This window comes from Rhinopithecus roxellana, chromosome 7 (genome assembly GCF_007565055.1).
Source record: "Rhinopithecus roxellana isolate Shanxi Qingling chromosome 7, ASM756505v1, whole genome shotgun sequence".
Classification (NCBI taxonomy): Eukaryota; Metazoa; Chordata; class Mammalia; order Primates; family Cercopithecidae; genus Rhinopithecus; species Rhinopithecus roxellana.
In genome coordinates, this window is record NC_044555.1 from 66,015,390 (window position 1) to 66,083,763 (window position 68,374).

Consider the following 68,374-nt stretch of genomic DNA (forward strand, 5'->3'; position numbering starts at 1 on the left):
GGCATAAAGAGATGCTCAGTGATATTTGAACTTGGCATCCTCTGTAACTCCAGAGTAAGAAAAAGAAGTTAACATCCAGATTCTTCCAGTGGATGGAAGCCGTTCAGAGCACAAATCCACGTTTGTGAAAAATGGGCTCAATTTGCTATTTGGAGAGCAATGAAACTGAAATCATTTCAGATTTTAAATGTCCAACATACTGGGACCCGCCCTCCGATAGATCCTCCACATTAGTTTGAAAGCTCCCCATGCCTCATTCCAGGAGGAGATTCGCTTCTTTGCTAAAAATATTCCTCTCCTAGGGTTGGAAAACAAGAGCCTCTGGGTTGGTAGGTGTCCCTGAGCCTGAGCCCTCGGTGTGTTACCAAGCAGCTTCTGCAGAGGGCTGGAGGTGGATTATGTTTTTCTTCCTCTCTTAGGTAATGAATTTGATCTAATGGGACTGTCTAAATGCCCAGATACCATGATGATAGGCACCCCATAAACACAGAGATAAACAGGTAGAGAGATATATGGAGGCAAGAGTAATTTGCTTCTAAGTGCCTTTTCACTCGTATAAATAAAGCAAGAAAATAAAGTTGTTGGAGGCATTTGCAATACTAATGTAAGGAGGAAATTAAGCGGTAATTACAGCGTTAAGGATAAATGAAAGGCCCACACGGTTTGTGTGCATGTGTGTGCAGGGAGCAGGGGTGGGAGGGGTGAGGGGAAAAGCACCAGGTTAATAGTCCCTCGCGGGTCCTGAGGCCAGTGTAAATGCAGCCGTCTCCCCAAACTCCACCCAGGAGGTCGATCATCTGCAGACAGCCCCCTCATGGCCCATGACTTCTTGTGTTTCCCTTCCAGAAGGCCAAGGGCCATGCTTGGGTTGGGGAGTTGGGAGGTAGGATGGGGGACAGGCTGTCAATGTCCCAGGAGCATAGGAGCATGAGGAATTGGAGTTGGAGGATAAATAGCCCAACTTCCTGGCCTCTCAGTAGTACAATTCCAGGGTGTGTTCTACACAGTCCCTGAGAACGTCCTCAACAGGATTGCACCCCAGTTGCTCCTAAGGGTAATCCACTTATTAATAAACCTTTATTGACTTTCCCCACTTCCCTGTCTTAATTCCCCACCCTCTCACTGGACTTCCTGGGACTGCCTTTCAAATAACAACTTGTACCTACATCCTTGTCTCAGGGCCTGTCTGTTTTGGGGGCACTCAAACAAAGACGAGCAATTTTGCATCAGCTGACCAGTGAATCGGCCAGGAAGCACAGCCTGAAGCCAGCTCACAAGGTCAGCTTCGTGGGTGTGCAGCCTGTGCAATAAATAGCACAGGCTCCCCTCTCAGAAGGGCCCTGTACTTGGCTTAATGCTCTACTGGCAACCATCTTGAAATTCTTGATAACGTTATGTTTGAACCTGTGTTTCCTCAGTAACATCTGACGGGACGACGGAGCACATACGTGAGCAGCGCAGATACACTGGGTGGTGCGGCAGGCACAGCCGACAGCATGGCCAAGAGATTGCCCTGGGAGCCCAGGACACACATGCCTGCCTTGGGGCAGTTCAGGGTGTCGGGCAGTTCATGGCCCAGATTGGCAGTGGCAATGGCTGCAGCAGAAGTGGCAGCTGTGGTACAGCAGAGAGGAGGGGCTCTGCATGGGGTAGGAAGCCAGCTTGCCCCTCAATCTGTGGAGCCCATCCCTGTGGTGTCTGCACAAATATTAACTCTCCTGCCTGAGCACCAGGACAGAAATTGACAGAGCTCAGACAGTAAATTTTGTCAGTAAATTATTAAAAAATAAAAGTATGCACATGGTTGTTGCATTAAAGCATATCAGAGAATTGTTAGAATTTTTCAGAGTTTAGAATCTCAGGTTTTGAAAGCCACTGCAATATTGTATGAAAAATATCCAAAGGCTTAGAAATAAAAATTAAATTTAAAGACTGCCAACTTGGACAGAAAAGAACACAATTTTCCTAGGAAGCTTCAGATGAACTGATTATTAACAAAGACAACTTTGAAATTAATTTTTCCTTGTAATTGAATATGCAGTGACAGAATGCACAAACAGGCATTTTGAATTATATATAAGTCACGAAGCCAGTTTTGATTTCTTCTATGACCTCCACAAGTTACAGGAAATGTCAGAGAAAATATTCAAATGTCGTTATATAAATTTACACTTAAAATTAAATTCAGACTTGCACAAAGCTGATTTGTATAAAGAGTTAAATTTTTTTAGAAAAATTGTTTCATGAGGATTACCAGCTCTAAATGTACTGAAATATATATTTTGAAATAAGTTACCAGAAATGTATCCCAATGTTGTCACAAACTATAAAAATTCTCTTAACGGCTCTAATAACAGTTGCATCAGCAGAAAGATCTTTTTCAAAATTAAAAATTATCAGTTATCTGCAATCTCTCATTTGCCAAGAGTGACTGATGTCGCTTTCAATTTATATCGATTGAAAATGAAGTTGCTAAAAGTATAAATTTTGATGACCTAGTAAATGAATTTTCAGAAAAGTGAGCCAGAAAAATATTATGATCAATCAAGATATCACATTAATAAAGTATTATTTATTATATTACATAAAATTATGACAACCAAAATATTATTGTTTCGTAATTTATCAGTTTATGTTGTTATTTATGTATCACTATTACCCTTATTATGTTTTATAACTAGTGAAACATTTTTAAAAGAAAAAGCTTTATATTTTAATGCCTGTAACAGCAGTTTTTCCTGCTTTTTAAACAAAGGTCCCCACATTTTCATTTTGCAATGAGCTCCACAAATGTAGGTGACCTTGCCTGCTATGTTTGCTCACCAAATTTTCCAGGACAAATAGGTTAGGTCTGTGGCCTTCAGGTCTGACCCCGTGACCTTCTTCTGGCTTCAATGTCCCCTCCATTCTTACTCTCATGGTTAGCAATAGCAATAGCAAGAAGTAAAGTGTAAAGAGTGCAGAGAAAGGCATTCTTGGACCTGAGACCTTCCTTAACCTTTTTCTTCACAAACTAGGCTTTTACCCCACCTTATGGTGGATTCCCAGAAAACAGACTTTGAGATAAAGTTTGATTAGGGAGCGTCTTGGGAGATGTAGCTGTAAGGGAATGAAGAAGGCAGAACTGAACCAAAGGAGAAGCTGACTTGCAGAGCGGTTGCAACTGAGACCTCAGACAATCCTACAGGGAGCTCTGGAGCTGAGATGGCTCTTCAGAGTGTACCAATTTGAGGCAGTAGGTCCTCGGCCTTTGTATTCCTGCAGCACCCAGCCAGTCATTGGCAGCAGCGAAAAAGCATGACCTTGGGCAAGGAAGTTCACTGTAGCTGAGGACAGTTCCCGAATTGGGGACATGGCTATGAGCCCTCAGCAGCTGGGGGCTGGGTAGGTTGGCCCTGCTATTCAGTGGATGATTGGCCTCCTTGGCCCAGAAGAGGGATCTGGATAGGCACAATAGTATCTGCTATAGTCCACCCTTGCGCCACTTCAGCCACTTGCTTCTTATGATGAGTTTACCCCATTTGGGAAGAGCTTGTCCAAGATTCTGGAGGTTTGTTTTCTGGGAAACTTCGAAGAAAAGGGTTCATGGCAGAACTGTAGCCTCTCCTGCTGCTGCTGCTGCTGTAGATTTTGAAGCCATAATAGATCCTCCTCCTCCTCCACCTTTTATAGATTCCCCTTAACTAGCACCCCTGATATCTAGTTGCCTTTCCTGGTGAGGTGATAAAGACCCGAAAGGGCTGAACTCTGAGTTACCATGACCTTCCTGGGCTGCGACTGCTGAACTTGTCCATTTACCATTAACATCAGGCATAAGAGTACCAAGAGATCTGTCAGTGGATCATTTGGGAGCCATATTCCTCACAGTCCCAACTGTGTGGCAGCAGCTCCGTCTCCTCCTAGTGATCAGAGATGGTGACTCCTCTCCTGGTTTGCTGGGTACTTGGCCTAAGGAGCCCGAAGAGACTAGGAAGCCACAGATTCTTAACGTTTAGTGAAAATCCTACTGTATGCCCTAATATGAGCATTCCTCTTCTGAGAACCAAGACCTGTGGATCCATTATGGGGGCCAGAAGCACAAATCTCCCAAGTGGATCAATGGGATTGATAGTAAGTGGGGCCACTCCTACTTCTACTTCTTAGTTCCTGAATCCATATATCACACCTATCGGGGCTATAGCACCGTATAATTATTGTTGATGCAGAATAAGTACAATTCCCTGGAGGATAGCATCCCACCCTCAGATTCCCACAGAATCTTACCTCCACACTGGTGTATCAGCTACATCATTAACAAACCATTTCTTTTCTCTATCATGCCAACAGCTTCTGGGTGGTACAGCATGTAATAGACCAAATAGACAATGGTCACGTGCCCACTGTCGTGTCTCATTTGCTGTAAAGAGGGTCCCTCTGTCTAAAGTGATATTATGTGAGATTCTAAATTAGTGGATCGAACTCTCTATAAGCCCTCACTCAGGCAGTAGAGCTAGCTGAGCCTCAGTGGGCAGGAAAGATAAACCTGTATTGTAACTATGTACTGAACACAGTCAAAATGAATCATTGCCCTTTCCAGAGTGGAGATCAACTTGCTACCAAGTGGATGATTGGTGTACTTGAGGAATGGTGTCATATTTGGGGTTTAGCACTGATCTCTGTTAATGACAGGTTGGACATTCAACAGTGCCAATAGTTAGATCAGCCTTAGTGAGAGAGAGCCCGTGCTACTGGGTCCATGAATAACCCCTGTCACTGCCCCCATAGCTACTTCATTCATGCGCCTATTATGGCATTGTGCCATCACTGAGGTGGTCAATGATAGATGATGGCTGATGTCAACTGGCACAGTCATTTTGTCCACTTAATTGTTTAGTGCCTCTTCTAAAATAGATGCTCTCTGGTGAATATTTATGTGTGATACAAAGATGTTCACACTTTGTTTCCACCTTCATAGGTTCCCCCACATGCCTCTTCTCCAGAACTCCTTGTCTCTGATCTTCTAATCTTTCTCCTTCCAGGATCCTGACCAACCAGCCTGGTCATTTGCCACTGCCCGTGAGTCTGTGTATTTTCTTACTTCAGACCACTTCTCTTTCTGCACAAGGTATATGACCAGGTGCATCACCCAGATCTATGCTGTATTAGTCTGTTCTCACGCTGCTAATAAAGGCATACCCCACACTGGGTAATTTAGAAAGGAAAGAAATTTAATGAACTCACAGTTCCACATGGCTGGGGAGGCCTCACAATCATGGCAGAAGGTGAAGGAGGAACAAAGGCACATCTTACATGCAGACAGACAAGAGAGCTTGTGTAAGGGAACTCCTCCTTTGATGGTTATAAAACCATCAGGTCTTATGAGACTTATTCACTATCATGAGAACAGCACCAGGAAAAACCCACCCTCATGATTCAATTACCTCCCACTGGCTTCTTCCCACGACACGTGGGGATTACTACAATTCAAGGTGGCGACACAGAGCCAAACCATATTACATACCCACTGAGAGGATGTTTCCTCACTTCTGTCTTTCAGGGCCATCATTGAGTAGAGTATAGAACAGCAGTTGTCTATTTTTGGCTTGCACCAGCAAACCAAGTTGACCCATCTGTGAATTAAGCTATTTTCCTTACACATCAACTGATCATAAAGAACTTCGCAAACGTGGCTAGATGAGGTCAGCTAGAGAAAGATGCTGGTGCCACAGTGGTGGATGGCATGGGCATCTATAGTACCTGTTTGTGTAGCTTACTTGTGCCCTCTGATCCTACATGTACAAAATCCAGGAGTACAATTCTCATCATACAAGGGATTGCTGCTGGGCCTGTCTGAATTTATGATTTGGTAAGTCTTACAGTCCCAGCTCATGACGGGCAGTTCTGATCACATGGCCACTTGATACTCTATATTTAGATGCTCCATCTCTGCCAGGGCTCGGTAACGTGCAGGGAGTTGCTTTCTGAAATGGCATGTTCTTATTCCAGAACCCTAGGCATCTACATTTTGATTCTTCTATTGGGGCTTGCCATAAACTCCATCCAACATCTTTTCCCACAACACTTATCTTGAGTACCAGGCCACATAGCCCAAGCCACAGGGTTGCTTGCATTGCAGCCTGGACATGCTGCAAAGCTCTTTCCCGCTTGGGGTTCCACTCAAAACTGGCGGCCTTCTCTTTCACCTAGTCAATGGGTACTCACTCCCAAGTGCAGAACATGCTGCCTAGGCTGAGTGCAGTGGCTCACACCTACAATCCCAGCACTTTGGGAGGCTGAGGTGGAAGGATCCAGCCTAGGCAAGAAAGTGAAACCTCGTCTCTACAAAAAATCAAAAAATTAGCCAAGTGTGGTAGCATGCACCTGTGGTCCCAGCTGCCCAGAAGGCTGAAGTGGGAGGATTGCTTGAACCCAGGAGGTCAAGGCTGCAGTGAGCCATGATCACACCACTGCACTCCAGCCTGGGCGACAGAGCAAGACCCTGTCTCAATAAAAATAAAATTAGAAAAAAAATGCTTCCTTAAGATTCTGAGGAGGCTTACCAAACATGGTGCTCCTTTCTTGGTGGTGGTATGTGTGAAATGCAATAAGTTGCTGTCCTTTACTTTGCAGGGGATAGCCCAGCATGCCCTAGTCCACTGGGTCCCCCAAACCTTCACTGATGTGATAGGTCCCTAATTTTCATAGGATCTATCTCCCACTCTCTGGAGCTCATGTGTTTTATCAAGACTTCAAAATATTTTCCACTTCTTGCTCATCTAGTTTGATTAATGTGATGCCATCAGCATAGTGCATCCATGTGGTGTTTTGCAGAATGCTTAGATAGTCCTGAGCCCTTCGGATTATACTATAAGAGAGGTTGGCAAAGATAACATAGCTCTGGAGCAAGACTATCCATGTCTACCGCTGTCCATCCCACATGAATGAAGGCCACTACAGATAGAAAACAATGCATTTGCCAGATCCATGGACACATACCAAATACTACGGACATATACCATCCATGGACACATACCGTGGACACATACCATAGACATATAACGATATGCTGGAACAAAGATACCATGTCAGGCAAAGCAGTTGCAATTGGGATTACTTCTTGAGTAAGTGGTTCACTCACATCTACCTTAATCCATCCAGTTGTTTTAGAGGCCAGCTGGTGAATTAAATGAGGATATGTTGGAGACCACAAACCCTGCATTCTCTTTTTTTTTTTGAGACAGAGTCTCACTCTGTCGCCCAAGCTGGAGTGCAGTGGTACGATCTCGACTCATTGCAATCTCCACCTCCCGGGTTCAAGCGATTATCCTGCCTCAGCCTCCCGAGTAGGTGGGATTACAGGTGCACACCACCACGCCTGGCTAATTTTTTTGTACTTTTAGTAGAGACGGGGTTTCACCATGTTAGCCAGGATGGTCTTGATCTCCTGACCTCGTGATCCACCCACCTCGGTCACCCAAAGTGCTGGGACTACAGGTGTGAGCCACTGCGCCCGGCCAAACTCTGCATTCTTTATGTCATTGAGTATGGCCCTAATCTCTGCTATCCTCCCAGGGTATGATATTGTTGATGATTTACTATCTTGGTTTGGTGTACAACCAAGAGGCTGCAGTGAGCCGAGATCATGCCACTGCACTCCAGCCTGGGTGACAGAGTGAGACCCTGTCTCACAAAAAAAAAAAAAAAAAAAAAAAAAAAAGAAAGAAAGAAAAGAAAAGAAAGAAAAAGAGAGAAGTAACTCGCTGTTTAGGTCACCCTTTGTTGGCATCCCTCCCTGCCCTGTCACACGTCCCCAGGCAGCCACTGTGCTTCTTGGGATCTTTTCCCAAGTGAACCACTTGTACCCACACCCTCATCTCAGGGTCAGCTTCTGGGGGAGGCCACACTGAGACAACAGTGCAGTAATAAAGCGACCTGAGAAGCCATCCTGTGTTTTCTTGACCTTTGGGCACTTCCAGCCTCCAGACATCCAGACAGTGAAGAGTCTAGTCTGTTTGCACATCTCTGCAGAGAAGATTCCAGCAGCCTCTGTGGGAATCCAGTCTAATGTCCAATTCTCACTGTCGGACCTTTGCTTTTTTTGTTTTTTCCATCCTTAATCCCTCCTGCTGGAATTTAAAACCACTTCCTCACTTGACGATTTTTTTTTTCTCTCTTTTTTTCCTAGAGCTGGAGAATAGCTGGCCACTAACTTCAGGGAAAGACCCCCTTATGTATTTTTATATATTTGAGTGTGGGTATTCGTGTTTACGTCTCCAGGCTGAATAATCCCCATTCTTTTTAAGACTGCCCATCAGTCCTGTTTTCCAGGCGTTCAATCAGCTTTGCGGCTGTAAGCTGTCACCCCCAGCTGCTCATTGTAGCCCAGCCTGCGGGCTCCTGGAGACCACCAGATGCAGGTTTAACCCGGAGAAGTTCATAGGAGGGAGGTTCCCCAGCAGCTGTAAATCACCCTCTCCCTTGCCTCCTCCCTGAAGCTGGAGAACAAGCCCCAGCTTGCTGTGAAGGCCGTAAAACTTCTCTTCTTTAAAGGGGCCCTTTGTTGGGTGTGTTCACTGTAGCAGGCGTGCAAGTCCACCAAGGGCCCATAAAACTTCGCCAGGCTTTGTGTGGGTGACCCCACAGGCCCGCGCATCAGCAATCCCACCCTTACGCCCACAGTGGAACTGTTGCCGGGTTCACCCAGAAACTGACTGGCCTCAATTTGCCTTGTGATTTGTTTGTTAGCTTTACAAATGGCTTTTGAGGCCAGACAACCCCTCCTAACCCTGAATACTGCATCAGTAGGAGTTCAGGGACTGCCCGGGAACTGCTGGAGGAAGGGGAAGGGGGTTGGGTCACTACGGAGATTTTAAAACAATTCACTTCGGGGAAACACTGTCGCTGCCCTGAACGGTGAGCCAGGATTGGGATATAGCTGGGCTGTCCTTAGGGTGTTTCGTCTCTTGCCCTCGCCAGCCTCGGCCAGGGCCCTGATCCCTGAGAGGCCTCAGATGCCCTTGCCTGCTCCTGGATGCCAAATCCACTCCAGCAATTCTACCAGCCTTGGGAAAGTGAAGTCCAAGCAAAGCCAGTCAGCTGGAGGTTAATATTATACTTATTTCATACATAGCTCAGTGGTTAACAGCACAGGCTTCAAACCACCCAAATGTCCATCAACAGAATGGATATTCATACGATGGGATATAACAGAATAAAGTGTGGATAGAGGCAGCCACATGAACGAATCACACATACATTCTACTGAAAGAAGGAAGCCAGGCATATGAGAGTCAATACTATCCACTTCTATTTATATGAAGCTTAAAAAGAGACAACATTTAATCCATGATAGTAAAAGTCACAATAGTGGTTACCTCTGGGTGGCAAAAGGGGGATGGGTATTGACTGGAAAGGAGCATGAGAGAACTTTCTAGGGGGTGTTAGAAATGTTCCATATCTTGAATTGAGTGGTGGTCACCTAGGTTTTTTTATATATAAAAAGTAATTCAGGCCAGGTGTGGTGGCTCATGCCTGTAATCCCAGCACTTTGGGAAGCCGAGACAGGTGGATCACTTGAAATCAGGAGTTCAAGACCAGCCTGGCCAACATGGTGAAACCCTGTCACTACTAAAAATACAAAAAATTAGCCTGGCATGGTGGCACACGCCTGTAGTCCCAGTTACTCAGGATGCTAAGGTGGGAGAATTGTTTGAACCTGGGAGGCAGAGGTTGCAGTGAGCCACTGCACTCTAGCCTGGGCAACAGAGCAAGACTCCGTCTCAAAAAATAAATAAATAAAGAATGAATTAGTGGATTAGGAATTATGTTCTAAATAGACAGCTCTCAAAAGAAGATATACAAACAGCCAACAAACATATGAAAAAATTCACAACATCACTAATTATCAGGGAAATGCAAATTAAAACCACAATGAGATACCACCTTAGTCCTGCTAGAATGACCATAATTTTTAAAAATTAAAAAAAAAAAAATAGATGTTGATGTGGTTGTGATGGAAAGGGAACACTTCTACACTGCTGGTGGGAATGTAACCTAGTACAACCACTATGGAAAACAATGTGGAGATTTCTTTTTTTTAATTATTTTTTTTTTGAGAAGGAGTCTCGCTTTGTCGCCCAGGCTGGAGTGCAGTGACGTGATCTTGGCTCGCTGCAAGCTCCACCTCCCAGGTTCAGGCCATTCTCCTGCCTCAGCCTCCCAAGTAGCTGGGACTACAGGTGCCCACCACCATGCCCGGCTAATTTTTTGTATTTTTGGTAGAGATGGGGTTTCACCATGTTAGCCAGGATGGTCTCGATCTCCTGACCTCGTGATCTAATTGCTTCGGCCTCCCAAAGTGCTGGGATTACAGGCATGAGGCACCGTGCCCGACTGGAGATTTCTTAAAGAACTAAAAGCAGAACTACTACTTGATCCATCTATACCAGTACTGGGTATCTACCCAAAGGAAAAGAAATCATTATGTGAAAAAGACACATGCACACGCATGTTTATGGCAGCACAGTTCGCAACTGCAAAAATATGGAACCAGCCTAAATGCCCATCAACCAACAAGTGGATAAGAAAATGTGGTATATATACACCATGGAATACTACTCAGCCATAAAAAGGAACAAAATAATGGCTTTTGCAGCAAGTTGGATGCAGCTGGAGGCCATTCTAAGTGAAGTAACACAAAAATGGAAAACCAAATATTGCATATTCTCACTTACAAGTGGGAGCTAAGCTATGAGGATGCAAAGGCATAGGATGATATAATGGACTTTGGGGACTCGGGAGGAAGGATGGGACGGGGGTGGGGATAAAAGACTACATACTGTGTACAGTGTACACTGCTCGGGTGATGGTTGCACCAAAATCTCAGAAATCACCACTAAAGAAATTATCCATGTAAACAAAAACCATCTGTACCCCCAAAAACTACTGAAACAAAACTAAATAAATTAATAAATAGTAAAATATTTTCCTAAAAAAAGAATTATGTTCTAGTATTACCTAATGTTAGAAATATCTAATATTAGAAATATGTTCTAATATTATTAATATTAGATAAAATAGGCCAGGCACAGTGGCTCACACCTCTAATCCCAGCACTTTGGGAGGCCAAGGTGGGTGGATCACTTGAGGTCAGGAGTTCGAGACCAGCCGGGCCAATGTGGTGAAACCCCATCTCTACTAAAAATACAAAAATTAGCTGGGTGTGGTGGCGCGCACCTATAGTCCCAGCTACTCGGGAGGCTGAGGCAGGAGAATCACTTGAATCAGGGAGGTGGAGGCTACAGTGAGCTGATTGTACCACTGCACTCCAGCCTGGGCGAAGGAGCGAGATTCCATCTCAAAAAAAAAAAAAAAAAAAAAAGTTTTTGGCAGAATTCAAAGGTACTCTACATATCTTATATAAGTGGTTAGGTTATGCCCTAATAGCAGGTTGACTTTTTTTTTTTTTTGAGACAAGAGTCTCTTTCTGTCGCCCAGGCTGGAGTGCAGTGGTGCAATCTCGGCTCACTGCAATCCCCATTTCCCAGGTTCAAGGTATTCTCCTGCCTCAGCCTCCCGAGTAGCTGGGATTACAGGCACATGCCGCCATAACTGGGTAATTTTTTATTAGTAGTAGGGATGGGGGTTTTACCATGTTGGCCACGTTGGTCTCGAGCTCCTGACCTCAGGTGATCCTCCCGCCTCGGCCTCCCAAAGTGCTGGGATTACAGGTGTGAGCCACTGCACCTGGACAGATTGACTTTAAGAAAGGGAGATTATGGCCAGGCTCCGTGGTGCACACCTGTACTCCCAGCACTATAGGAATCTGAGGTGGGCAAATTGCTTGAGCCCAAGAGTTCTAGACCAGCCTGGGTAATGTGGCAAAAGCCTGTCTCTACAAAAAATACAAAAGTTAGCTGGGCCTTGTGGTGCGCACCTGTAGTCCCAGCTACTTGGGGGGCTGAGGTGGGAGGATCGCTTGAGCCTGGGAGGCAGAGGCTGCAGTGAACTCTGATCATGCCACTGCACTCCAGCCTGGGCAACAGTGAGACCCCGTCAAGAAAAAGAAGGAAGGAAGGAAGGAAGGAAGGAAGGAAGGAAGGAAGGAAGGAAGGAAGGAAGGAGAGGAGAGGAGAGGAGAGGAGAGGAGAGGAGAGGAGAGGAGAGGAGAGGAGAGGAGAGGAGAGGAGAGGAGAGGAGAGGAGAGGAGAAGAGAAGAGAAGAGAAGAGAAGAGAAGAGAAGAGAAGAGAAGAGAAGAGAAGAGAAGAGAAGAGAAGAGAAGAGAAGAGAAAAAAGAAAAGAAAAAGAAAAGGTTGGTTACCCTGGGTGGTGCTGACTTAATCAGGCGAATCCTTAAAAGAGGTTGGGCTCTTCCTAAAGCAAGGGATTCAACAGTTGAGAGATATTTGATGTCAAGGAGATTCTGTTAATGGCTTTGAAGGTGCTGGACCTACCTGAAAGTCAACCTGGTATGAGGGCATAACCTAATCACAGGAGTGATGTGCCATCATAGCCATGAGTCCCACCCATACCCAAACGGAGGGGAATCTATAGAGCGTGTGCTTCTGGGGGTGGGAATCTGGGGGCCATCTCGGAATTCCACCTACCACACAATGTATGCTGACCCCATGCTAGAAACGCTATTCACTGAAACTGTAGCATTCTCCCAGCTATAGCAAGGGCTTCCCGAACCACTCATTTTGAGAGCTTCATGCTCATTCTCGGTTATGAAAAATATGTACATTATTATATAATCTGCTTAAAGGGGTGCCTTTGGGCTGCTGCGCTGTAGCTATGTTACTGACATTGTAGAATATGCCTGTTTCAGCTCATCACAGCAAAGATTTGTAATATAAGCTGGGTCCTATCTGTTTATTGCAAATTTTGATAGCCCGATTTGTGGGGAGGCGGGGCTTTCCAGTAAAAACCGAAAAACCTGCTAGGCAAATCCTAAAAGAGCTGTAACACTAGCCTGATTCTTTTTAAAGAATCATTCACCAAAGAGAAACTAGTCACCAAAAAAACAAACACTGTACGATTCCACTTATATAAGATATGTAGAGTAGTCAAATTCATAGAAACAAAATGTAGCATGTTGTTTGTCAGGAGTTGGTTGGAGGAGTGGGGAGCTGTTGTTTAAGGGATACAGAGTTTCAGATTTGCAAGATGAAAAAGTTTTGGAGATCCCATTCCATGACAATGTAAATATACTTAACACTACTAAATTATACATTTAACAATGGTTAAGGTAGTAAATACTATGTTATGTGGGTTTTTTTCAGCACAGTTAAAAATAAAAAGGGGCTGGACATGGTGATTCACACCTGTAATCTCAACACTTTGGGAGGCTGAGCAGGTGGATTGCTTGAGCCCAGGAATTTGAAACCAGCCTGGGCAACATGATGAAACCCTGTCTCTATTAAAAATACAAAAAAGTAGCCAGGTGTGGCAGTGCACGCCTGTCGTCCCAACTACTCGGGAGGCTAAGGTGGGAGGATTGCTTGAGCCTGGGAGGCAGAGGCTGCAGTGAGCTGAGATCGAACCACTGCACCCCCGCCAGGGTGACAGAACAAGACCCTGTCTCAAAAAAAGGTGGAGGTGGGGAAGGGGGGAGGAAAAAAAAGGAAAAGAAACATTCATCAAAGCTTTATGTGATCTGAAGTATGAAAGAGCTCTTCAGAGCAGCCTCAGGATCAGGAAAAGTTAGTAGAGTTGTAGCAGATGCGGTGGGTTTGTTCTCTTGACATCCATCCTCTACCCCTCTTTCTCTACACCTTCCTCTACTGCAGAGCCTGGAGAGCTAAAATCTGCACTTACTCCAAGACTCTTTTGGAGCTAGGGTTCTGGTTGTGAATTCAAGTCTACCCAACTAGATGCTCTTTCAGATGATTTGGAAGGTGGGGCAAGGCGGAGGCCATGTCCCATTGACAAGCATGATTGTAGGGCCAGTGAGTTTCTGCAGTAATCTTCCAGTGTCCAACACTAGCCTAATGAGTGTCAACTGGCAGTTGCAGCAACAGCATGAGTGTCTTCCTGCTCCCTGGGTCCCGGCTAAAGCAGCGTGCTCTTGAAGTCACCAGTCCCCATAGAGCCTTCTAATTCCCACCTTCCTGATTGAGGTAGAGGTAGAGTCGCTCCCCTAGCAGGCAAATAGTCTGTGCTGTCACTCTGATAGTCATTCTTGGGGGGCCAGTCCAAAGCCTCATCTTCCCTTCTATACACCAATTTTGCAAATACTTAGTTGCAATAGACTGAATGTTTTTGTCCCCCAAAATTCTGATGTTGAAATCCTAGCCCCCAAGATGATTGTATTAGGAGGTAGGGCCTTTGAGAGGTAACTAGGTCATGAGGGTGAAACCCTCATGAATGGGATTTGTGCCCCTATAAAAGGGACCCCAGAGGGCTACCTTGCCCTTTCTGCCATGTGAGGACAAAGTGAGAAGACACCATCTATGAACCAGGAAGTGGGCCCTCACCAGACACTGATTCTGCTGGAGCCTTGATCTTGGACTTCCCAGCCTCTGGAAGTATGAGAAATCAATTTCCATTGTTTATAAGGTATCTTGTTTATGGTATTTTGTTATAGCAGCCTGAACAGACTAAAACATGATCACCAGAATTAAATCCCTTTCTGCTTAAAATAACTGGAGTGATTTCTTTTTCCTGTAACTGGACCCTGAGTGTTGGTCATACATGATGAGACTCTATTTGCAATTTGATCGTTCAGTATTGCAGGGTTTGGGGGGCATCTGATAGAGATCGGCATTGCTGACTTTTTCCAGGGCTGTGCTGCCCCCCTTAAGTGGGTCCTCACCCCCTACCCCCGAGCTGGACCTTACCATCGTTGGGCAATGATCTCTTTCTCTCCTTTCTCTTCCATGACTATTTGAAAACTATTTCCCTCTGCTCAAGCTCCCTACCTCATTGCAGCAGACCCTAGGGCTGTCTGCTCAAGATATACCTCCACCTCTTTTCAGCTAACAGAACCCAATTTTGTTTGGGTATTAGGCAAAAATCTTTTAACTTCAGGTAATACTCTCTGTGATGGGATTGTGACTCAGTTCTGGCTAATAAGGGGAAGTCTCCTGGGAGTCTCTTGAAGATAATTTTTCTTCCTTTATAATAAAAAGGAAAAATAAAAAGCAGTGAGGAGAAGTTTTCTCACCACCTGACTGTCCGTGACTTCCTATCCTAGACAGGCACTTGATGCCTGGAGCTGCAGCAGCCATCTTGACACCACGAGGTGACAAGCATAGGGAGAAATAGCTAAGGACGGCACAGCAGAGTGGCTGACAGAGCTGAGGCCTCAATGCAACCAATGAACTGTGGACAAGCCCTGGAACTGTCTACCTCCAGACTTCTTGCTAACTAAGCAGTAGAGATTTAAGCCACTGTTAGTTGGGTGTTTGGTTACCTGAAGTCAAAATCCCTCCTAAATAATACATCTAACCCATTCCTGATAACTCTCCAGATGCCCTTGCTTTTGACTCTACAAATGGAGTCCCTTTCCTGTCCTCCACCCCACCAACACACAAGCTTTCTCCCTTCCCTCTTGTCTCATGGCAAGCCTCTGATCTGTGGTTAATCTCCTGTGCTCTGGACACCACCTCCTCCGTGATGTAGGGACCTCAGCCCAGCAGTCAGATCCTTTCTCTCCCACATCTTCCATCTCAGATTCTCCAGCAGCATCTTCTCAACTGTGGTCTTGAGTCAGCACCCCAGGCTATGTGTACAGGATTGAATGAACATGCCACCTCCTCATCACCGGATAACTGCTTCTAAAGGGCCCCTTTCGAGTGCCCTGGATGAGCCTGTAGGAGATGAAAGAAGCAAGAGGCTAAGGGCTTTGAACTGTCCTCTGTCTCCAGAGTAAGCGGTTGCCGGGACCATGTGTGTTCACTATGGGTGCTCAGGCCACAATCAACGCCTGCCTTCCACTGCCAGGGTTATGTCCCTTCTGCTTTTTCTCCTCATTTTTATTGAGGGCATATTTTCTTTATCTTTAAAGCTTTTATAGCTTTGTCTGTCGGCCTTGTTTTAGTACATTCTGTTGTTATGATTTATGCTGCTTTTACTGGCTCTTTACCCTCAGCACATAAACATGTTTAAGTTTTCCACATCTTAAAAAAAATAAAATAAAATAAAAAACCCTTCCTTGACCCTGTGTTCTCATCTAGTTTCTGCATTCTCTCCCTCTCTCCCCTGCTCTCTCTCTCTCTCTCTGCCCTCTTCATTGTCAGCTCTTTAGAAGTCATCTGAACTCGCAATATTTTCTTCCATCCCACTCATTCCTTAACTCTGCTGGCCAACTTGCCTCTCCAAAAGCCAGAGATTCAGCCCAGCTTTGCTTAGCACAATGGGGGGTTGTATTGGCAGGATGCTGGGAATCTCTCAGGGCTGTGGGAAGAGAAGACAGGAAGAGATGCAGCTGGGCCACCAGGATCCCCCGAGACTTTTTTCTTGTGGCCCCCACACTCTCTCTTCTCGGAGCTTCTCTGTTTGGAGTGATGGCATTCTTTCCTCCATGTGACTCCTAGCTTCTCCAGAGCGTCTATCTTGTGGCTCCCACCCCCAGGGAAGGTTCAACTTGTTCGCCTTCATTAGTCCCAGTTTGAAAATCCCAGGGAAGGGTTCTGATTGGCCCGGTGTGGGTCAGGTGTCTTCTCATGGATCAATCAGCCATGGCCACAGGAGTGAAAGTCACACAGCTGAGGTAAAACCACAGCTGACTTCCTCCCTACCAGCAGTGCTTCACTGAAACTACTCTCATCCACTTGGGGGCGCCCCACCCACACGGCTCAGGCCTGACCTCTTCCTGTGCCCCTGCGGCTTCTGATTGCTGCTATCTGCGTGAAGCCGTGGAGCGCTACTCCTTGTGTGTACAACAGAGCAGCAAGGCCAGCTTCAACTGATGATTCTCAGGTGTATAAATACCGCAGCTTCCTCAACCCCTAAGGTGGGCTAATGTGGTGGGCACAGAGATGAGCTCCCCAGGTTCCCCTCCAAGGAGAGATTTCGTTGCCCCAGTAGAGCAGACAGCCTCCATCCAGCTGCTAAGTGCAGATGAAGTTTGCACCTCGCCCAGAGGCACTTCCTCCCCCGGGGTAACCCACAGCCAATGACTGGTCATTTCATCCCACTCCAAGACAGCACTGGCAGGCCAGACGTACTTCAGCGTTCCCCACAATCGCTCCAGGCTTCATCAGGCCAGCTTTGCAATTCAACCCTTCCCTCTGCCCAACCCCACTTCCTCCTCCTCCTTCCACAGACGTTCCTAATGACGATCTTGCATGCCAAACTCCATTTCAGTTTCTGCCTGTTGAGAACCTAGCCTGTGACAGAACTGAGCTCTGTGTTCCACACTGTCTCTCAGAGGTCCCCCGTGGGACTGAGTGCCAGTTGCCTGCAGTGGGAACTGACTTGGTGACACTCCCTTTATTGCTGGCTTCTCTCTCCTGTCCCACATCCCCATTCCCAAACCCATATTCTCTGAATCTCCTAAAATCTAAGTCTGTTTGCTCTCAAGCCTTTCTCTTGAGATCTGCTTCTGGGACAACCCAGACTGAGACACCAGTACTTTCTTGCTGTTAAATCTAGATGACCCAAACTTCATCTGCACTGTCTACCACTGTGACCATGAGCTCTTTTTGAAACACTTTCTTCCCACAACTCCCTGAAACACTTTTCTGCTTCCCCTCCGGCCATTCCTTCTTCCCCTGCCCACTCCCAGAGTTGACAGCCTGGCTTTCTCTTGCAGCCAACACAGCTGAGAGGACCCCAGTCACTCCTCTGGAGCTGACTGCCACTACACAGGAATGACCCACACTGTCCATTTCCCACCCAGATCTCTCTCTCTATCTCTGTGCTGAACTCTGGACTCATATATCCAACTGTCTCCCACCATCTCTATGTGGATGTCCCACAGACACTTCAAATCATCATGGCAGGACTGAGCTCCTCACCATTTTCCTAAGCCGCTTTTCCTGCTATACTCCTTTCTGTATTCTTCTCCTACATTCCCCATCTCAGCAAATGACATCACTGTCCCCAAAGCCAGCTATTCTGGGAGTCACCCAGCCTCCTACAAGTAAGTCTCCCTGCTCCCAGAATGTACCATCCACTAGCCACGTAACCTTGAATAACTCATGAAACCTCTCTTAGCCTCAGTTTCTGCATCTGTAAAATGGGTTGTTAATAATAGTACAAGGCTGGGCGCTGGGCTCATGCCTGTAACTCCAGCACTTTGAGAGGCCAAGGCAGGTGGATCACCTGAGGTTAGGAGTTCAATATCAGCCTGACTGACATGGTGAAATCCTGTCTCTACTAAAATACAAAAATTAGCTGGGCATAGTGGCGAGCACCTGTAATCCCAGCTACTCAGGAGGCTGAGGCAAGAGAATCATTTGAACCTGAGAGGTGGAGGTTGCAGTGAGCTAAGATTGTGCCACTGCACTCCAGCCTGGGCAACAGAGCAAGACTCCTTCTCGAAAACATAAAAAATAATAGTACATACTCGATAGAGTTGCTGTGAGGTTTAAAAGATACTATAGACATAAAATGCTAAGAAAATGATATGGCACACAGTAAGTGTCTTAGTTCCCTTTGTGCTGCTATAAAAGAATGTCACAGACTGGGTAATTGATAAGGAACAGACATTGATTTATTGCAGTTCTGGAGGCTGGGACATCTGAGATCAAGGTGCTGGCAGGTTCAGTCTCTGGTCCAAGATGGTACCATGTTGCTGTGTCTTCCAGAGAGGAGGAATACTGTGTCTTCACATGGCAGAAAATGGAAAGACAAAAAAGAATGAACTCTGTGGAACTCTGTGTCCTCACGTGGCAGAAGAGCAGAAGAGAGTGAACCCACTCCCACTAACCCTTTTTATAGTGGCATTAATTCATTGACGAGGGCAGAACCCTCATGACCTAAACATTTCCCCAAAGGCCCCACCTCCCAACACTGTTGCATAGGGATTAAATTTCTAACACGTGAATTTTGGGGGACACATTCAGACCGCAACAGTAAGCATTCAATGATTGGTAGCTTTTCATTATCATTATTGTTTCTGCTTTTGTTTATCTTTATGCTTTCTAAGGCTCTTCTCACTTTCTGTCTTGTACCATAGGTACTTACATGCCATCTTTAAATGCTCAATTGGTCTGCAAACTTCTCTTTTTCTCTTCTTTCTTTTCTTTTTTTTTTTTTTAGTTTGAGACAGGGTCTCGCTCTGCTGTTCAGGCCGGAGTGCAGTGGTGTGATCATGGTTCACTGTAGCCTCGACCTCCCAGGTTCAATCAATCCTCCTGACAGCCTCCTGAGTAGATGGAACCACACAAACACACTGCCACATCTGACTTTTTTTTTTTTTAATTTTGTAATAGAGACAGGGTCTCCTTGTGTTGCCCAGGCTGGTCTTGAACTCCTGGGCTCAATTGATTGTCCTCCCTCAGCTTCCCAAAGTGCCGAGATTACAGGTGCAAGCCACCATGCCCAGCCATGTCTGCAAGATTCTTGAAGGAAGAAGGTACCTTATCTATCTATCTACCTATCTATTTATCTACCCATCCATCTATCATCTATCTATCTATCTAGATGTCTATCTATCTAAGGCCACTGTTGCCTTTTACTCCTACTTCCTGGTGGCCATACTCACCCTTAGATCAGGTTGCATTGGAGTAACTGGGGGATTTATATATATATATATATATATTTATCCAGCTAAGGGGAAGTTGAGTAGAGGATATATTTAAGTCGTGTTTAGTGGAATATTTTGTGTGTGCTGTTTTGTTGTTGTCGTTGTTGTTGTTTTGAGGTAGAGTCTAGCTCTGGCACCCAGAGTAGAGTGCAATGGCGCCATCTGGGCACACTGCAACCTCCGACTCCCATGTTCAAGCAATTCTCCTGCCTCAGCCTCCCTAGTAGCTGGGATTACAGGCTTGTGCCACCACGCCCTGCTAATTTTTATATTGTTAGTAGAGACAGGGTTCCAACATGTTGGCCAGGCTGGTGTCGAACTCCCCGCCTCAGGTGATCTGCCTGCCTCAGCCTCCCAAAGTGCTGAGATTACAAGTGTGAGCTACCGTGCCTGGCCTTTTGTGTGTACTTTTAAGACATTACTAGCCATCCCAGTGTCAGAATGGCTTCTAGGAAACTCTCACCACCCACTGGATTGACTCTCCAGTTGGTTCAGGCCCAGAGGTTAGACCTCAGTGTAAATCCATCTTATGGTGTCCAGAACCAGAAGTACAGTGGAAGAGAAACAAGGTTTGAAAAGCATGGAGTCAGAAATTACTCTGTGGGAAAGTTCAGACATGAAAATTTGTAAGCAGAGGATTCAGTTGCCATCCAAGCCTAGACAAAACGGAAATTCTCCCCGTCTGGAATATATTCGGTGATGCAATGTACACAATTATGAACGTACCATACATTTTTCTTTTCTGATGGAATGTATGTGAAATAGAATGGATCAGAATTCCTGGTTTATAGGGCACAAACCTACATCAGTATAAAAAACAGAAAGCAGGTCTGTGTGTGAAGTCCCATGTTTTATCCAGCCCAGTGAATTGGACTGCATCTTGGAGTACCTGATGTCCCTTGTCCTGATGAAGTCTGGCAGTTCCAGATGAAACAGCAGGCCAAATTGCCACTGACACAGCAAAATGCCCTAAAAAAACATATTTATCAACGAGTCAATTTTTATCCCATAAGAGTAATTTGATTACATAATTACGTAGCCCTGCACAATGTAGAGGAAATTTAAGAAGGCATTTGAATTGCCCTTATATGCCCTAATTTCAGATTAACTATATAATATATATATATATAATGTATTAAATGTGTGTGTACATACACACACACACACACACACACACACACACACACACACACATTTTTGGAATCATTGATCCCGCCGAAAATCGATCAACCAGTATGCAGCTGAAAATGGCAAGATTAAAAACTACTATAGAGGTGTGTTAGGCAGTTAATTAATAAAAACATCCTGTTACATTGTCTGAATTTTGTGAGGTTTAGGGTACTTGTCAACTCTTCAAAATTCAGAATTTCTTGTGATTTCTTTTCATACTAAAGTGTGTACCTGGAATCCTATATACTGTTACTTAAAGTGGAACCCCCAAATTGTATAAGTTCCTGGCCCCACTTTACCTGGGTCCTCGTCAAGTGTCACCCCGACATGTGTGGTACACACCACACAGCACACACATTTCCAACAGGGGGTCACGCTGGAACGTGTATCTCTTGATGGAGGGAAGAAAGGGCCAAGGGCCTTGATGGAGGTAAAAAAGGCTATGGTTCTATCATGTAATAGAGCTGGGACTTGGAATCCACAGAGGTGAAACGGTGGGGCAAATCCAATCACTTGGCTTCCACTTTGGGGACCGAGGCACAAGAATGGCAAATAGAAAAAGAGGAGGGAGGTTAGCAGCATCCATGGTCTCTTTAAAAAAAAAAAAAGAAAGAAAAGAAAAGAAAAAGAGGAAGGGGAGAAAAAGACCCTTCTAAGTAGGTTGCAGTTCTGTATTTGGCCACAAGATGGCAGTAAAAGAGTGTGCTCTACTTTCAGTCAAACACTCATTAACAGCTAATCAAAGCAAAGCGGGTTTTTCCTGTTTCCCGCTGGTGCCTTCTCCCCTTTTCCAAGCCTCAGTGCATTTACTATTGTTCCATTCTTTTTGGTTAAAATCATCACAAATCTGCGTTTTTGTTTGTTAACTCAGCTGTAGCCTGCAGTTCATCTTCTAGACATCTTTCCTTGTTTCTTACAGTTAAGGATTATGTTCTTATTAACTATTATTAGAATAATTTTCTGACTCAGACGTTTCAGGACTTAAAGCTATAGTCTTAGTTCAATAATTGCCTGATTATGTGCTGCTCTGCTTGGAGCTTTCATTACCCGGCTTCTATTTCACGTGTGTTTATCCATACCCCCTCCCTCAGGGCTCTGTACACAGATTTATCTGAAAAACGAGCCTCGACCCCCATCTGTCCGGGAGAGATATGGTTCCATCTGGTTTTGCTGGGGCCCTGCGAAGGCTGAATTACTCCTATGTTAACCATAACAAAAAAGGGCAACTTGCCTAAGAAAAACAATGACAGAAATAGAAGAGTCAGCCTTGCTGGATCCAGTCCTTCATTTTCCAAGCTGGTTTTGGACACTATTGTCCCCTTCTCTCCCACCCGCCCCCCAAGATTTTGACGGCCCTGTAGTCCAACACTGTTCGCTCAGAACACATCCCCCAGAAAGCATGGGGCAGCCACCACAACTGATCACCTTCCTAACCTCTTTTGAGAGTGTTGCCGTCACTGAGGGCCCTTGACCTGAACATGTACTTGGCATATGAGCAGGGCCTCTTGCTGGGAAACCATGCCAAAAATGAGAGGCAAAGGACACAAGAGCAACCATGCCGCTTAGATGAGTGTACAGGCACAGGAGCTCCTGCCTCTCCAGCAGTTGAGACGACCATGTTTGTTTTGATGAGTCGTGTTTGCCATCTTAGATTGATGACACTGCTAGTTGAGGTTAGAGAGCCATCTACATAAGAGGACATAACAAAGCTCACTGGCCCACACTCACAGCAGATCTTGGCTGCATCCTTAGTAAGCCTCCCATGATCCTTGACTGCTCCAGGATTGACACATCCAGTGAGACAATGGGCACTTTTGCAAAGAGGAGCAGAATTAGAAAGCTCACAGTCTGTTTCCTTTGCAAAGTGCCTTCCTGGCTCCAGATCCTGATTATTCTGGTTTGTCTTTGTATAAATGTCCTGCTCTGAACAACAGCTTGGATCCTCTGGTTGGGCAGAATGGGAGAATCAATGCTGGACAAGGAGTTAGGGGACCCAGATTCACATGCCAGCTGTGTCGCTTCTTTTGGAATGAAGGACTTCTTCCCTTAGCTTCAAAGAACGCCACCAGAAGACACCCTTCCCCCTCCCCATCAGGCCCTTAGCTATGGCCATGGCCACATCTTTTCCCAGGATAGCCCATGTCTGATGACTGATTGACAAGGGGGAATTAAGGCTCAGCCCTCTCATCCCATCTTGGGACGGCTCCAACGGTCATTCAATCTTTCAACCTCCTGATAGAGTGAGCTAAGACTTCCCTAAAGACTGCATCACAGCTCAAGTTCTCCTTCTGCCCACTCTTGCTTTCTTCTCTTCCCTTCCTCAGTCATGGGTCCCACAGGCGCTCCCTAATAAACTTCCCGCACACTAAAGTCCACCTCAGAGTCCTGCTTCCTGGAAAGCCCAGTGTGCAACAGGGACCCTGAGAAAGTTCAGTACGTTTTCTGAACTGTCAGGAGGTTGTCCAAGAGCCACAGAGCTATGTTTTGTGCTACCCCTCTTTCTGGTCATTTTCTCTCAGCTGCTCACTATAGATTCCACCAGCTCTTGGCAACTAGACCCACCAAGGAACCCAAAAAGACCCGAGAACCCAGTCACAAAGATGTATGCATGCTGGAAGTGGCCGCTCACCATGGCAGGCTAGCAGGTGGTGCTGGGACACGGTCTGTAGCTCTCGACTCCAATCCAAAGAGCATGGCTGTATTTGGTTTTCAAGCCCATTTGCTGCTTAATTCTAAGGAATAATTTCCTCACTCAGTTCCTTCAACCTGGAGACAGGCCTGGGAGGTTGTCCACTGGGCTGCTTTATCCCAACATTGACCTTTTCTACCTCTCTTCCCATAGAGCAGCGCTGCCCAATAGACATAGAATTCAAGCCACATATGTAATCTCCAATACTGATAGCCATGTACACAAAAATAAAAAGAAACAGGTGAAATTGACCAAAACAATATACTTTACTTAACCCAATGTGTCCAAAATAGGATCATTTCAATATGTGATCAGCATGAAAATAAGATATTTTTAATTCTTTTCGTTCATACTGTCTTTAACATCTGGTGTGTCTGACATAGTACATCTCAGATTGAACTAGTCACATTGCACATTCTATTGGACTAATCACAATACAGTTCAGGCGACGGTATTGGACAGAGCTGGCATAGATTATACATCAAGAGAGTTGCAGAACCAGGCATATGAAAATCTAGGATTTTGTAGCAGAGTGCTTCGGTTTCTAAGGCTGATGAGTTTGAAGCCTCAACTCATAAGCTTTTGCTGGCCCTTGTATCTCATTTTTCCATAAATTAGGGATGGGCCAGGTGCAGTGACTCAACCCTGTAATCCCAGCCCTTTGGGAGGCCAAGGCTGGCAGATCACTTGAGCCCAGGAGTTCGAGACCAACCTGGGCAACCTGGCAAAACTCCGTCTCTACAAAAAATTCAAAAATTAGCCAAGTGTGGTGGTGCATACCTATAGTCCCAGCTGCTAGGAAGGCTGAGGTGGGAGGATCGCTTTGAGCCCAAGAGGTTAAGACTGCAGAGTTGTGATTGTGCTACTGCACTCCAGCCTGGGCAACAGAGCAAGACCCTATCTCAAAAAAAAAAAAAAAAAGGATAATATAAGGATAATATTCTACCTGCCTCATAATATAGGTGTGAAGATATATCTAAGAAGATAATGCCCCTAAAGCAACAATGACATCATAGGTTATCCAAAAACAATGGCTTTCGTACTGACTTCCCGCAACCCCAAGGCTATCAGCAGCTAGCAACATTAGCCAGCACTGAGGCTTGTAATGTTTGAAAGCAATACCAAAGACACGTTTATTTAGAGTTGCATTTGTGTGCCTCTTGCAAAGTCGTGACCAATTTTCTAATCCCGATCAGGAAAGGAAGCGTTTGGAGCGAGGTATAATGCTACGTGTTCTTTTAGAATGTAAAAGGCTTAATTAGATGCCAAGAATTGAAAATCTTGATTCAGAGCCCGAAATGGCTAATAAGGTTTTATTGTTGCTATTACTTAGAGTTTTTATAGAACTTTAGGCTTGCAAAGTGCTTTTCAATCACTTGAGAGAATCTAAGTTTGTTAACAGCGAGATGAAAAAATGTTCCATTCATCAGGAGAGACAACATACATAATATTTTAAGTATTTAAGAATTACGACCCTGCTGTGAGAACAACTAAAATTACTTCTACGTGGATACAAGAGATTCTAGTTATAGACATAGGACATTAATGCAGACACCAGTGTTATTACCCTGCTGAGTCTGCAAGGGCAAACTTTTGCAAGTCAGGAAATAGGAAAGTTTCTAAAACAAACATTAGCTGGCTCTAGTTACATATACAGAGCTTTTTGCCCACATGTGATTTTTGAACATTTTTCTAAAGGGGCCCTTAAGGTTTTATAGGTGATCATATTAAAAAGTCATACATAGTTCCAAAATGGCATAATTTGTGACTCTGGGTCACTGAAATCTCCCAGGATTCTGCTGTTGGGCCTTCTGCAATGGGAGACAAATTTGTACCAGTTCCTCTATACATATTATCAGTGGGGCAGCGCTGGCTGGAAAGCATGTGAAAAGCCAATTTCTCCTTCCCCTGCATACCCAAGGCGAATTCAGGGCCTCCAGCCTGTTGGATGTATCAATTAGCTTCTGCTACAACTCAGCTCAGAGCATACAACAGTGAGTGTTGGTGGATCTGGATGGTTGGTTAGGTGGCTCTCCTGATCTCGGCTGAACTTGCTCACATGTTTGGGAGGCAGCTGGTTGACGGCTAATCAAGCTTCAACTCAGCTTTGCCCTAAATGTTTCTCATCATCCAGCAGGCTAGCCAGGACATACTCTCATGGAGATGGAGCCGGATATGGTGGTGCACGCCTGTAGTCCCACCTACTCCAGAGACTGAGGCAGGAGGATCCTTGAGGCCAGGATGTTGAGGCTGCAGTGAGCCGTGATTGTGCCACTGCACTCCAGCCCTGGAAGACAGAGCAAGATCCTGTCTCTTTAAATCAATAGATAAAACATTTAAAAATACCGTGGAGATGGCAGAGGCCTAAGAGAGAGCAAGCTCCAATGTATGAGCCACTTTGAGCCTCTGGGTCATGCCGGCTGATAGCCCATTGGCCAAAGCAAAACACGTGCCTGAGACAATGTCCAGAGCTGGGTAAGATCAACGCATCTGCTGTGGGAAGGCACTGCAGAGTCACATGACAAAGGGCACAGATGAAAGGAGGGGTGAAACTCATGGTCATCCACACATACTGCCATGGGTCGGGATAAATTAGAATCATTTTCACCAGGCACAGTGGCTCACGCCTGTAATCCCAGCATTTTGGAAGAAGAGAGTGGGTAGATCATTTGAGTCAAGGAGTTCAAGATCAGCCTGGGCAACACAGCAAAACCCCCGTCTCTAAAAAAATTACAAAAACTAACCAGTCATGGTGTTGCGTGCCTGTAGTCCCAGCTACTGGGGAGGCTGAAGCAGGAGGATCACTGCTCTTGGGACGTCGAGGGTGTAGTGAGCCATGATTGTGCGACTGCACTTTAGCCTGGGTGACAGAGTGAGACCCCGTCTCCAAAAAAAAAAAAGAATCCTTTTCTTGAAAAGGAAAGATGCATTATCGACATGTGCATCCATTTTGACTGAGAGAAAAGGTTCACTGGTAACACCAAGCTAATGCCAAGCCACTACTCTCTGCCCTCACCTCTCAAAACAGTTAATAGGCCAAAGATCAAGGGAAATTTTTCTCCAGCTTTATCAAAGTATGATTGACAAATAAACCTTGTATTTATTTAAGGTGCACAACATGTTTTTGTTGTTGTTGTTGTTGATTTTTATTTTTTTGAAACGGAGTCTTGCTCTGTTGCCCAGGCTGCAGTGCAGTAGCGCGATCTCGGCTCACTGTTGCAAGCTTCACCTCCCAGGATCACACCATTCTCCTGCCTCAGCCTCAGTCTCCCGAGTAGCTGCGACTATAGGCGCCCGCCACCACGCCCAGCTAATTTTTTGTATTTTTAGTAGAGAAGGGGCTTCACCATATCAGCCAGGATGGTCTCGATCTCCTGACCTCGTGATCCACCCATCTCGGCCTCCCAAAGTGCTGGGATTACGGGCATGAGCCACCACACCCGGCCAACATGATGTTTTGATGTAAGTATACATTGTGAAATGATCTCCCTAATCAAGCTCTATTCATCACCTCACATATTTACCCTTTTTTGTGAAAACACTTAAAAGATCTCTATTAGTGGCCGGGCACAGTGGCTCATACCTGTAATCCCAGCACTTTGGGAGGCTGAGGCGGGCAGATCTCCTGAGGTCAGAAGTTCGAGACCATTCTGGCTAACATGGTGAAACCCTGTCTCTACTAAAAATACAAAAAATTAGCCGGGTGTGGTGGCACGTGCCTGTAATCCAAGCTACTTGGGAGGCTGAGGCAGGAGAATCGCTTGAACCTGGGAGGTGGAGGTAGCAGTGAGCCAAGATCACACCACTGCACTCCAGCCTGAGCAACAGAGCAAGACTCCATCTCAAAAAAAAAAAAAAAATCGTAGACAGGGCTCTCACTGTGTTGCCCAGGCTGGTCTCAAACTCCTGGCCTCAAGCGATCCACTTGCCTTAGCCTCCCAAAGTGCTAGGATTATAGGTGTGAGCCACCATGCCTAACCAAGAATGCTTTTCAAGTGAGCCCCTTCCTAAACAACACTAGCTCACAACCACCTCCTGCCTGCCTCCTTGGAGTGGCCTCCACGTAACGCCCTAAGCACCCTGCAGAATTCAGCCTCAGAAAGCCGGAGGTCAGGAGTTGCAGGCCTCAGTAGCCACGCCTCGGCTGTGTTTGGGTGACTGCCACGCATGCTGGGGAGAGATTCTGCTCTCTGCCATTCGGCCGCGCATCAGCTGGCCCCGCGCCAGGCCCACACTCAGGCCCGTCTGTCAGGGTGGCACCTGGCCCTCTCTCAGAAGCAGATGGTTTTCATTGATCTTTCCTTGCTAGTCTTTTCTGCATTAACACTCCAAACCAGCCCAACTTAATCCTGGAACTTAATGGAATCCTCACATGTTCTAGTTTCCTGTATGTTTTCCCCGGTAGCTAAATTGTTTTTCTTTCTTCTTTTTTTCTAAAGTTTTTACTTTTCTGCAATAGTAGGATTATAAATGGATTTGTATATACAGAGGGAAAAATCAATAGCTTGTATTTTCGAGGACAAAATGTAACCTCACAGCAAAGCAAAGACAATTATGAAAAAATCATTTGTTTTTCCATTTCATGGGTTGTGACATACAGCTCACCTCACATCCCTAGACCAAACCGACCTTCACCTCCCTGGAGGCAGGAGGCTTGGCCTAACAAAACCTTTCAGGGTGAGAGAGAATCCCTTTGCAGTGGCCCAGAGATCAATATGGATTGAAAAGTTTTGTTTTTATAGAAAAGGCATGAGACCGGGAGCGGTGGCTCATGCCTGTAATCCCAGCACTTTGGGAGGCTAAGGTGGGCGGATCACCTGAGGTCAAGTGTTCAAGCCCAGCCCCACCAACATGGAGAAACCCCGTCTCTACTAAAAATACAAAAAAATTCGCCAGGCGTGGTGGCACGAGCCTATAATCCCAGCTACTCGGGAAGCTGAGGCAGGAGAATCGCTTGAACCCAGGAGGCGGAGGTTTCAGTAAGCCGAGATTGCGCCATTGCACTCCAGCCTGGGCAACAAGAGTGAAACTCTGTCTCAAAAAAAGAAAAAGAAAAAGAAAAAGAAAAAGAAAAGGGATGATGTTACATGCCTTCAGATGTTACAGATGTTCCAAAGGCAAAACAGCACGGCCACCCTGAGGTTCCAGCTTGGGAAGTGACAAGTAGCTCTGGTGACCTGGCTGGGGGAGAGCAGGGCACCTCCCCCGGTGCCTGGGCCAGCTGATCTCTGCCTGCAACCCAGCTTCATGCAGGTTTAGCTTTGGCTAGCGAGGCTGCCCAGCAGCACCTAGCAATGTGCAAATCACAGCCTTGGTCGGGCACTCCTTCTGCTGTGTGCCTGAGATGCCAGCGTTAGAGTAAATAAAAAGGGAGGAAGGGCTGGGCACGGTGACTCACGCCTGTAATCCCAGCACTTTGGGAGGCAGAGGGAGGCAGATCACCTGAGGTCAGGACCAGCCTGGCCAACATGGTGAAACCCCATCTTTAATAAAAATACAAAAATTAGCTGGGCGTGGTGGTGCACACCTGTAAACCCAGCTGCTCAGGAGGCTGAGGCAGGAAAATCACTTGAACCCGGGAGGCGGAGGTTGCAGTGAGCTGAGATTGCAGCACTGCACTCCAGCCTTGGGCAACAGAATGAGACTTCGTCTCAGAAAAAAAAAGGGAGGTTGGTGGGGAAAACCTAGGAGCAAATACGTCAGTATGCACAGACTGGCTCTGGTCAATAGAAATATACTGCAAGCCACAGGTGTGATTCAAAATTTTCTAGTAGCCTTTTTTTTTTTTTTTTTTTTTTTTTTTTGGATACAGGGTCTCCCTCTGTCACCCAGGCTGGAGTGTGCAGTGATCAAGGCTCACTGCAGCCTCGACCCCCAAGCCGCAAGCAACCCTCCCACCTCAGCCTCCCAAGTAGCTGGAACTACAGGCTCATGCCACTGTGGCTGACTAGTTTTAATATTTTTTGTAGAGACAAGGTTTCACTATGTTGCCCAGGCTGGTCTTGAACTCCTGGGCTCAAGCAATCCCCCTCACCTAGGCCTCCCAAAGTGTTGGAATTACAGGCGTGAGCCACCATGCCTGGCATATTTTTTTAAAGTAAAAAGGAACAGGTGAAAATAATTTTAATAACATTTTATTTAACTCAATACATCCAAAATATTATCATTTCAACACGTAATCCATATGAACTGTTATTAATGAAACATTTTACATTCTGGTTTTTGTACTGCCTTTGAAATTCAGTGTGTATTTTATATTTACAGTACATCTCAATTTGGAAGAGCTGAAAGCTTGATAACCACATGTGGCTAGTGGCTGCTCTATTGGATAGCACGTGCCTGGGGTTTTTCTGGAAGGGGACTCAAGAAAGTTTTAACAGGGGTTGCCTCTCAGGAAGAAAACTAAGAGAAACTAGGGGAGAAGAGATGACAAGGTTACTTTTAACCATAAAGGCTTTTATATCGCTTGAATTATGTGCCAAGTATATGGGTTGCATATTAAAAAACACACACACACCCTGATTTTTTTGGAATGATATGTTCAGTGTTGGCAAGGAATAGGAAAACAGGCATGGTCCTACCCTCTTGGCAAGAATGTGTGCCGATCCCATCATTCTGGAGGGGAAATTGGCACAATTCTATGTCTAGAAATGTAGTCTAAAGAAAGGAATCAGCCGGGCACAGTGGCTCATGCCTGTAATTCCAGCACTTTGGGAGGCCGATGTGAGCAGATCACTTGAGTCCAGTTTGAGATCAGCCTGGGCAATATAGCGAGACCTTGTCTCTAAAAAAGAAAAGAAAAGAGAATGACTCGACAAGAGAAGCCAGTATGTTATGAAAAAGGGATGCTCACCTCAGCATCTTAGTTCCTACTGGAACATTGAAAACATCCTAAGTGTCATAAACCGATGTGCAGTGAAACTGCACCCTCTGGAGGGGGTGCCTTCTAAAGACAGGCGATCAGAGATTGAAATCACCAATAGTCAAAACTGCCTTTGAAAATACACAGGACAGTGACATAGCAGAGACTCAACACTAAATTCTACACAGCAAGGTCACTGTTTCTCAGAGTGAGTCCCAGATGCAGTAATTTGCTCACATGTAGGGGCCATACTGTGTGAGAAATATGTACCCTAGACACTAGTATCACTTGGCAAGATTGGAGAGACATTTGAATTGAAAGCAACGGAGGAAATAGAAGATCTGTGGCTTCCATCTCATGTTCATTCCTTGAGTGAACTGGTGGGCAAAATCACCCCTATTATTTCAACTGTTTTCTCTTGCTCTGCAAAGTGTATACAGTGCAAATGACATATTTTAAAGGGTCAGATGATGTGCCTCTGCTGCATATTGACATGTGACTATGAAGAAAACAGATGGAAAGGTATGCCCCCAAACATTATGTGCTTTAACAAATTATTTTTTCTTTTGTCTTTTTGTTTTCATGTGCATACATTTATCTGTATTTTTACATTTTTCTCCAATGAACAGACTGAGAGCGTATTTTGTCTTACTTCTGGAATATAAAAATAATTGTTTTAAGTCAATGCTTACCCACCACAAGGTAGCCCACCAAGGCCAGAAGACTTACAGGTTCCTCTGGATTCCCCCAGGGCCTCCTAAGAAAGGAAAATGGTGTGTTCTCTCTTGTAAGCCCAGGGTACATTCTATTTACCATCACAGCCAAAGGGACTTGGGAGGCATCAGAGATGGTGCTGGTGCTTTCAGAAACTGCAGTCCTGCTGTGGCCCCCTGAAGACAGCAGCTCCCCTGCCCTAACACGATGCCACTACCCCCTGGGGTTCAAAAAATATGAGAAACATCTCCTGCAGGGATGGCTTCCCATTCTGGGGACCCAGCTACCTCATCCCTTCCCCTGGGGGCTTCTGTCACCATCCCATCGATTGCCATGCCACACGCGGAGCTAGCACAGCTGAACTACAGCTGAACTACACAGCAGGATAGACTTCAGTAAACAAAGGACACCTTTCAGAGGAACAAGCAGAGCCTCAAAACACTCAGTTAGGTGCAGGTTGAAAGCGTGAAACAATCTCTTGCAGCAACTAGCTGCCATTTCCAGTCAGCAAGCTCTCTGAACATGCTAATGAGCATCACTCCCAGGTACCCGCGGCTCACCTGAAGCGTATAGCATCTCACTGAATGTGCAGAGCGAGCCTCCAGTGGGTCGTCGTCACTCCTACTCGACAGGTGAGGGAAGCCAGGCTCCGTGAGACAAATTAACTCACCTAAGTATCTCAAGGTGGGCTCCCCGGGAAGGAGACTCCTGAGGCAGAGTTGAGCCTGTAGGATGTTAAGTACTCTTGGAAAGGAGGAGAAAGAACTGGGGGAGCAGAAGGGAGGGAGGGTGGATGGTGGAGTCAGCTGTGATGCAGAATCTGGGACAGCCTCAGCCATCCCCACGGGAAGCTCTGGAGCAAGACTGGCTTTTCAGAGTTGTCCTGAGTTGGGCCAACACATGGTTGAATTTTTAAGCTCTGGCGGGTCAACGAATGGGGATTTCCCCCAGAAAGCGATGACCTTGATGAGGCGCTTTCTGGAGCTGCTAAGGGCTGAGGGTGTCTGCAACAGCCCTGCCGATAGCAGAGGGAGCAACAGATCCTTCCTTGAAGGGGGATCACTGTGACCACCACACTAAGGTCACCCAACTGAGTGACAGAGCCGCCGTTGAGAGCAAGCAACTTATCAGTGCTTTCTGCTCCGCTACTGAGTTAAACTACCTCCTCTGAGCTCCAACTTTCACAGCAGCTCTGGCCCTCCACCTAGACTGGATCCTGTCTCTCAGACCTTCTAGAAAAGAGCAAGCCCCTTTTGGAAACTAGATAACAATGCCGTTCCAGTTGCATGCAACCTGGGCCAAGTCTCAGGAGTTCCCTGACCAGCTATTCCAGTTTCTGAGGCTTTGGGGTCTTTTACTTTTGCCCCAGTTAAGCCAAACATGGCAACTTCTTCCTCTGTAGCCCAAGGGTGAGCCATTCTGACCTCCACCCCCCATCACCACCATCACCTCTACAACCTCCTTCAGCCCCACCTCATTCTTTGGCAGTTTTGAGAAACGCTGTTCCTAAGTGAATCAGCGCAGAAACAGAAAGCCAAATACTGGCCAGACGTGGTGGCTCATGCCTGTAATCTCAGCATTTTGGGAGGCTGGGGCAGGCAGATCACCTGAGGTCGGGAGTTCGAGACAAACCAGGCCAACATGGCAAGACCCTGTCTCTACTAAAAATACAAAAATTAGCTGGGCATTGTTGGCGGGCACCTGTAATACCAGCTACTCAGGAGGCTGAGGCAGGAGAATAGCAGGAACCCGAGAGGCGGAGGTTGCAGTGAGCCGAAATCATACCAGAGCAAGACTCTGTCTCAACAAAAAAAAAAAAAAAAGAAAAAAAAAGAAAGGCTGCTCCTAAGTGAATCAATGAAGGAACAGAAAGCCAAATACCGCATGTTCTCACTTATAAATGGGAGCTAAACATTGAGTACACGTGATCACAAAGAAAGGGTCAATAGACACCAGGGCCTACTTGAGGGTGGAGGGTGAGAGGAAGGAGAGGATTGAAAAACTACTTATTAGTGCTGATGCTCATTACCTGGGTGACAAGATAATCTGTACACCAAACCCCCATGAGAAACAATTTACCCTTCTAACAAACCTACACATACACCCTCTGAACCTAAAATAAAAGTTGGAAAGAAAATAAAAGACTGTAATTATCCAAAGGAATTTTACCAAAACCTAAAGAAATTTACAAGGGAAACAAAGAACATTGGCAGTGCATAGTGGCAATTCCTAAGTATACTTTTCTCATCCTGTGGTAGCTTACCAGGCATCAGTGAGCTGAATCAAAATCCTGATTCAGAGGTGCCCCTTTTCTCTTTCTTCTCTTTTTTTTTTTTTTTTTTTTTAATTTTTAATTTCTTTGAGACTGAGTATCCCTCTGTCACCCAGGCTGGAGTGCAGTGGCGCGATCTTGGCTCACTGCAACCTCCACCTCCCGGGTTCAAGCGATTCTCATGTGTCAGCCTCCCGAGTAGCTGGGACTACAGGCATGCACCACCACGCCTGGCTAATTTTTATATTTTTAGTAGACATGGGATTTCACCATGTTGGTCAGGATGGTCTTGAACTCCTGACCTCCAAGTGATCCACGTGCCTTAGCCTCCCAAAGTGCTGGGATTACAGGCATGAGCCACTGTGCCTGGCTCCCTTGTCTCTCTCTCTCTCTCTCTTCCTTCCTTCCTTCCTTCCTTCCTTCCTTCCTTTCTCTTTCCTCCTTTCTTCCTTTCTTCCTTCTTCCTTTCTTCCTTTCTTTCTCTCTTTCTCGCTCTCTCTCTCTCTCTCTCTTTCTTCTTTCTTTCTTTATTCTTTCTTTTTTTTGTGACAAGATCTCACTCTGTCACCCAAGCTGGAGTGCAGTGGCCCAATTATGGCTTACTGCAGCCTCTACCTTCTGGGCTCAAGGGATCCTCCCACTTCAGCCCCCTGGTAGCTGGGACTATAGACCTCAGCGTCTCAAACAGCTGGGATTACAGGTGTGTGCCACCACACCCAACTAATTTTTAAAAAAATATATTTTGTAGAGATGAGGGTCTCACTATGTTGCCCAGGCTGGTCTCAAATTCCTGGGCTCAAGTGATCCTCCCACCTCAGCCTCCCAAAGTGTTGGTATTACAGGGTGAGCCACTGCACCCAGCTGAGATGCCCCTTTTCACTTCTCAGGTTTGTGTTTGTGTGTGTGTGTGTGTGTGTGTGTGTTTTGAGGTGGGGTCTCGCTCTGTCACCCAGGTTGCAGTGCAGTGGCACAATCACAGCTCACTGCCGCCTTGACTTCCTGGCCTCAAGTGATCCTCCCACTTCAGCCCCCCAGTAGCTGGGACTATAGGCATGCAGCACCACACCCAGGTAATTTTTGCATTTTTTGTATAGACAGAGTTTTACCATGTTGCCTAGGCTACACTTCGTGGCTTTTTTATGCCCCCTCTTTACCTCCCACTAGCCACACAGGGCAGGAGTTAGTGGGCCACTCATTCTTGTAGCCTATCCAGAGGTGAGTGGCACGGAAGACAACCCACACAGGCAAGCAGCAGGCCAAATCATACCCCTCACCCTTCCTTGGGGAGGGCTGTTCATTTATTGTTCGTTCTTTTTTTTTTTTTTTTTTTTTTTTTTGATGGAGTTTCACTCTTGTTACCCAGGCTAGAGTGCAATGGTGTGATCTCGGCTCACTGCAACCTCCACCTCCCAGGGTCAAGCAATTCTCCTGCCTCAGCCTTCCAAGTAGCTACAATGACATGCCTGGATTGGGAACAGTGGCCTTACTGGCTGGAGATTGGACAGAAATGAGTGGGTTGGGGGAAGGGCATTGATGTAGGAGCTGAGAGACAAAGGAAACAGGAGAAGAGGCAGAAATGGGTTAGTGATGGACAGGGATGGCAGCAGCCTTTGTCAGAATCCCACTTGTCCAGCCAAGTGTATTAGTCTGCTGGAATAAAGGACCACACACTGTCTGGCTTCACCATCAGAAGTGTATTATCTCGGTTCTGGAGGCTGGGAGTCAAGCTTGAGGTGTCAGCAGGGTTGGTTCCTCCTGAGGGCTATGAGTGGAATCTGTTCCATGCCTCTTCCCTAGTTTCTGGTGGTTTGCTGGCAGTCTTGGGGGTTCCTTACCTTGCAGAAGCATCACCCCCATCTCTACCTTCACCTTCTCATGGTGGTCTCCCTATATGCATGCCTGTGTCCAAATTTCTCCTTCTTATAAAGACACCAGTCACATTCAGAGGTACTGGGGATTAGGGTGCTAACATAGTAGGTTGGTGCAAAATTAATTGTGGTTTTTGCCATTACTTTCAGTGGCAAATACCACAACTACTTTTGCACCTTTGCACCAACCTAATATATTTTGGTGGGAGGAGGGACACAGTTCAACCCCTAACACCTACTGATTCCAAACTTAGAGTGTGGGTGTCCCTGGCTTTTGTCTACACCACATGCCTGGCTATCTTCTTCTGGTAACAGCACTCTTCTTCCTTTAGAATGAATCCTCCATGCTGGGCACAGTGACTCACCCCTGTAATCCCAACAGAGGGAGGTAAGGGCGGGAGGATACTTTACATCCAGGAGTTTGAGGCTTGCCTGGGCAACATAGTGAGACCCCGTTCTTCAACAAAAAGGAAAAACAAAAACAAAAAACAAAAAACAAATTTAGAATGAATCTTTCATTTCCATACTGCTGCCAATAACATGACCCCATCTTCCCATTATATGGATAGGCACGTGACCCAAGCTGGCCAAAGTCTCTCTCAGTCTCTCTAGGTTCTGTAATTACTTAAATACTTCTAATGTGTGGATGGGGAAGGAGACTAGGCCTGTTTCTGAAAATTGACCCAGGCTCAGTCTGCTCCAAGTGTTTGCTCTTAGGGAAGTCCTCTACAATGACATGCCTGGATTGTTAGAAGTCCAGGGTTACTATGGCTGGGGAAGCAGCCTAGCGTTGAAGCTTGAACCCCAACTTCCTCATTAACCAACTGATTCGGTTTTGCATGTTGCAGTTTTCTCATCTATAAAATGTAATAACAACAATGATATTTCTCTCAGTGCATTCCTACAAGGATCATATATGTGAGAATATGTAGGAATATTCTATACACATATTTATCATTTTTAGAAAGGTACAAATTTAGGAATAGGGGAGACAAAGAGTAAGAATTTGTCCATATCAGGCCAGGTGCAGTGGCTCATGCCTGTAATTCCAGCACTTTGGGAGGCCAAGGCAGGTGGATCACCTGTGGTCAGGAGTTCAAGACTAGCCTGGCCAACATGGTGAAACTCTGTCTCTACTAAATATACAAAAATTAACCGGGTGTGGTGGTGCACACCTGTAATTCCACCTACTCAGGAGACTGAGGCAGGAGAATCACTTGAACCCGGGAGGCCGAGGTTGCAGTGAGCTGAGATCATGTCGCTGCACTCCAGCCTGGGTGGCAGAGTGCGAGTCTGTCTCAAAAAAAAAAGAATTTGTCCGTATCTAAGCAGTCCTGGCTTTGAGATCTTGCATCATGCCTTGCTGCCACCCTGCTCCCCTCCGTCTTGCAGTTAGGCAGGTTCATATGATTGATCCTGCCCACTGGTTTGTGATCTGAAATGACATGTGTCACTTCCCAGCTCAGAGTCAGTGTGGGACTGCACAAGGGCATGAATGCGGGGGTTGGAGGGTTAGGCTCGTTAGGGGCCGCCAATTGGCAGTCTACCACAATGGTCAGAAATTCATTCATTCATTCATTCATTCATTCATTCATTCATACATTCATTGACTCATCAAAATTTTTTTGAGCACCTTTATCAGCCCAGCACTGTGCTAGGTTCTGGAAATACAAAGATGAATAAGCAAGGTCATCGCCCTCAAGGGGCTCCACATGTCATAGGGGAGTAGATGCAAGCAAATAATGGTAACGTAATATTATTTTGGGCCTGAGTACAGGGTACTTAGTTGATGGTATGTGACAAGGTGGGGTTCCCTAGGACCCTCCATTTCCGGGAGTCTGGGTGGAAACACTGGGGAGGGGAGATTCTCAGTGTGGTGAGGACTGAGTGCGGCAGGGACTCCCCAGCAGCTGAGGGCCTCTCTTCCTCTCGTGCTCTCGCTGGGGCTGGTGGTCCAGGGGTCTTACTCCTTGGAGGCCATGTGGACCATGAGGTCCACCACCCTGTGGCTACAGCCAAATTTATTGTCATACCAGGAAATGAGCTTGACAAACTGGTCGTTGAGGGCAATGCCAGCCCCAGCAGCAAAGGCAGAAGAGTGAGTGTCCCTGTTAAAGTCAGAGGAGACAACGTGGTGCTCAGTGTAGCCCAGGATGCCCTTGAGGGGGTCCTCCGACGCCTGCTTCACCACCTTCTTGATGTCATCACATTTGGCAGGTTTCTCCAGACCACATGTCAGGTCCATGACTGACGCATTGGTGCTGGGGACAGGAAAGGATATGCCAGTGAGTTTCCCATTCAGCTAGGGGCTGAGCTTGCCCACAGCCTTGACAGTGCCAGTAGATGCAGGGATGATGTTCTGAAGAGCCCCGTGGCCGTCATACCACAGTTTCCCAAAGGGGCCATCCACGGTCTTCTGAGTGGCAGTGATGGCTTGGACGGTGGTCACGAGTCCTTCCATGATACCAAGGTTGTCGTGAATGACCTCGGCCAGGGGGGTGAAGCAGTTGGTGGTGCAGGAAGCATTGCTGACCTTCTCAGGGCTGTTTCCATACTTTTCAGGGTTCTTGCCCGTCACAAGTCAGCGGAAGGGGCAGAGATGGTGACTCTTTTGTCTCCCCCCTCTAAGTAAGCCCCAGCCTTCTCCATGGTAGTGAAGACACTGGTGGACTCCACAACATCATCAGCGCCAGCATCATCCCATTTGACTTTGGTGGGACCTCGCTCCTGGGAAGATGGTGATGGGATTTCTATTGATGACAAACTTCCCATTCTCAGCCTTGATGGTGCTGTGGAACTTGCCGTGGGTGGAATCATACTAGAACATGTAGACCATATAGTTGAGGTCAGTGAAGAGGTCATCAATGGCAACAATATCCACTATGCCAGAGTTAAAAGCAGCTCTAGTGACCAGGCACCCAATACAGCCAAACCCATTTACTCTGGCCTTCACTTTCACCATGGTGTCTCAGGGATGTGGCTGGCACTGCAGGAGAATATGCAGCTGTCAGTTGAGTAGGAGGAGCAGACAGCTTGTAATGTAATATGTTAGTTCCTATGAAAGAGGGGAGCACTGTCTGGAGGAGTCTAGAGAGTCTTCCTAGAGGAGGAATATATGAGCTTGCTCTTGAAGGGCAAGTAAATGATTGCCAAGAAGAAAGGGAACAGAAGAACTTCTCAGGCAGAAGAAACCACACCTATGAGGACACCAAATATTATAGAGGGAGTGGAGAGAGGTTTGCAGTGGCTGGAGTATAGGGTGTGTAGAGTGTGAATGTCATGCCAAAGTGTTGTCATTTGATGCTGAAGCCTGGGGAACCAAAGATGGCTTTTCAACAGAGAAGTAGGATGAGAAGTCTTTCTAGGAGAATGACTGTTGAGAGGTTGGAAGATGACGTGGCTGGGGAAATATTGGAGGCAGACCAGGTAGAAGGCCACTACACAAGTCCTGGACATGACAATGAAGCTCCAACCAAGGCACAGGGGTGCGGAGTGGGGCAAGAGGCCAGATTCAAACAGAATTTCTGGGGTATAAGGGATGAGATATTGGAATGGGAGCCTGAGGATGACTAATTCTGGATGACTGACCTGAGACCTTTAGACAGGGCCTAGAGTGGAGAACCCCAGTCTATTAGGCCTCTTTAGCTTGATGGAAATATTTGTTTGTTCTAATTATCTGCTTCCTAAATAGCTTTTTTAAAATTTTTATTTATTTATTTATTTATTTATCTATTTATTTATTTATTGAGACAGAGTCTCACTCTGTTGCCCAGGCTAGAGTGCAGTGGCATGATCTCGGTTCACTGCAACCTCCACCTCACGGGTTCAAGTGATTTTCCTGCCTCAGCCTCCCGAGTAGCTGGGATTACAGGCACCTGCCACCATGCCTGGCTAATTTTTGTATTCTTAGTAGAGACGGGGTTTCACCATGTTGGCCAGCCTTGTCTTGAACTCCTGACCTCAAGTGATCTGCCCGCCTCGGCTTCCCAGAGTGCTGGGATTACAGGCATAAGCCACTGCACCAGGCCCCTAAATGACTTTCTGATCTATAGTTTGGTTTACTTAGGAGATATACCCTCAGGAAGAATATCTTTTGCAGATCAAAGGCTCATGTCCAGGGCACAGAAAATAATGTCTAATAACAAACACAAACTTCTCTTACCTCCTGCTCTGCTAAGGAATTTGGTCCTAGTTTCATGTTTTGGCCAATGTCCTTGCTTCTGGAATAGATAGATGCATTTTCTCCTCTGTATATGAGATGTATTTTAAGGGTAGAGCTGACATAATTTGCTGACAGATTGAATGTAGAGTGTGAGGAAAAGAGTGAAGGTGAGGATAACACCAGGCTTTGGGTTTATAAATTACCATTTATTAAGAATTACCATTTATTAAGATGGGAAGGCTAGGGTAGGAAGGAGTTTAGTCTTGGATGTGTTATATGTGAGATGTTTTTAGACATCCAGGTGGAGAGATGGAGAAAGTAGTTCAATAGGCCGGGCGCGGTGGCTCATGCCTGTAATCACAGCACTTTGGGAGGTTGAGGCAGGTGGATCACAAGGTCAGGAGATCAAGACCATCCTGGCCAACATGGTGAAACCCCGTTTCTACTAAAAAACACAAAAAATTAGCCAGGCATGGTGGTGCGCGTGTGTAGTCCCAGCTACTTGGGAGGCTGACGCAGGGGAATCGCTTGAACTCAGGAGGTGGAGATTATAGTGAGGCGAGATTGTGCCACTGCACTCCAGACTGGTGACAGAGTGAGACTCCATCTCAAAAACAAAGCAAAACAAAACAAAAAAACAAGAAAGTAGGTCAATATTTTAATGTAAAGTTCTAAGACATCACCCAGAATGCAGCAAAGAAAGAGAGATGAAAATATAGGCAAGGTGCAGTGGCTCATGCCTGTAATCCCAACACTTTGGGAGGCTGAGGAGGGAAGATCACTGGAGCCAGCAGTTTGAGACCAGCCTGGGCAACATATGGATACCCTATCTCTACGAAAAATTTAAAAATCAGCCAGCATGGTGGTGTGCAGTAGGTCCAGCTACTCCAGAGGCTGAGGCGGGAGGACTGCTTGAGCCTAGGAGGTCAAGGCGGTAGTGAGCTATGATCGTGCCACTGCACTCCAGCCTGGGTGACAAAATGAGACCCCATCTCTAAAAAAAAAAAAAAGAGAGAGGGAAAATATAAAGGAAGAGTTAATAGATATGGAGGATAAAATAGTCTAATCAATGCTTGCTTGGAGTCTCAGAAGAAAAAAAAAGAGAAGAAAGGTAATATTTGAGGGGATATAATGGCTGAGAAGTTTCCAAAATTAATGAAAGACATAAATCCTCAGATCCAAGGAGTTCAACAAATTAAAATAGGATTAAAAAATTCATATTGAGACACAAAGAGTGAAATTGTAGAACCAAAGAAAAAAACAGAGAAGGTTCTAAAGCAGCCTGGGGGGAAGAGTGGAGAAAATTACCTATAAAAGAAGAATCAGAATGTCAGCATAACTCCCAACAGCAACAGTGGAAACCAGGAGACATCCAAATGTCCTTTTTTAAAACTGTAATTTAAATACCACACAACTTATTTATTCAAAGTTATGATTAAGTGGTTTTTAGTATATTCACAAAGTTGTAGAAGCATCACCACTATCTAATTCCAGAACATTTTTATTGCTCCAAAAAGGAAACTCCTTATCCATTAGTAGTCACTTCCCCATTTCCCTCTTCCCCCAGCCTCTGGCAAGCACTAATCTACTTTCTTTATAGGTTTGCCTATTTTGAACATTTCGTATAAACGAATGATATGATATGTGGTCCTTCATGACTGGCTTTCTTCACTAGGCATATTTTCAAAGTTCATTTATGCTGTAGCATGCATCAGTACTGCATTCCTTTTTATGGCAAAATAATATGCCACTATGTGGATATACTGTGTTAAATTTATCCATTGGTCAGTTGATGGACATTTGGATTGTTTCCATCTTTTGGCTATTATAAATAATGCTGCTATAAACTTTTACAAACAAGTTTTGTGTGGACATATCTTTTCATTTTTCTTGGGTATATATCTAGGAGTGGAATTTCTGGGTCATATGGCAACTCTCTGTTTAACATCTCGAGGAACTACCAAACTGTTTTCCAGAGCAGCTGTACTATTTTATATCATACCATTTTATATTATTGGTGGGAACCAGTAATGAATGAGAATTCCAATTTCTCCACAGCCTTGTCAGCACTTAATATCATCTGTCTTTTTTATTATAGCTACCTTAGTGGGCATGAAGTGGTATCTCATGGTGGCTTTGACTTGCATTTATCTGATGGCTAATGATGCTGAGAATCTTTTCATGTGCTTATTGACCATTTGTATATCTTCCATGGAGACATGTCTATCCAAATCCTTTCTCCATTTTTAATTGGGTTGTCTTTTTATTATTGAGTTATAAGAATCCTTTATACATTCTTAATTCCAGATCCTTATCCAATATATGTTTTTCAAATATTTTCTCCTATTCTATGGGTTCTCTTTTCGCTTTTTTTTTTTTTTTTTTTTTTTTTTTTTTAAGACAATCTCATTCTGTCCTACAGGCTGGAGTGCAGGAGTGCAGTGATATAATCATAGCTCCCTGCAGCCTCAACCTCCCTGGCTCAAGCAATCATCCCGTCTCAGACTCCCAGATAGCTGGGACTATAGGTGTGCACCACCATGCCTGGCTAATTTTTCTTTCTTTTTTCTTTCTCTCTCTCTCTCTTTTTTTTTTTTTTTTTTTTTTTTTTTTGTGGAAATGAGGTCTCACTATGTTGCCCAGCCTGGTCTGGAACTCCCAGATGATACAAGCAATCCTCCTGCTTCAGCCTTCCAAAGTGCTGGGATTACAGGTGTGAGCCACTGCACCCAGCCCAAATGCTATTTTTAAAGTGCTGAGAGAAAATAACCATCAACCTGGAATTTTACACTGTAGTAAACTGTATTTCAAAAAGAAGGGTAAAAAACAATGGAAATTTTGATTGTTAGTTGAGGTTTTACCAGCAGCTAACTCCCAGTTAAGGAACTCTTTAAGGGATGTACTTCTGGAAGAAGGGAGGAAAGTCTGAGATGCAAGAAAGAACATTTCAGGCCGGGCGTGGTGGCTCACGCCTGTAATCCTAGCACTTTGGGAGGCCAAGGCGGGTGGATCACCTGAGGTCAGGAGTTCGAGACCAGCCTGGCCAACACGGTGAAACCCCATCTCTACTAAAAATACAAAAATTAGCCAAGAGTGGTGGCAGGTGCCTGTAATCCCAGCTACTTGGGAGGCTGAGGCAGGAGAATCACTTGAACCCGGGGGGCAGAGGTTGCAGTGACCTGAGATTGTGACACTGCACTCCAGCCTGCCTGGGTGAAAGAGCAAAACTCCATCAAAAACAAAAGAAAAAGAAAAAGAAAGAAAGAAAGAGAGAGAGAGAAAGAAAGAAAGAAAGATTGATTTCAGCTGCAGCATTTATTTATCACGCTAAAAGAGCCACCCACATTAGCAGCCCCAGCACCCTGAAGCCAGGCAGCCAGTCACCACCCGTCCTAACCTTCTTCCCCAGTAAGGTCCCAGTGGTAAAGCACAGGCTCCTTCTTTAGGCTGCATGTATTCGTAGGAATTACAGAAAACTGGAACACCCCTGGCTGGCATGCAAAGGGATCATAGGAGGTTGGTTTGCAGAGGAAACCTGCTAAAGGCTGACAAGCAAAGGATTTCTCTCCTGGGAGCCAAGAGAAATAGACTCATCAGTGGCCCATAATGAGATAACTGGTGGGTGGCCTGTCCAGTACCCCCTGTGAGCCCTAACTAGTTGTAAGGAGACAGTAGCCCATCACCATGGAAGAGTGGGCCGTCTCTCCTTTCTCCAAGCTGCCATTGTGTGTCTTATTTTATTTATAAGAGACAGGGTCTCGGCAGGACATGGTGGCTCATGCCTATAATCCCAGCATTTTGCAAGGCCAAGGTGAGTGGATCACCTGAGGTCAGGAGTTCGAGACCAGCCTGACCAACATAGAGAAACCCCATCTCCACTAAAAATACAAAATTAGCCTGGTGTGGTGGCGCTTGCCTATAATCCCAGCTACTTGGGAGGTTGAGAGAGGAGAATCGCTTGAACCTGGGAGGTGGAGGTTGTGGTGAGCCGAGATCACGCCACTGCACTCCAGCCTGGGCAACAAGAGTGAAACTCAGTCTAAAAAACAAATCACAACAAAACAACACCACATCTACTCTAATTGCTCATAAACGTATTCAGTTACTTTTCCAAACTATTTTCCCAGGGTGTTTAATGTCAGTTGAATGAACCTCATGTTCTGTGAAACAAATCAGACAAAACCCTTTAAGACTTCCAGAATTCAGTTTAATATGTTAGTATCTGAAAGTATTGCATGCTTCTGAAGCCGGGAAAGAATGCAGAATTCCTGGAAAGTTCAAAGGTCTTTTTAAATTTAATTTAATTTCTTATTTTATTTATTTATTTATTTATTTTGAGATGGAACCTCACTCTGTCACCCAGGCTGGAGTGCAGTGGCGCAATCTCGGCTCACTGCAACCCTCCACCTCCCCAGTTCAAGCGATTCTCCTGCCTCAGCCTCCTGAGTAACTGGGATTATAGGCGTGCACCACCATGCCCAGCTGATTTTTGTATTTCTTGTAGAGATGGGGTTCCACCATGTTGTCCAGGCTGATATTGAACTCCTGGCCACAAGTGATCAGCCTGCCTTGGTCTCCCAAAATGCTGGTATTACAGGCTTGAGTCATAGTGCCCGGTGACCTCAAAGGTCTTTAGACCTAGGCAGGAAGATATATACATACTCTTTAAAATTTTATTTTATTTATTTATTTTGAGATGGAATCTCGCTCTGTCACCCAGTCTGGAGTGCAGTGGCGCAAACTCGGCTTACTGCAACCTCTGCCTCCTGGGTTCAAGTGATTTTCCTGCCTCAGCTTCCAGAGTAGCTGGGACTACAGATGCACACCACTACGCCTGGCTACTTTTTGTATTTTTAGTAGAGATGGGCTTTCACCATGTTGACCAGGCTGGTCTCGAACTCCTGACCTCAGGTGATATGCCCATCTCAGCTTCCCATAGTGCTGGGATTACAGGCATGAGCCACCGTGCCCAGCCTATGTACATGCTTTTTAAGAGTCAAAGAAATGCAAAATCTGTTGAAGTGCTCAGCCTAGGTAGGGCTTGTAGATTTAAATGAGGAGACTAAAGAAGTAGTTAATGTGGGCTTTGACCACCCTTGGAGTTATAGAATCATTGATTTAGCAACTTTCAATGTCAATGTGTATTCTTTTGGCAACCTCAAGCATGCTGATAAACCATTAGTTTCCTCCTGGGAAGGAGAGGAATTCCCCCAGCTCTCTCTGGTTCCAGAGCTTATGTGTGGCCAAATTTTCCAGTCAGAAGTAACTTCATTTCCCTGGAGTGATAACCATGTTCCTTATCGGGTAACATCTTTCAACCCAGGTAAGATTTCTAATTAAGTTTAGAAATGTTTTAGAGTGGCCCATATTTTCTTGTACAGAATCTGAGGTGGCTGGGCGCTGTGGCTCATGCCTGTAGTCCCAGCACTTTGGGAGGCTGAGGCAGGAGGATTGCTTGAGCCCCGGAGATCAAGGGTGCAATATGAGCCGTGATTGTGCCGCAGAACTCCAGCCTGGGTGACAGAGTGAGACTTTGTCTTTAAAAGAAAAAAAAGAAAAAAACAAAGAAGAAAATGATTCTGAGCAAATTGGGCATGATATGTTCTTGTAATGTTTAACAAATTTAGCCAGTTGGAGAAACAGCCATGTGACTCTAAACTTCAAATATGTGACTGATTGTAGTCTTAGGATTTTAAGTTCAATTTGTACTGTTGAATTGTACCAGAATATTCAGGAGAACTTTAAGTTCACTGGATTTAAAAGGTTAACTTGTTAGATCAGTGTTATTTAATATTTGAGAAAGTTTTGTTCATTCAGACTGAAGTATTTTCTTTTTGTATTTTGGTTTTTTTTTTCTTTTTTGAAACAGGGTCTCGGTCTGTCACCCAGGCTGGAATGCAGTGGTGCAATCACCACAGCCTCAACCTCCTGGGCTCAAGAGGCCCTCCCACATCAGCCTTCCAAGTAGCTGGGACTACTGGTGAGCACCACCATGCCTGGTTAATTTTTGGTTTTTGTAGAGACAGGGGTCTCACTATGTTGCCCTGGCTGGTCTCAAACTCCTGGGTTCAAGTGATCCTTCTGGTCTCCCAAAGTGCTGACATTACACGCATGAGCCACCACACCTGGCCCAGGTGAAGAATTTTGTTTTTCTTTTCTTTCCTTTTCTCCTTCCTTCCTTCCTTCTTTCTTTCTTGCTTTTTTTTTTTTTTTTTTTTTTGAGACGGAGTCTCGCTGTGTCATCCAGGTCCAGGTTAGAGGGCAGTGGCGCTATCTTGGCTCACTGCAAGCTCCACCTCCCGGGTTCACACCATTCTCCTGCCTCAGCCTCCTGAGTAGCTGGGATTATAGGCACCCACCACCACGCCCGGCTAATTTTTTGTATTTTTAGTAGAGACGGGGGGGTTTCACTGTGTTAGCCAGGATGGTCTCAATCTCTTGACCTCGTGATCCGCCAGCCTCGACCTCTCAAAGTGCTGGGATTACAGGTGTGAGCCACTGCACCCGGCCCTTTCTTCCTTTCTTTTTTTTTTTTTTCAGTCTCGCCCTGTCACCCAGACTGGAGTGCCATGGCATGATCTAGGCTCACTGCAATCTCCACCTTCTGGGTTCAAGCGATTCTCCTGCCTCAGCCTCCCGAGTAACTGGGATTACAGGTGTGCTCCCCCATGCCCAGCTACTTTTGTATTTTTAGTAGAGATGGTGTTTCACCATGTTGGCTAGGCTGGTCTCGAACTCCTGACCTCAAGTGACCTACCCACCTCAGCCTCCCAAAGTGTTGGGATTACAGGCGTGAGCCACCGCGCCTGGCCTCTTTGGTCATCATTAATCTTTTATTCTCCCTTTCCTAGATAAAACATTGTTTATTCTTGTTGTGTTTTAAATATTTTTTTTATTTATATGATAGAGACAGGGTCTTGCTCTGTTGCCTGAGGAGTGGAAAAATACTGAATATCAGAGGTCAGAAAAGTCAGGAAACTCCCCTTAATGCTAAAACAACAAGGTTATCTGGAAAGCCCCTAGCAGGGCAAGCGGCTGTTTGTGGTTTGGTCAAAGGGCGGGAACCAATGAACAACTGACTAATGTTTAACTTTAAATGTCAGCCAATTGTAAACCTACAACTGTAAAAACCCCCAGTGACTCTGTAACTTGCTGTAACTTGTTTGTGTCTGACTATAAAAGACGGCTGAACACCGAGCTCGGGGTCTCTCCCTAGGATCTGATACCTAGCTGGAGGGAACCGAGTTCCAACTCGAAATAAAGTGATCCCTGCCACTTGGCTTTGTCTCTGGACTCTGGTGGTTGCTTTCGGGTCATCGCGGGTCTGGGCATTACATCTTGGGGGCTCGTCCGGGATTGCCCCTAAGCCCACCAGACCCCAGGCCAACGGGTCATCACAAAAGTGAGTAAGCCGGCTCTGTTTATATGTTGTCTGTCTGCCTCTGAATAATCCCACTGGGACTGTACATGAGACTGATCTAGTCCTGGCGGACGCGCTATAGGACAGTCAGTGGAGGCCAGTGGGAGACGTCCTCCGGTACTCATCTGGGGCTCTGTATTCTGTGGCCCATCTGCTCCTGGTCAGGTCCTAAGCCCGAGACGCGCTAGCGATCAATATATCTTGGTTGTTGGAAGTTATCTGTTGCACGCCCCTTACTAATTTACCTTGATTTACAGGAGCTTTGGAGCCAGTCCTGTACCAGGCACTAATATCCCTTACCACCCATCTTCTATCAACAGGACTTCCTCGGAATGGGCAATTCCCAGACCACACCACTTTCTCTCCTTGTCAATAATTTTAAAGATGTGAGAGCAAGGGGACATGATCTCAGTATACAACTTAAAAAGGGAAAATTAATAACCCTCTGCCGCTCTGAGTGGCCCACCTTCGGCGTAGGCTGGCCAGCCGAGGGAACTTTTTGCCTCCCCATTATCCTCCAGGTAAAATCAAGAGTTTTCCTGCCAGGTCATTTGGGACACCCAGATCAGATCCCCTACATTTTAGTCTGGCAAGATCTGGTGGAAAATCCGCCCCCGTGGCTAGCTCCCTTTCTGCTGACCTCTGAACCCTGTAAAACCCTAGTCGCGCAACCAACTGGGACCACCAAAAGACCAAAAACTCCAACTGCCCCCTTGCCCCCTGTGTTGCCTGACAGCCAGGACCTCGCATCCTTGGAACCCCCGCCTTATCCTCCCCCTCCCGGACCCCATGCCCAAGCCCAACCGGCCGCACTCCCAGGAAGCCATGAGGGCCGAGAAGCGGCTGCGGCACCAGGAGAAACTGAAAGTGAACATGGCTCGGGAGGGCCAGCAGGGCGAACGCGCGGGCGTGTCCAGCGTGAGGCAACTCCGCGAGTTCCCGATTCCACTGTAGCACTCCCCTTAAGGGAAATAGGACCCCCCGATGACACAGGTAACCCTAGACTCCAGTATTGGCCATTCTCTACCAGTGACCCGTACAACTGGAAGACTCAGAATGCCCGGTTCTCTGATAACCCCAAGGACCTAACAGCCCTTCTAGATAGTGTCATGTTCACTCATCAGCCCACCTGGGATGACTGCCAACAGCTCCTCCGCATTCTGTTCACAACGGAGGAACGGGAGAGAATCCAGGTAGAGGCTAGAAAGTTGGTTCCTGGAGATGACGGTCAACCGACTGCAAACCCCGACCTCATTAATGCAGCATTTCCCTTGACCAGGCCGACGTGGGACTACAATACAGCAGAAGGTAGGGGAAAGCTACTCGTTTATCGCCAGACTCTAATGGCGGGTCTCCGGGCTGCAGCTCGCAAGCCCACTAATTTGGCTAAGGTATATTCTGTTTTACAGGGAAAGACAGAAAGCCCCGCTGTTTATCTAGAAAGACTAATGGAAGCCTTTAGACAGTATACACCTATAGATCCAGAGGCACCTGAAAATCAGGCAGCAGTCGTTATGTCCTTTGTCAACCAGGCAGCCCCAGATATTAAAAAAAGCTACAAAAATTAGAAGATTTGGAGGGAAAACAGGTCCAGGACCTCCTTCGCATAGCACAGAGAGTTTACAACAACAGAGATGCTCCAGAGGAAAGACAAATTAGGGCCACTGAGAAAATGACCAAAGTCCTGGCAGCGGTCGTCCAAAAAGAACAACCACCGCCAGGAAGCACCCAATCCACGCGTGCCCCTAGGTGCAATCTGAGTAAAGACCAATGTGCATACTGTAAAGAAATTGGTCACTGGATAAAAGACTGCCCCAAAAAGAAACAGCGCCAGCCAGGCCAAGGACAATGGCAGCCCAAATCTATGCCGATACTAGTTACCCAAGATACAGACTAGGGGAGACGGGGTTCGGATCCCCTCCCCGAACCTAGGGTAACTTTACAAGTGGAGGGGTCTCCGGTCCAGTTCCTGGTCGATACCGGGGCACAACATTCAGTCTTAGTCAAGCCCTATGGAAAGTTATCTTCCAACTCCTCCTGGGTTCAAGGGGCCACAGGAACCAAGAAATATCCACGGACAACCCAGAGAGCAGTAAACTTGGGAACCGGGAAAGTGTCCCATAGCTTCCTGGTCATCTCTGACAGCCCTTGTCCCCTGTTGGGGAGAGATCTGTTGACTAAAATGGGGGCACAAATCCATTTTCAACCAGAAGGGCCCAAAGTGACTGACTCCCAAAACAGGCCACTATCTGTTCTTTCCGTAACTCTAGAGGATGAGTACCAGCTTCACCAGGAGTTAACGCCTCCTAACCAAAATATAGACTCCTGGCTCCAGAACTTCCCGGAGGCTTGGGCAGAAACAGGAGGGCTAGGGCTAGCAAAGCACCGTCCCGCCATTTTTGTTGAGCTTAAGCCCGGGATGGACCCTGTTTGCGTGCGCCAATACCCAATGGCCCTGGAAGCCAAAGAGGGAATTATACCACACATCCGCCGACTCCTAGATCATGGAGTCCTACGCCCCTGCCACTCACCATGGAACACTCCGCTGCTACCAATACAAAAACCCAACAGTAAAGAATATAGGCCGGTACAAGACTTAAGAGAAGCCAATAAAAGGGTAATGGACATACACCCGACGGTGCCAAATCCATACACCCTCCTGAGTACCTTGAGTCCTGAAAATCAATGGTATACTGTTCTAGACCTAAAAGATGCTTTTTTAGCCTGCCTTTAGCCCCTAAAAGCCAGGAAATTTTTGCCTTTGAGTGGACAGACTCTGAGAGAGGCATAAGTGGCCAACGGACGTGGACCAGACTGCCACAAGGATTCAAAAACTCCCCAACTCTGTTTGATGAAGCCCTCCACGAAGACTTGGGTGAGTACCGATGCCAACACCCCAGTATAACTCTCTTGCAGTATGTTGATGATCTCTTAATAGCGGCAACGTCCCCAGAGGCCTGCATCCAAGGAACCAAAGACCTCCTGAAAACCTTGGGAAACCTGGGTTATTGAGTCTCAGCTAAAAAGGCCCAGATCTGCAGGCCAGAGGTAACCTACTTGGGGTATCTACTTATAGGGGGACAGCGCTGGCTAACAAATGCTCGAAAAGAAACTGTCCTACAGATCCCCAGACCGCAGTCAACATGACAGGTAAGAGAGTTCCTGGGATCTGCAGGGTTCTGCAGACTCTGGATACCTGGCTTCACTGAACTGGCAAAACCCCTCTATCAGGCTACCAAAGAGCAGCAGCCCTTCAATTGGACTGAAGAGGCTGAGCAAGCTTTCCAGCAAATCAAAACTGCTCTGCTCTCGGCCCCAGCGCTGGGTCTTCCGGATGTCTCTAAGCCTTTCCACTTATGCGTGGATGAAAGCCGGGGCATAGCGAAAGCAGTATTAACTCAAAATTTAGGTCCCTGGCGCAGCCCGGTTGCATACCTCTCAAAGAGACCGGACCCGGTAGCTGCAGGATGGCCTCCTTGCCTCCGGATGATTGCTGCAACGGCCCTGATGGTCAAAGACGCTAACAAACTGGCCATGGGCCAAGAATTACAAGTCATCACCCCTCATGCTGTCGAAGGCATCCTCCGACAACCCCCTGACCGATGGCTCAGCAATGCTCGGCTTACCCATTATCAAGGGCTGTTACTAAACCCCCTCAGAATAACATTTAAGCCCCCGACAACCCTAAACCCAGCATCATTGCTGCCAGACCCAGACTTAAGTAAGCCGCTCCACAACTGTGCTGAAATACTAGCCCAGGTACATGGAGTCAGAGAAGACCTCCAGGACCGACCGCTACCAGATGCAGACCTCACCTGGTTCACTGACGGAAGCAGCTTCGTTCACCAAGGACAGAGGTATGCGGGGGCGGTGGTAACCTCAGAGACTGAGATAGTTTGGGCTGAGCCTTTACCTCCAGGAACATCGGCTCAAAAGGCTGAGTTAATAGCCTTGGCACAAGCCCTGAAACTAGGCAAAGACCGTAAACTGACAGTATATACTGACAGCCGGTATGCATTTGCCACTGCCCACATACATGGGGCTATATACAAAGAGAGGGGGCTTCTCACAGCTGAAGGAAAAGACATTAAAAATAAAGAAGAAATCTTAAATCTTCTGGCTGCCCTTTGGGAACCCAAAAAGCTGGCTATCGTCCACTGTCCGGGACATCAAAAGGCCACTAACCCAGTCACTCGAGGAAACAACCTGGCTGACCAGACTGCAAAAGACGTGGCTAAAACCACTCCTCAGCTGCTGGCCTCCAGCTGCCTGATCCCAGGCCCAGAGAATTGCCCTTTCACCCAGAATACTCAGAAGAAGACCTCCAGTGGATAAGTAAACTCCCCGGAACACAGGTCAGTAATCAGTGGTGGAAAGATTCTAACAACAATACCATTCTCCCGGACAGGTTGGGGCAGCAAGTAATAGCACAAATCCACCGAAGCACTCATCTGGGCCCGCGGCGGATGTTAGATTTGATTCAACACGCTGGACTAAAAATTAAAAATGCCCCTGAAAAAGTAGACGCCACGGTTAAAAACTGTGTAGTATGTCAACTCAATAACGCCAGTCACGGGACCCAGACCACGGGAAAAAGACACAGGGGAGATAGACCTGGTATATATTGGGAAATTGACTTCACTGAAATAAAGCCAGGAAAATATGGATACAAATATTTACTAGTTTTTATAGATACATTCTCAGGATGGGCAGAAGCTTTTCCGACAAAAAAAGAAACTGCACAGATTGTGGCCAAAAAGATCCTAGAAGAAATCCTGCCCAGGTACGGCTTTCCAGTCATGATAGGGTCGGATAATGGGCCGGCCTTCACCGCAAAGGTAAGTCAGGGACTGGCTTCCATCCTTGGGGCTAATTGGAAACTACATTGTGCTTATCGACCCCAAAGCTCAGGTCAGGTAGAAAGAATGAATAGAACATTAAAAGAGACCCTAACTAAATTGACCATGGAGACTGGCGCTAACTGGGTAGTCCTCCTCCCCTACGCTCTGTTCCGGGCACGTAACTCTCCTTATAAACTAGGACTTACCCCTTATGAAATAATGTATGGCAAACCACCCCCTATTCTCCCTAACCTTAAAGACAATCTCCTCAAAGCTGACACAGATAATGGTCTTGAACTTTTGTTCTCCTTACAAGCCCTACAGAGAGTTCATGAGGAAGTCTGGCCCAAGCTAAAACAACTATATGAAGCTGGGCCTCCACCCATTCCACATCAATACAAACTGGGAGACTGGGTCCTCGTCACGCGCCACCGACAAGAAACCCTAGAACCCTGGTGGAAAGGACCATTCCAGGTGATCCTGACTACGCCTACGGCCCTCAAAGTGGAAGGCATCGCCGCCTGGATTCATCACACCCACGCCAAGCCTATAGACCCGCTCTCGGACCTTGTTACATCCTCGACGGGAGAGGCAGCAACCTGGACAGTTGACCGGACCAAAGAAAACCCTCTAAAACTTGTTCTACGCCGTCAGCAACCTAAACTGTAACTATGACACCTACCTCCTTTATAACTCTTCTACTCTTATGGATCCCTTGTGGGGAGACCCAGGCGAACCCGGCAACATCCCCTTTCGCTTGGCGTTTCTTCCTGACTGAGAACTGGACCAATTATGCTCAGAGAGAACAAAAGGGCTATGTATTAGGCACTGCTGACTGTCCCCTGGGGGGTTGTAGCACTCCCATCCATCTAAATTTCACTGATTTTAAACACCAGCCAGGAAAAGCAGCACCCGCAATTTGTTTCCTCTTTGACCAAACACTCTCTTATTGTAATAACTCATGGGTAGAACAAAGTGTCGGCTGTCCATATAGGTCCTGCAAAATCCACACCGTTAAAATCCTAAAAATTTCTGAGTCCCTATCCAGTCAAATGTGGCAGTCACACAATTTCTTTAAAACCACATCAGGCTATACCTGGGTTATCTGGGACCCCTGGGACTCCCGCTGGACTTCCCAGCAAAAAGGGGCTATGTACTTGACTTCAGGAACTACCTGGCCTAGTAGCCGTTTCTTTCTCTGGCGTTCCCTTGTTCAGATCCAGACCACCCTACACGCGGCTATACAGAACCAGGAAAGGGAATTAAATGTCCAGCTTTCAACTTTAACTCCTACCCGCCCCTTTTCCTGGTTATCCCTATTAAGAGAAGGGTTAGAAATCGCAAACACCACTGGCCTAGGCAATCTCTCTGCATGCTTCTTTTGCGCGGCTCTAGGGCGACCGCCGTTAACCGCAGTTCCACTTCCAGGCCCGTCTAACGCTTCTCTCAGCCTAAACCCTAACAATAGCCACATACCACCCCCGATCCCTGACGTCCCCTTGTTCCTAAACCCTGGACAGACACAAGTTTCCTTTTGTTATTCAAATGCCGGCACTACCCTCTGTAATACAACTTCCACTCCCAACTCAACCCTCTTTGCCCCTCCCGGTTCTTTCTTCTGGTGCAATGGGACCCTATATAAGAACCTTTCCACTCAGGCCACTATAACCCTACTGTGTCTCCCTGTCACGCTAGTCCCCCAACTAACCTTGCGCACCCCTGCAGAATTTTCCAGGTGGGACTCCGCCCCTTTCCCTAGACCAAAACGAGCTATATTCCTCCCCCTAGTAGCCGGAGTCTCACTCACCACGTCCTTAGTTGCTGCAAGACTAGCCGGGGGAGCTTTAGGTCACTCCCTTATCAGCACTGCAAAACTCTCTCATCAATTCTCCATAGCTATGGAAGCTTCCGCCGAATCCCTTGCCTCATTACAGAGACAATTGACTTCCCTTGCCCAAGTTACTTTACAAAACCGCCGTGCACTAGACCTGTTAACGGCCGAAAAAGGAGGGACCTGTCTTTTCCTCAGAGAAGATTGTTGTTTCTACATAAATGAATCTGGACTCGTAGAAACGCGAGTTCAACAACTACATAAACTCAGCCTAGAATTGCAGAAACAACAATTCACCTCTGCTGCCAACAGCTGGTGGAATTCCTCCATGTACTCCCTTCTAGTGCCCCTCATAGGACCATTCATAAGTATACTTCTCTTACTCACTATAGGACCATGTATAATAAACAGATTAACAAACTTTGTAAAAGAAAGACTCAACACTGTCCAGCTTATGGTCCTGAGAGCCCAGTACCAACCTGTACTCACCGAGACTTCCGAGTCAGACATATAAGACCCAATATTGGCTCTCAAGATACTAGAGAGAGGGGGGAATGAGGAGTGGAAAAATACTGAATATCAGAGGTCAGAAAAGTCAGGAAACTCCCCTTAATGCTAAAACAACAAGGTTATCTGGAAAGCCCCTAGCAGGGCAAGCGGCCGTTTGTGGTTTGGTCAAAGGGCGGGAACCAATGAACAACTGACTAATGTTTAACTTTAATTGTCAGCCAATTGTAAACCTACAACTGTAACAATCCCCAGTGACTCTGTAACTTGCTGTAACTTGTTTGTGTCTGACTATAAAAGACGGCTGAACACCGAGCTTGGGGTCTCTCCCTAGGATCTGATACCTAGCTGGAGGGAACCGAGTTCCAACTCGAAATAAAGCGATCCCTGCCGCTTGGCTTTGTCTCTGGACTCTGGTGGTTGCTTTCGGGTCATCGCGGGTCTGGGCATTACATGCCCAGGCTGGTCTCCAACTCCTGGGCTCAAGCGATCCACCTGCCTTGACCTCCTAAAGTACTGGGATTACAGCCACTGCGCCCAGCCTTATTCTTGTTGATTTATGTGAGGGAAAGGATATTTTCAAATTTCCAAAAGGATAGAGTTATTTGGGTTATTCATTCTTGTTACACTCTAATTTTGTTGTATTATGGTCTGATAATATGGCTTATATGATACTTCTTTTGGAATACATTCAGAGTTTCTTTGAAGGCTAAGTCTTGGTTAATTTTTATAAATTTTTCACAACTGAATAGAATATGTATTCTCTGTTGAGTATAGCGTTTTATATATTTCCGCTGAATTCTAGGCCTGGAGTCATCTTGAAGGCTTGCTCCCTTTATGTGTAGTGCCTGGGCTGGGAAGACTCGGCACAGCTGGGAGCTGGTATAGCTGGGGCTCCTCCAGCTTCTGCCATCCCTCTGTGGTTTCTCTGCATGGCGGCATCAGGGGAACCAGACTTCATATATTGTGGCTCAAAGCTCTGAAGACATTCCAAAAGGGACAGTGCCAGGCAGAAGTCATATTGCTTGTAATGCCTTTTGTGGCCTAGCCTTGAAAATCACACGGCCTCACTTCCACTGTGTTCTATTAGAGGCGAATCTTTTTTTTTTTTTTTAAATCTTGCTCTGTCACCCAGGCTGGAGTGCAGTGGTGCAATCTCAGCTCACTGCAACCTCCACCTCCTGGGTTCAAGTTATTCTCGTGCCTCGGCCTACCAAATGGCTAGGATTACAGGCGTGTGCCATCAAGCCTGCCTATTTTTTTGTATTTTTAGTAGAGATGGGATTTTGCCATGTTGCCCAGGCTGGTCTCAAACTCCTGGCCTCAAGTGATCATCCACTTGCCTTGGCCTCCCAAAGAGCTGGGATTACAAGCGTAAGCCACCTCACCCAGTTGCGTTTTTTTTTTTTTTTTTTTTGGAGACAGAGTCTCACTCTACCGCCCAGGTTGGAGTGCAGTGGCACTATTATAGCTCACTGTGACCTCGACATTCTGGGCTCAAGGGATCCACCCACCTCAGCCTCCTGAGTAGCTGGGACTACAGGTGCACACCACTACGCCTGGCTGATTTTTAAAAAATGTTTAGTAGACATGAGGTCTCGCTATGTTGCCCAGGCTGGTCTCAAGCTCCTGGCATCAAGCAATTCTCTCGCTTCAGCCTCCCAAAGTGCTGGGATCACAGGCATGAGCCACCGTGCCTGGCAATAAACATTTTTCAGTCTTTTTCTATATTAGGCACCATGCTATAAGCTTTATCTATTATCTCATCTGATCCTTACAACAGCCTTTGGGGTACATTATATTCTTTACAGTGAGGAAACTAAGGCATAGACAAGCTAAGGAACCTGCCCCGTTACTCAGGGGCCATGCTCAGATTTGAGTGGTGGTAAGCGTCCCGAACTCTTAATCACTATCCTCTACTGCCTCAGTGTGCCCAGCAACAAACTTGGTGCTGAGAGAGCAAGATGTTCAAGACAAGTTCTTCACTTCAGGGAGCTGACCTAGAGCCAGAGAGATAAAAAAAAAAAAAAAAAAAAAAAAAAAGATCAAAAGAGCTCAGGAACAAATAATACAGAAGGGTACTTAATAGGACAGATTTTACCAGTTTGGGATTAAATAGGTTCATATGACTTTTGTTTTTTCAACACCGCGCCCTGCCTCAACATTTAACATTTTCAAGCTTACACAAAAGGAGAGAAAATAGTATAGTGAATCCTCAAGAACCCATCACCCAGAATAACTAGCATCAATTTATAGCCAATCTGGTTTCATCCGTACCTCACTTTCTACTGGATTGTTTTGTTTTGTTTTGTCTGAGACAGGGTCTCACTCTGTCGCCCAGGCTGAAGTGCAGTGGTGCAATCTCAGCTCACTGCAGCCTCGACCTCCTGGGCTCAAGTGATCTTCCTGCCTCAGCCTCCTGAATAGCTGGGACTACAGGCACATGCCACCATGCCTGGCTAGCCTACTGGGTGTTTTGAAGCAAATCCCAGACATCATATTTTTTAACCCACAAATACTTCAGCATGTATCTTTTAAAGAGAAAGAATCCTTAGGCCAGGTATGGTGGCTCATGTCTGTAATCCCAGCACTTTGGGAGGCCGAGGCGGGCGGATCACCTGAGGTTGGAGTTGAAGACCAGCCTGGACAACATGGTGAAACCCTGTCTCTACTAAAAATACAAAAATTAGCTGGGCACGGTGGGGCGCAACTGTAATCCCAGCTACTCAGGAGGCTGAGGGACGAGAATCGCTTGAACCAGGGAGGCAGAGGTTGCAGTGAGCTGAGATTGCGCCACTGCACCCCAGCCTGGGCGACAGAGCGAGACTCCATCTCGAAAACAAAAAAGAATCCTTGTAAACATAACTGTAATATCAATATTGCCCCCAAAATCATTAACAATAATACCTTAATGGTTATTGTCACTTTCTTTTGGGACGAGGTCTCACTGTCACCCAGGCTGGAGTGCAGTGATGTGACCATGGCTCACTGTAACCTTGAACTCTTGGGCATAAGTGATCCTCCTGCCTCAAGCTCCTGAGTAGCTGGGACTACAGGCACACTATTACGCCCAGTTATTATTTTTTTATTTTTTGTAGAGACAAGGTCTTGCTATGTTGCCCAGGCTGATCTTGAACTCGTGGCCTCAAGCAATCCTCCTGCCTTGGCCTCCCAAAGTGCTGGGATTACAGGCCTGAGCCACAGCACCTGGACTGCCCCTGAGTTTTGCTGATAAAAACCAGCAGTCTTTTTCTGTCCAGCCATCCTACTTCACTGCAGCCCAGCACCTGTCCAGGCCCTAAAAGCTCTCCAAGGAAGGCTGACCCCTCCCTTGGGGGACCCCTGGGATGAGGCACCAAGAGCTGGGATCCCAAGTGTATGGCTCCTTGCTTTTCCCTGAAACACTCAGCTTTTGTTTCCACAACACGTCTGAGGGGTTGCAGCAGCAGCCCCAACCACACCCTCAATAAGAATCTGCCTTTCCTGGCCGGGCGCAGTGGCTCACGCCTGTAATACCAACACTTTGGGAGGCCGAGGTGGGTGGATGACCTGAGGACAGAAGTTCAAGACCACCCTGGCCAACGATGTGAAACCCCGTTTCCACTAAAAATACAAAATTAGCCAGGCATGGTGGCGTACGTCTGTAGTCCCAGCTATTGAGAAGGCTGAGGCAGGAGAATCACCTGAACCCAGGAGGTGGAGGTTGCAGTAAGCCAAGATTGCACCATTACACTCCACTCCAGCCTGGGTGACAAGAGCGAAACTCTGTCTCAAAACCTGCCTTTCCCAACAACAATCCGTACCCCGACGTTGAGCTTCGTCCAGCTTCTTCCTGCTTAGTGAGTTCCCCAAGGGTTCCCATGTCCCCTGTCTGGCAGCTGAGCCCACCAAGACCCTTCTCCACCCATCAGAGAGGGTCAGACCCTGAATTCTCTAATCTCAGGAATCTCTTTGACCCCTCACAAAAACTTGCTCTGGGATAGTCTTTGTGTACCAACGGTTACTGGGAGAAACAGGTTATATCGAGACACAAAGAAAGATCTTGCTCTAACCCTCCCCGGGGCCAACGGTTGTCTGTTGCCAGTAATATTTACAGCGTAAGAGGGCTGGACAAAGGTCAGCTCCAAGGTGATCTGCTACCTCCTCCTAGACAGCCTGTGTTGTTGTTTTGCCTTCCTTTTGTTTGCTACTTAGTCTCACTCTACTGCCCAGGTTAGAGTGCAGTGGCGCAATCTCGGCTCACTACAACCTCCGCCTCCTGGGTTCAAGTGATTCTCCTGCCTCGGCCTCCAGAGTAGCTGGGACTACAGGTACGTGCCACCATGCCCAACTAATTTTTGTATTTTTGGTAGAGACAGGATTTCACCATGTTGCCCAGGCTGGTCTCAAACTCCTGGCCTCAAGTGATCCACCCCCTTGGCCTCCCAAAGTACTGGGATTACAGGCATGGGCCACTGTGCCCAGCCATGTTCCTTTATTTTTTAAACTGGTAGTACATTTGCATGGTTCAAAATTCACAAAGTAACGAAAGATATATAGTCTCCCCACTCCTGCCCTCAGCCACCCATATCTTCTCCCTAGAAGCAACCAATTCAATCAGTCTTTTGTGTGTTTCCTTCAGAGTTATTTTATGTATATACTAGCAAATATACACATATCTCTATATATTCCACCCCTTTTTACATAAATGGTGTTATGCAATACAAAATGTTGTGCTACTTTTTTTTTCACTTAACAATATATCTATAATTGATCCATAGAGCTTTCTGTTCTTATTACAGCTTCAAAGTACAGTGTATTCCGAAGTATAAATATATTCTAAGCTACTTAACTGAAAGTATTTTGTTGGTGGACTCTGGTTGGTTTACATGCCACTTACAAATACAGTCATGCCTCACATAACAATGGGGATACGTTCTGAGAAATGCATGGTTAGGCGATTTTATCATTGTGCGAAATCATGGAGTGTGCTTACACAAACCTAGATAGCCTACTACAGACCTAGACTGTATGGTGTAGCCTATTGCTTCTAGGCTACTAACCTATACAGCATGTGACTATATTGAATACTGTAGGCAACTGTAACACAATGGTAAGTATTTGTGTATTTAAACATAGAAAAGGCACAGTAAATGGTATGATTTTATGGGACCAATTTCATATATGCGGTCTGGACTGTTGATTAAAACATCATTATATGGTGCATGACTGTAACTGTACTGAATAAACTTATAAACAGGACCCAGACAGCTTTTAACAAGTAAATTCTTTTGCTTAGAAATAAATTAAAGTTCCAACTAAAGGAGGCATCCTGCTGTGTAAGATAAAGAATGATAAAATACCCCAAAGGATCAGAAAAGATACAACTTACTTTTGGCTGGCTTGGGATGAGGGAGACGATGTGTGGAGTGAAAAAGACTGAGTCTGGCCAGGCGCGGTGGCTCATGCCTGTAATCCCAGCACTTTGGGAGGCTGAGGCAGGTGGATCACCTGAGGTCAGGGGTTCAATACCAGCCTGGCCAACATGGTAAAACCCCCTCTCTACTTAAAATACAAAACATTAGCTGGGCTTGGTGGTGGATCCCTGTAATCCCAGCTACTCGGGAGGCTGAGGCAGGAGAATTGCTTGCACCCGGGAGGCAGAGGTTGCAGTGAGCTGAGATTGCGCCATGGCACTTTGGCCTGGGCAACAAGAGTGAAACTCTGTCTCAAAATAGAAAATAAAAGAAAAAGGCTGAGTCTGCGAGAGGGGAAATCACAGATGGATTCATTTAGAAAAAAATGAAGTTACATTGAGCTATGTATAGAATGCACAGTATTGGGGGGTGAGTTGTTAGTTCAACTAAAAAAAAAAAAAAAAAAAAAAAAAAAAAAAAAACTTTAACTTAAAAACTCCAGTATTAAAATGGCATTATATATATTGCTTGGCTAGGAATGTAAGTATCAGGCTGTTCAAATAAATCACAGACCTACTGCAAAATCTGACCCAGTTCTTAGGAACACAGACTATAAAACACTGTAATGGAGGCAAAAATCCACATCAAAATCTCCATTGTCTCAGAAGACTGGATTTAAAGAAGCCCTTCTCTATTCAGTGACACTATAACTGGTAAATTAGAATAATACTGTTCTTGCCTTTTGTCATTAATATATGCTTGCCACTTCTTGGCAAATGTCTTTGGTTTCTTTTTGGTTGGTGGGTAGAAGGTGAGTGTAATGCAGTTAAGGTGGCAAATTTTCCCACAAACAGGCACTGCAGACATGACATCTTCCCACAATGCACTTGACGCTCTGAATTATTAATTAGGGCGTTATATGTATTGCTTGGTGCATGAGGTTATATTTAACTCCATGTACTGAACAATCTAAGCTTTCTACCTTCCTGGGTTTGAAAATTAGTTTGTAACAAGATTTCTTGTTTGTTTGTTCAGAAAAACATTCTTGTAACAAGGGTGGGAAATCATTTTAAGCTGACCCAGAGAAGTGAAAACTCAGTTGAGGTCTGGGATAGAATCCCCAAATAGGAACATCCACAATTAACCCCTGACACCCCCAGGTTCAATCTTCCAGAAAATTCTATCTGGAAGTATTGAAAAAGACATCAATCAGATCTGAGTTCAAATCTAGATTCTGCCAAAATCTAAAATACAGCCAGGTACAGTGGCTCACACCTGTAATCCCAGCACTTTGGGAGGCAGAGGTGGGTGGATCATTTGAGGTCAGGAGTTCAAGATCAGTCTGGTCAATATGGGGAAATCCTGCCTCTACTAAAAATACAAAAATCAGCTGGGTGTGGTGGCAGACACCTGTAGTCCCAGCTACTTGGGAGGCTGAGGCAGGAGAATCTCTTGAACCTGGGAGGCAGAGGTTGCAGTGAGCTGAGATCACGCCACTGCACTCCAGCCTGGGTGACAGAATGAGACTCCATCTCAAAAAAAGAAAAAAAAACTAAAATACAAAAATATTTTGCAAGTATTAAAAAGATTTTTGCAGACATTTTGTGAAACGGATAGTACTGCAGCATTTTATGTAAAGACAAAACACTGGAAGCAATTTAAATGTCTGTTGGAATGGGTTTGGAAAAATAAGTTATGATACGCTGATTATGTTGTGAAGTGACTTAGGCCAGTTTGGTCAGGCACACATGGAAGCTCTCTGCAGCCACCAATGGTCCAAAGTAAGTGGAGCCTACTTATTCCCCACCTTTCTAGTGGATTAGAACAAAAGCAAGTTTTAGGCCCAAATTGGCCAAATATATTAACAAGCAGGCACAACAATTGTACAACCTCTTTGATGGACTCAAACCCAGCTCCTGGTCCTTCGTGCAAGGTTCATTTGTGGCGAAGGCTACAGTGTTCTGAAAACAGGAATCCTGTTTATACAATTTATACCTTGAATACTTCTTAATTCAACAATAAGAGCCTATTTCTAATAGGCATTGTGCAGATTGACTTGAACATTCATTATGCTCATTAGCAACATATCTGGCAACACCTGTAAAGGGCAACTGACTGTTCCAAGAGGGTAGCTTAAGGTAACCACAGTAACACACACTGCTAACACACTATCTGTATATTACAGACACCATTACACAGACAATAGAATACTATGCACCTATATACTTCCTGACATGGCATGGTAGCTGAGATATTTTATCTTTTATTTTAGAGAGAGACAGGATCTCACTATGTTGACCAGGGTGGTCTTGAACTCCTGGCCTCAAGCAGTCTTCCTGCCCTAGGCTCTCGAAGGGCTGGGATTACAGGCATGAGCCACCTTACCCAGCTGCTGAGACATTTTAAAGTAAAATAAGCAAGAATGTGTAATGTGATATTTTTCTTAAAAAAATTAAAAATTATATATATGACTGAATAGGTATAGCAGAAAGTATAGACCAATATAGAACTTATTTTTACCTCTAGAGAGGGAAGAGATAACAGAATCCCTCCATGTTTTTCTTTTTTCTTTCTTTCTTTTTTTTTTTTTTTTTTGAGATGGAGTCTTGCTCTGCTGCCCAGGCTAGAGTGCAGTGGCATGATCTCGGCTCACTGCCACCTCTGCCCACCTCCCAGGTTCAAGCAATTCTTCTGCTTCAGCCTCCCTAGTAGCTGGGATTACAGGCATGCACCACCACGCTTGGCTAATTTTTGTATTCTTAGTAGAGATGTGTTTTCACCATGTTGGCCAGGCTGGTCTTGAACCCCTGACCTCAAGAGAGCCACCCACCTTGGGCTCCCAAAGTGCTGGGATTACAGGCATGAGCCACTGCACCTGGTCCACGTTTTTCTTTATGCATTTCTGTATTTTGAGGTTTGTTTTCACAACTACGCATTACTTTGGTAACATAAATTTTAAAAATAAAAACTGTTTATAAAGTGATGTTGCAGAATAATTATGTGATGAGATGCTGATAATACATTGTTGGGTAAAATAGTATTCCATTACCTATGACAGCCATTGTCTCCCTACCTATATGCAAACCCCTATGGCGGATTGTATTTTCCAAAGATGGCCACACCAATAAATATCCTAACCCACACGCTCTTCTTACAACGTGACTTTCACAAGCCTCTGCTGATGGGTGGGGGGGTCCGTGTTCCCTCCCCTTGAACCTGGGCAGCCCCTTATATCTGCCTTGACCAGTACAATACAGAGGAAGTGATGCTCAGTGACTTTCTAAAGCTAGGTCATAAAAGATGCTATGGCTTCCACCTGCTTTTCTCCTTTTGGGGACACACACCTGAGCCTTTGGAGTCCAGAGTTTCCATGGAATCCATCTGATTACCCTGAAACCACCTGCTAGAATGTCCACGTGTGGAGAGGTCATGCAGAAATAGAGACAGAGTTGCCCAATATGCCCTGACACTTCCAGCCCCCAGATGTTTGAGTCTTTCCAGAACAGGTACCAGGCATGTGAGTGAGGAAACCTTAAAGATGACACCACCTCCAGCCACCATCTGACTGCAGTGGCACTGAGAGACCCCAAGCCAGGTGCCACCCAGCCAAGCTGCTCTCAAATTCCTGATCACACACCCTGAGAGATAACAAATGGATATTGTTGCTTGAAGCCACTAAGGTTTTTGTTGTTATTGTTGTTGTTTCTTTTTTTTTTTTTCTTTTGAGACAGAGTCTCATTCTGTCTGCCAGGCTGGAGTGCAGTAGCATGATCATGACTCACTGTAGCCTTGACCTCCAGGGCTCAGGTGATCCTCCCACTTCAGCCTCCCTGATAGCTGGGACTACAAGTGTGCACACCATGCCTGGATTTTTTTTGTGTTTTTGTAAAGACGAGGTTCCACCATGTTGCCCAGGTTGGTCTCGAACTCCTAAGCTCAAGCTATCCGCCTGCCTCGGCCTCTCAAAGTGCTGGGATTACAGGCGTGAGCCACCATGCCTGACCCATCTTCATTATTATTATAGGTCAGGATGATGGGGTGTTCTCTAGCCAAGTACCGTCCTAAGCACTCTACCCATGTTAACTCATGTAATCCTCACACGACCTATGGAGTCAATACCATTATCAACCCCATTTTACAGAAGAGGCAACTGAGCACTGAAAGGTAAAGTAACTGATCCAAGGTCACACAGGCAGTTGGATAACAGAGTCCATGTCTTACCAGCTTTTTACCCAACACTGCTGTTAAGATACCCTGGTATCCTGCCAGTAAAGGACCCACTTTTTGTTAAGGTCTCAAGGGGACTGAATGAGTCACTTGCAACCAAATCATTTCTGATGAAGCCAAGTGTGTATAGGACCATTCCAATTTGGTAAAATTTAATACAACTAAAGGTAACATTAATACAAGAGGGGAAAATGCAATGGTTGCAGGAAACACTGTGATGGGTTCAGGTACAAGTGTCACTTCAGGTCACTGGGGCTTCCAGAATTGAGACTTGTCTGCTGGTGTGGTAATTGCCAGCGATAGAGCTGGGGCAGAAAGAACTGTGGACAGGAAGGAGTGGAGGTGGGCAGGGGGCCATTAGGTGGGGAACATCCATGCCCAAGTCAAGGCAGTTCAGGAGAAGAGAGGAAGGAAATGAATCAAAACTCCAGCTGGATTAGGTAAAAACAGAGGAAATCTAAATAAAGTATGGACTTGGGTGACTGGGCACGGTGGGTCACGCCTATAATCCCAGCACTATGGGAGATCGAGGTGGGTGGATCACTTCAGGTTAGGAGTTTGAAACAAGCCTGGCCAACATGGTGAAACCCCATCTCTACTAAAAATATAAAAATTAGCTGGGTGTGGTGGCAGGCACTTGCAATTCCAGCTACTCAGGAGGCTGAGGTGGGAGGATTGCTGGAACCCAGGAGGTGGAGTTTGCAGTGAGCCAAGGTCGGGCCACTCCAGCCTGGGAGACAGAGCGAGACTCCGTCTCAAATAAATAAATAAATAAATAACGTATGGACTTTATTATTAATACATTAATATTGGTTCTGACAAATATACCACACTAAATGCATCATGTTAACAATAGTGGAAAGTTGGATGTAGAGTATATGAGAATTCTCCGCACTATCTTTGTGTCTTGTCTATAAATTGAGACCTATTCTAAAATAAAAAGCTCATTCAAACAAATTCTAACTGGAAAGTTGAACCAGGCACCAAGTGGAAAGCTGAACTGTGGATGAAGGAGACAGCAAATGCAGGATGAGAAGTCTGAACACCAGGAGAGTTAGGAACATGGCGCTGTAAGCTTCTCCAGGGCGAAGGCTCAGTCTGAAGCACTCTTCTCTCCCCATCCCCAGCGCCACACCTAGTGCACACGGAACTCAAGATCTGTGCAGAAGAAATGGGTGAGGCCAATAACAATGCGAAGCCAGGCTTCCATGCTCCTCTGGAGGCTCTCCCTAATACCCAAGAGCGGGTCAGTGCAAGGTGCTCCCGCAGGCCACTAGGTGCAGGGTTCCTGGAATGGCCCTCCTGGGGATGAGGAAGGGTATCTAGAGAATGGAGATTTTTCATTAATAAGTCATCACATTCATAAAGAAGGGGAAGTAGCTGCCAGAGGCGATGAAAGAAGAGGGAGCACAGTTGTTTTCCTGAAGCTGGTAATGGATCCGTAATGACCAATTCACACTCCCGAGTCTAGACTCTTTCCCCTATGGTCAGCAGGACGATGCTCAATAACTGGGGGAAGCTGGAGTGTGGTCTCCCTAGAGGAGGGAGGGGCTTGAAGACATTGCTGGAAGCTTTAAACAGCTGCAGGGATGGGGAGGAAGGGAGGAAGCAGTGAGTGGGGCAGGAGAAAGGGTGGTCAGGCAGGTTTGAGAGCCCACATGACAGCCACTTCCCAGGGGTAGGGGAATTTCCACAGCAGTAATCAGCAGCCCATTATAGAAAAGGAAGGTGAGCAGCAACATGCTGGAAGGAAAGGGAATCAGGCTGTGGTTTTTTGAATCATGGGTTAAAAGCGGAATGGGGAAGGCAAAAGAGACAGAAGGGGAACTGGTGGGAGGAAATAGAGGACTTGCTCACGGCATCAAGCACCCCAGCCAGCTCCTGTCAGCTCCAGAGATTCTGTCTTAAAAAGAGTTGTAGCAGAGATGAAATCTTGCCCGGTCTTTGCTTTTTTAATGATCTGTGCTACCGGAAAGGGGTCCAGATCCAGACCCCAAGAGAGAGTTCTTAGATCTCACACAAGAAAGACTTTGGGGCGAGTCCATAAAGTGAAAGCAAGTTTGTTAAGAAAGTAAAGAAATAAAGAATGGCTACTCCATAGGCAGAGCAACAGCTTGGGGTGCCCAACTGATAGTACTTATAGTTATTTCTTGATTATATGCTAAACAAGGGGTGGATTATTCATGAGTTTTCCAGGAAAGAGGTGGGCAATTCCTGGAACTGAGGGTTCCTTCCCCTTTTAGACCATATAGGGTAACTTCCTGACATTGCCATGGCATCTGTAAACTGTCATGGTGCTGGTGGGAGTGTCTTTTAGCAAGCTAATGCATTATAATTAACATGTAACGAGCAGTGAGGATGACCAGAGGTCACTTTCATAGCCATCTTGGTTTTGGCAGGCTTCTTTACCGCATGCTTCATCAGCAAGGTCTTTATGACCTGTATCCTGTGCGCATCTCCTATCTCATCCTGTAACTGAGAATGCCTAACCCTCTGGGAAGGCAGCCCAGTAGGTCTCAGGCTTATTTTACCCAGCCCCATTCAAGATGGAATCACTCTGGTTCAAATGCCTCTGACATCTGGAAATTGAACTTACTGTGATCCCTTTACTCCCAGAAAATTCCCTCCATTTCATACTTACTGATAATAGAAACCATTATTTGTTAATTTATTCATTCACTCATTCATTCATTCCTTCATCCATTGCTGTGTGCTTATGTGCTCTGCACATTGGGCCCTGCTAACTTGGAGCTGAACCATGTGGAAATAAGCTTTTTCTTCTTTACCCCTTCCGATGGGACATACATTCTCAGTTTTTTCCCTAAGATTCAGCTCTGAAGTTAGCAGGGCCCAGTGTTCACACTGTGCATTGTAAACACACAACATTAAATAAAGGGATGAATGAATAGGTGGATGAACAAATTCACAAATAATGTTTCCTATTCATGTGAGTTTAAACACCCTCATCTCCTAGGGGCAAACTGAGAATACCCTACTTTTGAAACTTTTTAGATACAATTTGATATGGTAACATGCTTACATCTTTTTTTCCCTTTCACACAGCTAACAACTCCAACCTGCATGAGTCTTAAGTGGACAACTTGTTGCATTTTCACCTATGTCTATCCCTCATGTAACCACCACCTAGATCAAGACACAGAACATTTCCGGAACCCCAGACAGTTCCCTTATGCCCTTCAAGTCGGCCTCCCTCACCTTCAGAGATACTGAATATTCTGACTTCTATTGTCATGGAGTCAGAAGACACACTGCATTCGATTAGGTTATTTCAGGGGAGTTGGGAAGAACTATCCCAGAGTCACTGAAGTCAGTATCCAGTGGCTCAATGAGATGAAGTGCCCACTAAAACTTGGAAATAGGTTTGTCCTCTGCCTCGGTCAGGGTTTAGTCAGGAAAACAAGATATATCAAGTAAGGCCAGGCTCGGTGGCTCACACCTGTAATCCCAGAACTTTAGGAGGCCAAGAAGGGTGGATTGCTTGAGCCCGAGAGTTTGAGACCAGCCTTGGCAACAAAGTGAGACCCCATCTCTAATTTAAAAAAAATCTCAGACCAGGCGCGTGGCTCACACCTGTAATCCGAGCACTTTGGGAAGCTGAGGCAGGTGGATCACCTGAGGTCAGAAGTTCAAGGCCAGCCTGGTCAACATGGTGAAACCCTGCCTCTAGTAAAAATACAAAAATTAGCCCGGCAGCTGAGGCAGGAGAATGGCTTGAACCCGGGAGGTGGAGGTTGCAGTGAGCCGAGATCGCGCCATTGCACTCCAGCCTGGGCAACAATAGTGAAACTCCGTCTCAAAAAAAAAAAAAAAAAAAAAAAAAAAAAAAAAAAAAAAAAAAAATTCAGGCCAGGCACAGTGGTTCACACCTGTAATCCCAGCACTTTGGGAGGCCAAGGCAGGTAGACCACTTGAGGCCAAGAGTTTGAGACCAGCCTGGCCAGCATGGCAGAAACCCTGTCTCTACTATAACATACAAAAATTAGCTGGACGTGGTGGCACATGCCTGTAATCCCAGCTACTGGGGAGGTGGAGGCTGCAGTGAGCCAGGATCACGCCACTGCACACCAGCCTGGGTAACAGAGCAAGACTGTCTCAAAAAAAAAAAAAAAATGCAGACAGATCTTAAGAAAAGTTTGTACTCATCAGAAGGTGAGGTTTGTCAGTGGAAGTATATAAGGAGCCTGAGAAAAGAATAAGGATAAGAATAAGAATAAGCAAGCAGTGTCCAGATGAGAACATGCTCATTTTAGCCAAAAATATTTTGGTTACAAGCCCCCAGACACCCAATCAAACCAGTTGATGCAAAAGAGAAGGTTGATGTCACATCCATTAGGATGGCTACTATCAAAAAAAAAAAAAAGAAAGAAAGAAAGAAAGAAAAAGAAAACAAAAAAACCCCAGAAAATAACAAGTGTTGCTGAGGATGTGAAGAAATGGAAACCCTTATGCACTGCTGATGGGATTGTAAAATGGTGCAGCCTCTAAGGAAAATAATATGGCAGTTCCTCAAACAATTAAAAACAGACTTACCACATGCTATGGTTTAAATGTGTCCCCTAAAGTTGATGCGTTGGAAACTTAATCCCCAATGCAACAGTGTTGAGAGGTGGGTCCTTTAAGAGGTGAGTAGGTCATGAGAACTCTGCCTTCATGAATGGATTAATGTTGTTATTGAGGGAGTGAGTTAATTATTTCAAGAGTGGGCTTGTTTTAAAAAGCGA

General features: G+C 45.9%; 1 non-coding gene and 1 pseudogene across 1 annotated transcript; both read right to left on the bottom strand.

Annotated features, from left to right (window-relative positions):
• Positions 1–12,886: 12,886 nt before the first annotated feature.
• Positions 12,887–12,948, bottom strand: LOC115898870. The gene has a single exon (XR_004058526.1). It is a non-coding gene; the product is annotated as a U7 small nuclear RNA (small nuclear RNA).
• A 23,937-nt stretch (positions 12,949–36,885) lies between these two features.
• On the bottom strand, positions 36,886–59,484 carry LOC104662193 (annotated as a pseudogene).
• Between the last annotated feature and the right edge of the window lie 8,890 nt (positions 59,485–68,374).